Source organism: Elaeis guineensis, chromosome 9 (genome assembly GCF_000442705.2).
Source record: "Elaeis guineensis isolate ETL-2024a chromosome 9, EG11, whole genome shotgun sequence".
Lineage (NCBI taxonomy): Eukaryota > Viridiplantae > Streptophyta > Magnoliopsida > Arecales > Arecaceae > Elaeis > Elaeis guineensis.
Window position 1 is genome coordinate 38048761 of NC_026001.2, and position 72089 is coordinate 38120849.

The window sequence follows — 72089 nt, forward strand, 5'->3', positions numbered from 1 at the left end:
TTCAAATTTTACAAGAGACACTAAACAAGATTTGATTAACCTAAATAAAATACAAAAGATATCAAAAGCAAAAACTTAGTTGTCTCTCAGAAAGAGTTAGATTTATCGTCTTCAGCCAGACTAATGCAGATTTATCCTCACTTACCCCATGTCGAATATTAGATTGACAAATTCTAGTGGGTAGGGTGGGTGAGGTGAATCAAACAGGGCATTCACCTCCTGGATTTGAATTTTTTCAATTGGCTCATTCAGAAAATCATCTTTTATTAATTCAAAGGAGGAATCGATTTCAACTATTTCATCTGTCAAATCAATTATCGAATAGTTTTCCTTCTTCTGAGTGTATTTTGAGGTATTAAAAATATTAATTTTATCTTTTGATCCCCAAAAAAAATATCCATGGCTCCTATTTTAAAATTGATATTGGCATTGGCAGTTGCCAGGAATGAACGACCTAAAATTACGAGATTTCGATTCAACTCCTGGGATGGTTCCATATCAAGTATAAGAAAGTCTACTAAAAAATAATATTGATTCACTCTAACAAAGACATCTTCAATTAGATCACGTGGCATCTTTACAGATTTATCGGATAATTATAGAATAACTGACGTAAGTTTTAGTTCTTCAATCCTAATTTTTTTGGAGACTAAGGTTGAAAGTAGGTTGACACTAGCTCCTAAGTCTAATAAGGCTCGATCTAAAGTGATGCCTTTTATAATGCATGAAATTAAAGGAGCACTAGGATCTTTCATTTTCTGAGATAATGGATTCAACAGGACTGTACTAACATCCTCAGATAGTACAATTCTCTTTATGGTTCATGACTCACACTTTTGGGTGCAAAGTTTTTTCAAAAATTAACATAAGCTGGGACATGTTAAATTATATCGAGAAGGGATAGATTAATGTGAACTTGCTTAAACAACTCCATTAGTTCCTCATTGCATGCTCCTAGCTTTTTATAGAAAGAATCGATTTCTAGGGTTGAAGAGAACGGGACTCTTGGTTTTTATGTCTCGGATAACTCATCTGCTCTCTTCTTTTCTTTGTCTTTCTCACTCAAATTAAAACCAGCATCAGTATTAGTTTCGAACTCAGGTTCTTCTATTGGGTTAGTCTCAGTACTAACCTCTTCTTTCAAGTTCTCATTTTTGCTAGCATCAGTACTAGCCTCTCTCACCTGGTCATGATATGGGTCCTTAAGAATCCTACCACTTCTAAGTTCAGTAATTACATTAGCATTTTCAAATTGAGGATTCTTAGGGGGGACATTGAATTGATGACTAGGTCTAGGTGATTGATGGGTGGATGGGTTGTTCTTGGGATTTGTTATCGGTTGGCTTGGCAATTGACCTGGTTCTCTCCTCATGGTAGACTCAGCTAACTATCTTATTTGTGCTTCTAGCCTAGCGATGATTGCTGTTGGGTCATAATCAATTATTGAAGTTGGTTAAATCTATCGTCGACTAGATTGATCTATTGAGGAGGTGGGCATAATGGCTAATTGTGATAGGTGGCAGGTAGGCTGACCTCTATTATAGGCATAATCCTAGTATTGGGGCATATTCTGAAAGTTTTGCATAGGAGGAATTTCGGTATGGACTTGAGTCTGTTGGGGTCTCCAAGAAAAATTAAGGTAGTTCTTCCAATCTGGATTATATGTGTTTGAGAATGGATCATTGATAGGCTTGAAGTAACCTTGGGCAGCTTGAACTTGTTCTTGGATGAAAGGTGAAAACTATGCAGCCATGGGACATTCACTCACCTGATGGGCTGGACTAGCATAGATAGAATAAATCTTTAGATAATTGGAAGGTGGTGTGTATTGCATAGGAGATTGTTGACCTAAGACTAGGAACTGATCTAACTTCTGGGCAAGAAGGTCGATTTTATCTAATTTTTGAGCTATTAGATTTAAGTCAGCCTTAGAACTAGAGTCTGTTTGTTTGATCTAAAAAATTTCTGCCTACTTTTGGTGAGGGATCGATCTTTCGTAGGAGGATAATGAAGCATGATTGATCGAGTTTTCACTCAAAGTTTCAAACAAAGTATAGGCTTCATCCTCACTCTTACTCATGAATGCACCTCCACAAGATGCATCTACCATCTGTCTATATTAGTCACCTAAACCCTCATAGAAAGCTTGAACAATTTATCACTTAGATAGACCATGGCGTGGGCATTTTCGAAGAAGTTCCTTAAGTCTCTCTCAAGATTTGTGAATTTGTTCTCCTGAAAGCTGAGCAAATCCAGTGATGGCTCACCTCATAGTGTTGGTTTGACCTATGGGATAGAATTTTTTAAGAAGCTCGTGTTGCATTTCAGCCCAAGTTCGAATTGGTCTCCCTATTGTGCCAAGCCAGTACTTGGCTTTATCCTTAAGTAAGAAGGAGAATAGGGTCAGTCTAAGTACATCATCAATAAAATTTTGAATCTTCACTGTAGAACAGATTTCTAAGAATTCATCTAGATGCTTGTAAGGATCTTCATTGATGTTCCCATAAAAAAGATGGGAGCATTTGAATTGTGGTCGACTTGATCTCATAATGGCTTATAAGGATATCAGGTAAGTGATGCAAGTCGATGGGTTATAGGTGGAAGGAATAAAATATTTCTTCATTTGTCTAGGTGGTTCTCTAGGATTTTCAACCATTTGATTTTCAGATTTAATGTAAATCAGTCATTCAATTTCAAGATTGGATTCAAATAGATCAGAATAAAGATATCTCCTACCATGCATGTACTAGTGCAAACCCTAATGTGTGTGGTTCAGATTTTTTTTTTTAAAGAAGAGGGAGAAAGGAAAGAGAAGAAGAAAAGAGAGAGAAGTTCTAAAGGCGAGAACCTTAAGAAAGCTTTAGATCTAAAGATGAAAGATGAGAAGAAGAAGAATTAGTTGTGGTTAAGTGTTAATTGCAATCAAGTTAGCAAACAATTAAACCTAGACACCTACAGGTTTCTTAGACCTAATAGTTTAATATAAAGTGGCTGGGTCTAGATGCAAATTGGTTTGTTCTCACTTCTTTCAACTAGCCAAGTAAGAGGTGGGGTCGTGGGGTCCCCCCGTTGCTTGCCTTAGACACCAATTGGATTGAGCAGATAAGCTAACAAAATCAATTAAATAACCATGAGTCTACTTAGGCTTAGCCTTTATAACCTCTTACCTTAGACACCAGTTTCAGGGGTGAGTCCAAACTTTGCACTTGACTTCACCACAATACTCAAACCGAACTCAATTGATTCTAAGGGCCAACGTCTACTTAATTTTAAATAAGCTTGGGTTAATGCGGGATGCTAGTAGGTTATTTTTGGGCTAAGAAAGGGTAATAAAATCTCTACCTTATCTGGTTAGTGGGTTTGCCCTTAAATTGATTTGAGATGAATATGTACAACTAATTTCAAATAAGGAGTTCTATGCAACTAAATTATATGCATGAAATTAATCAAACGTAAAAGCTTATCTTGTCTCCAGCAATCACCAAAAGTAAATATAAGATGATGAATGTTTCTTAACAATTAAGTTTCTACTCTTATCATGCAATTTTTATTACATTTATGTGGGCAAATTTTTAGATTAATTTGAGAAAAAAGTAATTAATACTAAAAAAAAAGTTAGGGTTAGGGTTAGGATTGATCTCATCAAATTGAAGCATTTCACCCTTCTTTTCTTCTCTCTTTTTTTTTCTACAAAAAGATAAAAAAAAATTAGAAAAGTTAGTAAGCTATATTCACATGAAAATTAAAGAAATCAAATATTAAAATTGGTGCCATCCCCAGTAATGGTGCCAAAAATTGATATGCTTGCGATGTTGTCGTTAGGACACCATACTTATCAAATTAATTTTAACTTTAATAAAAATTAAAAATATATAGAAAGTAATGAATTGGATCGAATCCATAGAGAAGACAGTATTTTGATTTGAAATCTTTAATTTTATAAAAAAATAAAATTTTAAGAAAATAAATTTAAGTCGAAAAATAAAAATTAAAAGTATAAAAAATAAATCTGGTACTAAGATCTACTATTTAGATCCTAGCTTCTACTTATAATAAAAATAAATAATAAGAATTTAAAAGGTATAAAATAAATTAGTATTAAGATCTACTAACTAGATCCTAGCATCTACTTACGATAAAAATAAAAGATAGAAATTTAAAGTGCAAAAAAATAAATTTTACATTAATTAGAATAAAAATTTAATTATAAAAAATATAAAAAAATAATAAAATAAAATAAAACTATAACAAAGATCTAAAGTTGATTGGTGTAGTCTCATCAGAAAGATGGTTGATGACCTCTCCTTCTTTCTTCTGTTAAGAAATATATCCTAAAACCAATCATTTGATGATTGTGCTAATTATAATTGTATATGAATTGATAAATAATAAAAGTTATTTGATCTTATTCATCACAAGGTTACATCTTTTAATAAACTCCTATATTGTGATGAAGTCTTTAAGATTATTTTGCTCGATAAAGAAGGATTTATCGCATAATCCTTAAATTGGTTCGCGATCAAATGATACGCTATTACTAGGATGATTGCGATATCAAGTGTAGGTTATTGTGTGCCATATGCGTTGGTTATTCTTGTAACCAAATAATGTGGAGACACTGATATGGCATGCAGATGAGATGTAAGAGTCTATCATCACTGAACGTGGTCAACTGCAGAGCACTCTGCTGTCAAAGATAGCTCACGAAGGGTATGGGTATAAGTGTCTCTCCGACTTGAGATCACCATAGTGACTTGCAAGTAACTCACTGTACTTTAGTGTCAGACTATCTGAGTTTATAATTCAGTGATGAAAAGTTTCTAGGTATAGTCAAGTACTTGTCAAGTCAGTGCATGAGTCAAGATGGGATTGACCCCTCTGAATTAGTAGGAGTTAATGTATCAATGTATTTCAATTAGCAAAGTCTGAGTTCGGATAATCCATGGATGGATTTGAAAAAGATTGAAATATAATATGGATAACTTATCTATGATTGACAGTTAAATCTTAGGTCATCTTTGAGCATTAGGGTCAAAAAGATGAATTATATGGTAACCATATATCAGTAGGTTCTTGAATATTGCTTCACCTTCATTCGATCTATCCAGACGTCAGGTCACCATTGCTAGATGGTTATATCGATTGGTTTAGAAAGTTATTTTTGTGCTACCAGCTTAGGTTCGAACCTATAGGGTCATATTTAAAAAAAATTTCTGACTGATCATGTGGCTGATTAACGATTGAGAATTGTTTAAGGGCTTAATCATCAATTCAATTGATGATTAACCTTATGCAAAAGTTATAATAAATTAATTCATCAAGTATTGATAAATTAATAAAGAATTAATTAGTAATTAGATTATTGATTAACTCAATTTGATTGAGCAAAGAGGATTAAATAAAATCTAATTGAATTAGATTCAATTAGGTTTGACCTGATTAAGTTATGAGATTATCTACTCGCTAAGGGAGAATTATCCCTGATTTGGTCAGGATTTGATTCCATCAATTTTTAATTTGATTAAAATTTAATTAAAAATTTATGAATTTAATTAGATTGAATTTTATATATTTTATTTGGACTAAACGAGATGTGATTTGGTTTGGATTCAAATAAGGAAATTAAGAGTCCTTATTAGAATAGGACTCTTCTCCCATGTTCCTCCCACTTTGATGCCATATATCCTCACGCACAAATAGTTTTTGTGTGTGAGATTTTTTTCACACCAAAGAGTCTTTTTCCTTCTCTATCTCACATCCAAATTTGGATAGGATCAGATTTTAAATGGTTGTTTAAATCTGATTTGAAATAGGATACCATATAGACAATGTTTGACATTATCTCTAAGATCTTGCTGCCAACTTATTTTTTTTCCTTATATGTGTGACATTTTGAGGAGATTTTTTATAAAAAATCAGTTGAAGAATGATTTACTATGAAAAATATGGGAAGGGGTGTCCCATATTTTTTTGATGTGTTTTGGCATGAATTTTTGAGTAGGGGTGACAACACATCAAGAGTCCATGATCTCTAAGACTCTTCACCCTACCTCCTAACATGTTGAAATAAAAGGAGTTTTATTTTATTCTTGTGCATGTAAGAGATCTGAGAGAGAGGCCTTCATGTTGAGAGGGGTCTTGGGTGTGGTTTCATAAAGTGAAAGAAGAGGAGAGTCCTCTTCTCTTGGTATGTGCGCAAAAACTAGGTTTCTAAGATTTTGGTCCTCAGGGTTTGGGAAGAGAGAAAATATAAGAAAAAAATTATTTTCCTCTCTATATTTCTTCCACCTCTTCATCTCCTCCAAAATTCTATCTTCAACCTCTGAAAAGATTTTAAAAATTTAAAGAAGGGATTCAGATTAGCCAAGAAGAAAGTCTTCACATGAGCTAGCACTTCCAAAAAAATCGATCAGATCGAAACTTTGAGTGGATTTTCTATAGAGGATGGACGCATGTGTAGCTGTGAGCAACTAATAAAGATCATCTCTATCATGTCTCTCAGTGCAGTGATCGTCGATCCGTGCTTAGGTATCGAGTTTTGAACTCAGATTAGAAGTAGATGTGATCTACTGCTCACATGCATGTATGTTGATTTTATTTTCGAATTATTTCAAATTTTATATACAACATATCATGTCATAAATCTTAGAATAGATTGATTTGATGATTAGATCATATATATGTTAGATTAATTTGATTAATCTATTTATTTTTTACTATAATTTATTCAAAAAAATTTCAAAATATATGCATGAAATCACCTACGTTTTCTAACAGTGGTATCAGAGCCTAGGTTCATTATGGCATGATTGATATGTATATTAAATCTAAATTTTAATTTTATTTAAATTTGATATGTGATATTTTGATCAAAATTTAATTAATGGTTGATCGCACAAACTAACATAAGGTTATTCACTGTAAGGGGTAAGTGAAAAGATTATCCTAGTTTGTGCTGATCGTTGATAAAATCTGATTTTATGTGTTGCATGTGATGCTTATGATCTGATTTAGATATGATCTAAAGTTATAATCAGATCTGATATAATTTGATTAGATCTAAATTCATGCATATGTGATATATAATTAGATTAGATGATCCGATTAGCAAATACCTTGATTGGGTTGATCACCAGGCCGTCCGATCATAAGAGCAAGAAGGGTTTAGAGGCCCTCTCTTCATATTCGATAGAGTGCTCTTATGACGTGTAAGGGTGCCATGTGATTAGATCCCATGAAGAAGAATATGAAAGGAAGAACTTATTTTTCTACAAAATCTTAGATTTTGAAATTCTAGATTTGTTGTATGTGATACAAAGTTGTATGAAATGTAAGATATCTAATCTATATGATTAAAATTATTTTAATCATAAGAAAATAAAATCTCGAATCATAAAAAATTTAGATATGATCTAAAAGGTGTTTATGATTGATTTTATTTTAGTGTTATATAAGATTTTTTCAGATCTAAAACTCTTTGAGAAGTGCTCACACAATCACTGAGCTGATCCAATTTTGAACTGAGTTGATCTAGTCCCCTTGTGTAGCCAACTCAATGTTGATTAAGTCGATCCAGTTTTAGAATAGAAAGTCTTTGCACCATATTTATTGTAAGTTGTTTACAAAATGAAAGGGTTGAAATTGTTTCAAACCTAAACCTAAATCCTTGTTAATGCTGAAACTTAATTAAGAATTAAGTGTAGAATCGATTAGATCTAGAATTATGATTTAAGATCTAATGACATTGCATAAAATATGGGAGCATGAGTTAGCTCAAATCAGATCCTTTTAATTGGATTAGACCTAAGATTAGAATCAAAGAATTAATTGATCATGTAGAGAAATTGATTAAGTCTAATCAAATATTGAGTTAGATTAATTAGGGTTTCTCTAATACAATAATTATAGATGGTCAAGTCTATATCTTTGATTTGATCAAATGGACCTTGATTGTGGCTCAGTGGTTGAATCCGAATCATTAGGTTGGTCAAATTGAAACTAATTAACCAATTGGTGTCTAAGGTAAGTTTGGCATTTCGATCGATGGTTTTTAATTGAGAGCGGCTTATCTGACCATTTCGATGGTGTCTAAGGCAAGCTTAGCAGATCCTCCTACCGATCTCACTTACTTAGCTAATTTGATAGATTATATCTTGATTAGACCGCTAAGTGATTCAAGTTGACCCATATCATTAAGATTGATCAGTGTGACTGATCTAGGTGCCATTTCAACCAGCATGATCCTAATCCAATTCAATGACTTAGTGAAGTCAGTGGGAGGATTGTAGTTTATTGATTGATCTCTTCTTATCTCTTCTTTAAACTGATTCTTAAATCATCTAAATTATTAGATCCATAAAATGACCTAGTTATGGAGATAACTAGATCATAGCCTTCCATTAAGGTGAATGATAATGGGTCCATTATTTTTGATTGATATTGCAGGTGCCATCCATCTGGTATTTTCTCAGAATAATGGAGTTATCATTTATCATATGATGACTCTATTGTACTATCTGATGATGGTTGGGTGGATCGAGTCATCCTCGGACCTGATCATTCATTAGTTAGAAATACTGAGTAGGTTTATGTTAATGGTTTGATCCAACAAAACTTTCAGTGGAGGCCCATCGCCTAGTGAAATAAAATTTGAAATGAAATTAATTACTAAAAATTATTTGAAAAAATAATTGGTTGAGAACCTACCCATAGATGTATATGGGTTGACTGAGCTATTTTCGGGCCTGTATGCAGTCTGTGTAGATTTTAGTACCCACTAAAGAATTAAGGTAATTTCTCAGATTGGATATAGAGGCTACCAATTCATTTAAAATAGTGAGAAAATCTTTAGACTAAAGTCTAAGTCTTTAGGCTTAATCAATTCATAAACATAGAGGTCTTGTATTTTTTCAGTTATGGCTAGATGTCCATTGCTCCATTCACTGTTTGACAGTGACTTATTTATAGGATCTAACTTCGATAGATGATATCAAAAGTTGCAAATAGTTCTAGAGCACGAATAGATCCTACATATGATTATGGATTCAGCACTTGAAGTTTCTATGTCCAACACACATGATGTGATCAAAAGTACTTATTAGAAGTGGCCAAATGATCATATCACCATGTGATTTTTTTGAGAGTAGCAAAAAATCATGAATTTAGTTATAAATTTGATGATGCTTAGTGGAAAAAAATTCTTCAAATATTGAAGGAGTTCTTTTGCACCTCTAAAGATATGTCTTCAGTGGGGTAACAATTCTTTGAGAAAGAAAAGAATGGAAGGTGCTAAAGAGTCGTGCTTGGGCTGAGGAATCCAAACTGATAAAAGAGTCTAAGGTTAACCTAGTCTGGCAGAGTCTCTTGATCTGAATAGGCTAAGAAAGAGAAATCAGCAAAGGGTTGCTGGATAAGATACTTATATGATAACATCTTGTGATTTCTTTATCTGTGACACTACTATCTAGATATTGGATATCGAAAGTTCATGTAAATTATTGCAACGACTTTAGATTAGTAGAAGTTTGAAAATAGCAAGAGGTTCCTGAATGTTGGAGATGAAAGTTATGTTCTAATTCTGGTTTTAGAAATTCTCAAGTAAGTTTTTAATTCTAACAATATCATTTTAGTGATTGTCATTATTGTCTAATTATTTTTGTGAGATCATTATTAATGATGTCAAAATCATGTGGACAACTAAGAAATGGCATTGACAAAAAGTCACAATCTGTTAGTGTATTGTATATAATAAACAAACTCCTTAAAGTAGATAATGTTATAAATGTCTATCTTTGGTAATTTAGGCTTGATCATTTAACAAGAATAGGATCAACAGAAGATAATTCTCGAAGTCAATGATTGTGAATCATTATCGATCTGTCAATCTTATCTCTTTAGTAAGATGATCGAATCATCTTTTGCTAGAAAAAGTGAATGAGCTAATGATGTATTGAATCTACGAACATATTTGTCATAAATTTGGATTATTTAAAATTTCAAATGATTTTATAATAAGGTAGAGAAACAAACTAAGAAGAGCATTGAAACTCTTTAGTCAGACCAAAAAGGTGAATATTTTTTTGGTGAGTTTTTGACATATCTAGAAGAGAATAGAATTTTCTCTTATTGGAATCGACTTTATTAGACATAGTTCGATTCATAATGAGGTTTACAAGTCTGTCAGTCTCCTCTCAAGGTTATGCTTTTAAGACTGCTTATTATATTCTGAACTAGATTCTGAAGTAATCAGTCGTAAGGACTCATATGAGATATGGACTAGGTGTAAGCCGATATTCTCTTACCTTAGGGTTTGAGAGTGTTTGGTTTATGTCAAGTAATTGTAGACCAATTAGTTTGGATCTTGATCCTATATGTATTATTTTATTGGATAATCTCAAAGGATCTAGGGGATATAACTTCTACCATGCTAAAGAACAAGAGTTGTTTGGCATTTCTTTCAGAAAAAAGAGTACCATGATGAAGGTACTAATACCTTTAATATAGAATTTATAAAGCTCGATAGGTAGAAGAACTGACATAATCTAGTGAACCCATAGAATCAAATTTGATTAGATTAAATCTGAAACCCATTGTAGAGGTATCATTAAAGAGATCCGATAGAGTACCGCATCCACCGGATAGATACTTCGGTATCTAGGTTCGGGATGTGATTCTATTGAACTTGATGAGAATAATAAGGATCTGATCACCTACATGGATGCCATACAGAGGTCCGACTCTGATTAGTGACTTAGAGCCATGGAGTCTGAAATGGAGTTCATGAAGATTAATGGTGTATGGACACTCATTGTCCACCCGAAGGGATAAAATCCATAGGGTGTAAGTGGATCTTCAATAGGATCAGAGAGTGCGGACAAGAAGGTGAAGACTTACAAAGCTCATCTGATTGCCTAAGGATATCATTAACATTATGGTATTAATCATAATGAGATATTTTCTCCTAAGACAATGCTAAGTATTTTGGAGTTGGAATGTGCATTTTGATAAATAATCAAAATGCATGGCTTCGTTGAGAATGAAGAACCCTGCAAATATAAATGAGTTAATAATTCTATGAGTGTATTTCTTGTTTTGTATATGAATTAAATTCTCTTAATCAGAAATGATATTCCTTACATTATAAAGAATAAAGGTTTTACTATTATCATTATTCTCCATAAAGGACTTGGAAAAATGCACCTCTCATCCTAGGGATGAAGATCTATAGAGATATATCTAAGAGGTTGCTTGAGTTATCCCAGTCCAACATACATAGAGTATTTATGAATAGAATTTATTCTATCATGTACACCATGTATGGATCAGATATGATATACTCACTAGGATAGTGAGTAGATATCTGCAAAATCTGGATGAGAATTACTGGAAGGTCATCCTTAAGTATTTGAGAAATACTAAGGATCGGTGGTTCGGTTATGAAGAATCTAACTTAAAACTTGTAGAGTATGACTTTAATTTTTAGTTGGATATACTAATAGCAAAAACATGTGTGAATACATCCTCACCCTAAATAATGGAGCAATCTGCTGGAAAGGTTCCAAGCAGAGCAATATAGCCAAATTCAAATTGTGAGGCAGAATGTATTGCAGCATTCGATACTTGTAAGGAAGCTATGTAGTTGTACAGATTCACTGGCAAGCTAGGAGTGGTACCCTTCGATGATGCTCCTGTTGTATTGTACAGCACCAGAGCCATAGCGTATGCTAAGGAGCCGAAGTCCCATTAGCTTACCAAGCATTTTATATTGCTGTCATCTTATTCGAAAAATTTGTTAAGGTGACGTCGAACTTTAGAAGATCGACGAAAGATGAACGTGACCAATCCATTTACTAAAGCCTCAGTATCTAGAGTTCTGAGATGATAAATCGAAGATGGGTATATGATACTATATTGATTGGCTTTAGTCCAAGTGGGAGTTGTTGGGAAATATATCTTAAAGCCAATCATTTGATGATTGTGCTAATTATAATTGTATATGAATTGATAAATAATAAAAATTATTTAGCCTTATTCATCACAAGATTACATCTTCTAATGAACTCCTATGCTGTGATGAAGTCCTTAGGATTACTTTGATCGATAAAAGAGAATTTATCGCGTAATCCTTAAATTAGTTTGCGACCAAATGATACGGTATTACTAGGATGACAGCAATATCAAGTGTAGGTTGTTGTGTGCCATATGCGTTGGTTGTTTTTGTAACCAAATAGTGTGGAGATACTGGATGGCATACACATGAGATATAGAAGTATATCGTCACTGAACATGACTAACTGCGAAGCACTCTGCTGTCAAGGGTAGCTCACGAAGGGTATGGGTATAAGTATTCCTCCGATCTGAGATCACCACGGTGACTTACAAGCAACTCACTATACTTTGATGCCAGATTATTTGAGTTTATAATTCAGTGACAGAAGGTTTCTGGGTTCAGTCAAGTATTTGTCAAGTTGGTGCGTGAGTCAAGATAGGATTGACCCTTCCGAATTAGTAGGAGTTAATGTATCAATGTATTTTAATTTAGCAAAATCTGAGCTCGAGTAATCCATAAGATGGATTTGAAAAAGATAAAAATACAATATGGATGCTTATCTAAGATTGATAGTTAAATCTAGGTCATCCTTGAGCATTATGGTCAAAGAGATGAATTATACGGTAATCATATATTAGTAGGTTCTTGAATGTTGCTTCGCCTTCATTCGATTTATCCAGATGTCGGGTCACTATTGCTAGATAGTTATATCGATTGGTTCAGAAAGTTATTCCTGTGCTATCGATTTAGGTTCGAACCTATGGAGTCACACTCAAAAAAATTTCTGACTGATCATGTGGCTGATCAATGATTGAAAATCATTCAAGAGCTTAATCGTCAATTCGATTGATGATTAATCTTATGTAAAAATTGTAATAAATTAATTCATCAAGTATTAGTAAATTAATGAAAGATTAATTAGTAATTAGAATGATGATTAGCTCCATTTGATTGAGCAAAGAAGATTAAATAAAATCTAATTAAATTAGATTCAACTAGGTTTGATCCAATTAATGTTGGAAAATGTATCCTAAAGCCAATCATCTAAGTAGTAGATGATTGGAATTAGTATATAAATTATCTAATAATAATAGTTATTTAGCAGGTTCATCATAAAAGTTCTATCTTCCTTAAATGAACTCCTAAATTATGATGAAGTCCTTAGAACCATAATCAATCGATAAAGAAAGATTTATCGGATGGTTCTTAAATTGTTCACGATCAAATAATAAGTTATTAACAAGGACGATAACTTATCAAGTGTAGATTGCTGAATGCCATATGCGTTGGTTGTTCTCGTAATTAAGTAGTGTGGAGACACTGGTATGGCATCCAGATGAGATGTAGGAGTACATCTACATTGAACGTGATCAATGTAACACTTTACTGTCAAGAGTAGTTAGCTAAGGCCAATGGGTATAAGTGTCCCTACGATTTGAGATCACTACGGTGACTTGCAAGCAACTCACTGTTCTTTGGTGCCAGACTGTCTGTATTTTTAACATAGGTTTGAAAAGTTTCTAGGTACAGTCAAGTGTGTGAGTTAAGATGAGATTGACCACTCCTGATTAACTTCGGAAAGAGAATGTCTCGCTGTGTTTCAATTTAGCAAAACCTAGGCCTGGGTAATCCTTGTGAGGAGTCACGAGATTTGCAAAATTTTGAGACATAATAGAAATAACTTATATGAGTGTTGACAGCATACTCGAAGTTGTTTTGAGCATTATTGGTCAAAAAGATAAATTATATGATAACCATGGGTCAGGGTTCTTAGAATGTTGCTTTGCATACATTTGACCTATCTGGACGTCGGGAACCATTGCTAGATGGTTACTTCGACTGGTATAGGAATTGGTTTCTGTACTACCGACTTAGGTTCAAACCTATAGAATCATACACATAAGAGATTGTAACCTAATCAGATGGTTAATCGATGATTGAGAATCATTCTAAGGTTAAACGATCAATGTGATTGATGTTTGACCTAATGCAAGTGTTGCAAGAGAATTGATTAGCAATTGGATTACTAATTGGCTCAATCTGATTGAGCAATTGGATTGAGATCAAGTCTAATTAAATTTAATTCAATTAAAATTAATTTAAATTTAATTAGATTATTTTAATTGATTTATTGGATAAGCCAGTTGCAAGAGAGAACAGTCCCTGTTCGATTAGGACTTGTATGCACCTAATTCTTAATTAAGTCAGGATTTAAATCAGAATTAAATATGATTTAATCTAATTTAATTGGACTCCTAGTTAGACTAGAATTATCATTAATTAGATTATAATTAATTTAAATTGGGTTCAAAGAGCTTGACCTAGTCTATATAAGAATCCTAGTTAGACTAGGATTCCATCTTCTCCATTGCGCCACCTAAGAAACTCCAAGCCCACACCACATATTAATTTTTAGATAATTTTTCTATGATATCCACATCTAAGGAATATAATCTCACACCACTTATTCTAGAGATTTGAATCAGATTTGATTTGATTCAATATGAAAAGTGATTTGATTTATTATGGAAAATGGTTTAGGTTCATTTTCTTTTTGAAAGAGTCCCTCTTCACGAGAACTCCTCTCTTCTCTCATGTGCCAACTTCCTCCATCCTTATCCTATCCTTTTGTCACCCCTTTTGTGCATCTGATCATGCTCTCCACAAAAAGTATAAGGCAAGGGGCATCCAAGAGTTGGACGCCCCATGGACTCCTTGTTGGACTAGGTCTCTTGACCTAGTCTACCATATAAAAAAGGTGCCTCCCATATGAGAAGAAAAAAAAGTCAAAAAAATCGATGGATTTTATTAGAAATAGCAGAGGAGAAAGAGGATGGCATGGGTGGTTTGAGGCACCAATATCCTTGGAGAAGAGTCTTTTATCAAAAGATCAAAAGTTGATGTCTTGTAGAAACAAAAGGTAAGAGAGAAGATTATTTTTCTTTATTGTTTTTTTTAAGATTATTCTCTCTTTATTTTTATATTTTATGTGACAAAAATTTGAGAGAGAAAGAGAGATGGTGTGGTGAATTTATGCTCTAATTAGTTAGGGCATGGTGATCTAATTTTTGGACATAATCTGATCATGTTCTGATGAGAGAAGAAGAAGAAAAGAAGGTCTTCTCTTAAGGTTTATTTTAGAACCCTTCTTCTCCATCAATCATGAGATTTTTCTATGAGAAAAATTAGATATCATAAGATCTGAAAGTTTGAAAAATATCTAGAGAAGAAGGTCTCCTCATGTCCTAGCATAGAGATGTTCTCAAGACATCAATTGTTGATGACCTGAAAGAGAAGAACTGTCTTCTCTTAGGATCTTTTCTATTATATTTTATTTCTAATTTTAGGGAGGTCAAAAGGTTTGACTTCTCCCTCATTCGTCCTCATATTCTACATCTCATGAAATATCCAAGAGATCCAAAGAATATTTTTTTTAGATTAACCATTCGGAGGGATCTGCAAGAAGCTAGCACTTCGAGCGAATCTTCATTCGACGAACCTCTGATTTTATTGCAGCCTCATGTGGATCACCTGTAGAGATCGGACATATGTGTGGCTCCAAAGATAATAAAGAAAATCAACCATGAAGTTCTCGACCTGCATGAAGGTAAGAGATCTGATCTCTTCTCTTATCTAGATGTGATCTAGGTTTTAGATCTAAAACTGTTTTAGATCTAGAGTATTGATTTGATCAATACCAAAGCTTTTATTTTTTAATTTATAAATATAATATGATATATTATAGATCCTAATTGTAGGGTTTAGTAATCTGATTACATGCATTTGTATATTAAATTATTTAATTTATATATTCTACTGTGTTATATTTCAAAATTATTTTGAAATTCATGTATGAAACCCCGTACCTTTTCCAACAGTGGTATCAGAGCATCTAGGTTCTTTTATAACATGTTCATAATTATATTAAAATAAATTTAAAAAATAAAATAATGATCACATGGACTGTAGGTTGTCTTGTTGTAAGGTTTATCCCTTACAGTGCAAAGGTTATCCTGGTACGTTGCGATCTAGAAAATTTAAAAGAGTTTAAATAAATCTTATCATGAATGTTTTAGATTAGGTCTATTTCATTTCATGAAATTTTATATAATGTACATAGATTAAAATCAGTCAAGAACAGGATCTTACGAAGGTTCTGTTTGCTTATCGGGCCAGCTCAACCAGCAATCCAGCTTGACTGAAAAGTTAGCTCAATTACTTTTCTGACTGATTTTAATTATTAGTGTTTGTTAATGAAATAAGCCGACCATTTTTGAAATGAGTTGACCTATTTAGTGAAACAACACTAAATTGCATTAAATCTTTCAAAAGTTGAAAATGATTTTCAAAATGCCGAACCCCAACCCTCAGCCATGAACTTAATTAAAAGAATTAAGTGATTGTTTAGGATCTAGGTTTGTGATTTAAAGATCTTAAGATAATTTCATAAAACATGGGTTAAAGGGTAATGGGTTAGCTTTGATCAGGTCATTAACTGGGTTAGACCTAGGGTTAGATTAAATATGAACTAAGTTAAAAAATTGATCAAACTTAATTAAAAGTTAATTAGGATTAGGTCATTTCTATAGATCACTTTGTTGGGAATAGTGTCCCAAAGCCAATCGTCAGCCTGTTGATGGTTGTGCTTATTTTTTATATTTGTATATAAATTATGAATTAATAAAAAAATATTTTTGATATTTTTCATCATAAAATGTTTCATCTTCTAATGAACTCCTATGTTGTGGTGAAGTCCTTCGGACTATTTAGACTCGACAAAGGAGGATTTATCGTTTAGTCCTTAAATCTGTTCACGACCAAATGATACATTGTTACTAAGGATGACAATATTTATCAAGCATAGATCCTTGTATGCCATATAGGTTGGTTGTCCTCTTAACCAATGAGTGTGGAGACACTGGTATGGCATACAGGTGAGATGTAAGGGTACATCTGCACTGAACATGACTGATTCTGGAGCTATTTCTGTTGTCAAGATTTGCTCCGATGGAATATGGGTATAAATATCCCTCCGACCTGAGACCGCCATGGTGACTTGCAAGCAACTCACTGCACTTAGGCACTGGACTACCTGAATTTTTAATTCAGTGACGGAAGGCTGCTGGGTGTAGTCAAGTACTTGACTTGTCAGTGCGTGTGTCAAGATAGGATTGACCACTCCAGTTTAGGAGCTGTGTACAGTCGTGTTTCAATTTAGCAAAATCTTGGCCAGGGTAGTCCTTGTGAGGAGTCACATGACTGTTTGAGTTGAGCACGATTCGGATGATCTGATCAGGGTTGACAGTTTAACCCTGAGTCATCCTAAACACAGAAGTCAAAAGGATGAATTATACAGTAACCATATTCATGTAGGTTCTGAGTATTGCGATTGTGACTATTCGACTATCCGGATGTCGGGTACCATTGCTAGATGGTCACTTCGATTAGTATAGGAATTGGTTCCTGTGCTACCGGCTTAGGTTCAAACCTGTGGGGTCACACACATTAGAGGTTTCTATCTGATCTGATGGCTGGTGTAGAATCTACATGTTTGAACTCAGTGATCAAGAATCAGGATTCTCTGATCATGAGTTCCACACATTATGGGTACCGGGGTCAAGAGTCCCACTGGTTGGGATTTTCGATCAGGGTTACATATCGATGAATTCTGATGCCCGATTGCCCATCGGATTTGAACTTAGTATTTATGAGAGATTTAATTAGTGATTTGATCACTGATTAACTCAATTTGATTGAGTAATTATTTTTGGATCAAGTCCAATTGAATTGGATTCAGTTGGGTTTGACCCGATTAGGTTAAGAGTTGACCTAATCGTCGAGATGGTTTGGTCCTGATTTGATCAGGGGTTGGATTTAATCAATTCCTAATTTGATTAGAATTTTATTGAGCCTAATTAAGTCTAATTTAGTTGGGTTTAAATTAGTCTAATTGGATCTAACTTATTTGGTTCAATTAGGTTGGTTTAAATAAATAAACCACCTTGACCCAATCTCCATGCGCCACCTCACTTCCATTGCACCCATTTGAATTCATGAGAAAAAACTTCTCATGAATTATTTTCCCACGCCAAGCCCTCTCCATGCCCCACTTTAATGTGCTATATGAATGGATAAGGATGATTGGTTGGCCATTCAAATTCAAAATAAAGTTTGAATTTGAATGGGTAATCAATCTTTGCACATTATCCCTTTTTTTATGCCCCATTTATTACATGAGAAAAGGTTTCTCATGAAATCACTCCATGCACAATTTAAGCCATGCCTCATGCCTTTAGTGGATAAGGGATGAGTTGGTGTCTATTTGAATTCAAAATTTGATTTGAATTCAAATGTGCAATTACTCATCTTTATCCTTTCTTTTGGATAAGATGTTTGACGTTGTTATAAAAGGAGGAGAAGAGTGGGGCATGCATGAAGAAGAATTTTTTGAAGAAAAATTCTGGGGTGTGAGAAATCTTGTGCGTGAGAAGAAAGTCCATATCCTTCCAAGAGAAAAAGAAAGAAAAGATAGAAAAGTTGGTGCAAGGTTTTCGGTGAGTTCATAGAGTTTTAGCTTGGGGTTCGGGAAGTGAGAAAGTGAGCTACGAGTGTCGTGAGCCCACAAAATATCAGAGAGATCTTCAACATTCTCTCAAGCACGTCTGTTGATGATTCAGAGCATCCAAGAATCGACAGACATCGATCGAAGGAGTTCGATCAGCATCGACCGTCAAAAGAGCTCTACAACGAGCTAGCACTCGTGAGGAGTCGATCAGATCGGAAGCTTCATATGGACGATCCGCAGAGGTTAGACATACTGTGTAGCTGTGTCGTGATGATCAGACTCTTTCGACAGTGATCAGATTGCGGCGATCTACTACCCGCACAAAGGTATTGTGTTCTGAACATATTACAGTAAAATATTTACTATTCGAATTTGAATTTCAAATTTAAATGAATGCATGCTATATATCATATTTAGATCCTAGTATAGGGTAAATTTATGTTAATTAATTAGATTAATTAATATTTTTTCACTGTAAAATCATAATTTTGAAAAAATTTTAAAATTACCATTTTACCCCTGCACTGAATTTCTCCATAAATGGTATCAGAGCGGGTTCTTAGATATGATATATATATTTGCATATGTAGATTAAGTTGTAATCTAAAAGTTTAAATTTGAAATTTAAATTTAAAATTTAAAATTTGAATTTTGAAAGTTGTTCGAAATTCAAAATTCAAAAATTTAAAATTTAAAATTTGAAATTTGAATTTTGAAAGTTGTTCGAAATTCAAAATTCAAAAATTTAAAATTCAAAATTTGAAATTTGAATTTTAAAATTTGTAATTCAAAATTCAAAATTCAAAAATTTGAAATTTGAAATTTAAAATTTGAAATTTGGATGAAATTTCAAATTTGAAATTCAAAATTTAAAATTTAAAATTTGAAATTCAAAATTTAAAATTTAAAATTTGAAATTCAAAATTTGAAATTCAAAAATTTGAAATTTAAAATTTGAAATTCAAAATTTAAAATTTAAAATTTAAAATTTAAATTTTGAAATTGGTATATTTAGATATACTTGATCCAAGTAGCAAGTAATCGAATTGGGTTGGTTGCCATGGCCGTCCGATCATAGAAAAAAAGTAGGGTTTAAAGGTCCTCTCCTCCCATTCGATGGGTATCCTATGGCGGTAGGGGTGCCGCTGCAATTATATCCCATGCAGATGAAGAAGCGAAAGGAATTAAGATGTAAAGGTTCAATTGTGAAATTTATCATGAATGTGTTAGATTAGATCTAAAGGAATATTCATGATTTATTTTGATTGAGTTATTTTCTGTTATGTAATTAGCAATAGGATTGCTATTTATGAAATGTGCTGATCTATTTGTGAAACGAGTCAACATATTTGGTGAATAAAAAATAAAACTTTTCAAATTTGAAAATTATTTTCGAAATACCAAACCCTGACCCATCAGCCCAAATACTTAATTAAAAGAATTAAGTGTTGTCTAGTAGGTCTAGAATTGTGAATTAAGACCTAAGATAATTGCATAAACTTGTGGGTCAATGGGTTAGATGGATTAGGTCCATAATTGGGTTAGACCAATGTTAGCTTAAAGAAATGGACTAAATTAGAATAATTGGTCAAATCTAATCAAAAGTTGAATTAGATTAGATCGAGGATACTCTAGACTCAACTCCAATAGTTGTAGTTGAATGGGTCCATGTCTTTAACTAGACCAAGATGGACTTAATTCATGGCTACGCGGTGGAACCCAATTTACTAAGTTGATCAAATTGAACTAATGAATCGGTTGGTGTCTAAGGTAAGTTTGGCAGTTTGACCAGTGGTTTTTAAGCGGGAGCTACTCGCAGTGATTCGATCTCTGACGAGTTAATGGCATATCCCCACCACTGATCTCACTTACCTAGCCAACTTGGTGAATTAGATTTTGATTAGATCACTTTATGATTAGGGCTCACCCATGTCATTAGGTAAATCAGTTTGACTGATTTAGGTGCTCCTAATGCTGGCTTAATTAAATCCTTTTTAATCTGACTTGGTGAAGTCAGTTGGAGGATTGAAATTGGCTAGTAATTTATCTTCTCATCTATTCTTTAATAAAATCTTCAAAAATTATTAGGTCCTAAAAATGATTAAGTTATATTGATAACTAAGTCATAGCCTCCCATTAAGTGAGTGATAATGAGTCCATTAGTTTAATAATCATTGGAGGCCCAAAGGCCTGGTGCTTATTGACTAATGAAATTATCATTCATAATATGATAATTTGGTTTGAGTCTTTCTGATGGTGATCAGGTTGGCCGGCCAAATCGGGTCTGATCATTTATTGGTCTGATTCACCAAATCAAATCATGTTAATGGTTGGACCTAACCAGATCTTTTCAGTGGAGGCCAAAGCCTACTGATTAGATTCTGGGGCAAAATCAATTACTAGAAGTTGTTTAGAGAAATAACTGGTTATGAACCTACCCATAGATGCACATGGGTTGACCAACCAAAATTGGGCTCGTGTGTAGTCTGTGTGGATTCTAGTACTCACTAAGGACTTAAAGTAATTCCTCGAATTGGAGGTTGAGGCTACCAGTTCGTAAAAATACTGGGAGAAACTTTAGACTAAAGTCCAAGTCTTTAGTATTTATAATTTATGTACTAATAGAGGTCTGGTTTTCCTTTATACAGCATGGCCACTACTCTGTCCCTCCAGTCATTATTAGATAATGATAAGCTCATGGGACCTAATTTCGATAGCTGGTATCGAAAATTAAAAATCGTCCTTGAGCATGAGTGGATCCTTTATGTAGTAACGGATCCGACACCTGAGGAGCCAGCCCCGAATGTTAGAGGGACGATCCGAGACACTTATCAGAAGTGGCTCAACGATCGCACCACCGTTCGGTGCATTATACTGGTGGCAATGAATGATGAGTTCAGCCGCAGGTTCGAGAATGCCCAGCCATAGGAGATGCTTCAAATGTTGAACGACTCCTTTGGCATGCCTAACGACGTTGAAAGGTACAAAACTAGTTATGCCATTTTCAATGCTCGGATGAGGGATGGAGCCTCAGTCACTGATCATGTACTGTACATGATCGAAATGATTGAGCTCCTAAGTAAACTGGGCTTTCCCCTGCATGAGCAGCTCAGTAAGGATGCGATCCTTAATTCATTGCCCAAGTCTTTCCTCCCCTTTCTTACTCATTTTCGGATGACAAAGCCTGCAGTGAACTACCACGGCTTATTGGGGTTGCTGTAGAACTTTGAGAAGGATCACCAGCTCCATAAGGAGTCAGTGAATGTTGTGGGAGGGTCTTCTTCTGGTCGTCGACCCTTTAAGAAAAGGAAGAAGAAGAACAAGAAGAAGAAGAATAAGAAGGTGCAGCTGCATGCTGGGACGTCTGCACAGGGTCAGACCAAGAAGCACAAGCCTGACCAGAGCCAGGTGGAGTGCTTCTTTTGTAAGAAGCAGGGGCACTGGAAGAGGAACTGTCCTCTATCCATTGCCTCCCTGGACCCGAACAGGCCGAAGAAGAAGCAAGGTACTTATATGATAATACTTTGCAACTTTTTATTTGTGATACTACTGCCTGGGTATTGGATACGGAAGCCCTTATCATATTTGCAATTCGATGCAGGGTCTGCAGGTCAGTAGGAGATTTGATGAAGGCGAGAGGTTCCTGAACGTTGGAGATGGAAGCAAAGTTCCAGTTCTAGCATTAGGAATCACGAACCTTGTAATCAATTCTCGAAATATAATTCTGAGTGAATGTCACTATTGTCCAAGCTTTTTATTAAATATTATTTCTGTAGGCCTTTTGGCCATGAACGGTTATCAATTTTTAATAAAAGGAAATGTTTGCAATATCATTTTGAATGGTGTTACAATGTTTGTTGGACAACTTAATAATGGAATTTACTTTCTATCACAACCTGTTAATGTGGTTCAAACCTCTGATAAATGCCCTAGAATAGATAATGTGTCAGAAGTCTACCTTTAGCACTGTAGGCTAGGTCATATCAATAAGAACAGGATAAACAGGTTGGCTTAAGAAGAAATTCTTGAAGTAGGTGATTGTGAATCACTTCCAACCTGTGAGTCCTGTCTTCTTGGTACAATGACCAAGTCACCTTTTACTGGAAAAAGTGAGTGAGCCAGTGAACTTTGGCTCTGGTACATTCTGATGTATGTAGACCCATGAGCTCAAGTGCAAGAGGTGGATATTTTTACTTCATAACCTTCACAGACGACCTATCGAGGTATGGGTATGTCTATTTAATGAAGCATAAGTCGGAGTCATTTGAAATGTTCAAACTATTCCAAAATGAGGTAGAAAAATAAACTGAAAAGTGTATTAAAACTCTTCGATCTGATCGAGGAGGTGAATACCTTTCAATAATTTTCTAACATATCTTGGAAGAATGGGATTCTCTCTCAGTGGATACCTCCTAGAACACCAAGCATAATGGTGTGTCTGAAAGGAGGAATCGGACCTTGTTGGATATGGTTCGATCCATGATGGGGTTTGCTGGTCTGCCGATCTTCCTCTGGGATATGCACTCGAATCGGCTTGTTACCTTCTAAATAGAGTTCTGAGTAAGTCTGTAATCAAAATGCCATATGAGATATGGATAGGATGTAAGCCAGTACTCTCGCACCTTAGGATTTGGGGGTGTCCAGCTTTATGTTAAACGTTTAATTACGGACAAGCTTGGACCTAGGTCTGACAAGTGTAATTTTATAGGGTACCCAAAAGAGACCAAAGGATATTACTTCTACCTAGCTGATGAGCAAAAAGTGTTTGTCAGCCTTAAGGCAATCTTTTTGAAAAAGAGTTCCTTGGTGAAGGGACTGTTGCCTCTAAGATCAAACTTCACGAAGTTCGACAGGTGGAAAAACTGACATAAGTTGCTGAACCTGAACCGAATTTGGTTAGATCAGATCCGGAGCCCATTGTTCAAGCATCTTTAAGATGATCTGGTAGAGTACCACGTCAACCAGACAGATACTATGGTTTCTTGATCCGGGACGGCGATCCTATCGAACTTGATGAAAATGATGAGGATCTGATCACCTATATGGATGCAATGTAGAGATCCGACTCTGAGAAATGGCTAGAGGCCATGAAATCCAAAATGGAGTTCATGAAGGTCAACGATGTGTGGACATTGGTTGACCCACCCGAAGGAGTAAAACCCATAGGGTGTAAGTGGGTCTTTAAGAGGAAGAGAGGCGCAGACGGAAAGGTGGAAACCTATAAAGCCCATCTGGTTGCCAAGGGATATCGTCAACATTATGGTATAGACTATGACGAGACGTTTTCTTCTATGGCAATGCTCAAATCTATTCGGATTATGCTTGCGATAGCTGCCCATCTGGACTATGAAATCTGGCAGATGGATGTGAAGACAGCTTTCCTAAATGGAGAGCTGGATGAAGAGGTGTATATGATACAACCTGAAGAATTCACATCCACAGATGAGTCTAAGGTGTGCAAGCTACAGAAATCCATTTATGGACTTAAGCAGGCATCACGGAGTTGGAACATACGTTTTGATAAGATGATCAAGATGTATGGCTTCGTTAAGAACGGAGAAGAGCCCTGCATTTATAAGTGGGCTAATGGTCCAGTAGTAGTATTTCTTGTATTATATGTAGATGACATTCTCTTAATCGGAATGATATCCCTGCATTACAGGGAATAAAGATTTGGCTGTCGTCACAGTTCTCCATAAAGGATTTGGGAGAAGCTTCCTACATCTTAGGGATGAGGATCTATAGGGATAGATCTAAAAGGTTGCTTGATTTATCTCAGTCCACGTACATTGATACTATGCTAAAGAAGTTCAGCATGGAGAATTTCAAGAAAGGCTATCTTCCGATAGGCCATGAAATTTCTCTCTCGAAGAGGGATTGTTCGATAATACATCAAGAGAGAGAGCGTATGGGTAAGATTCTATATGCTTCACAGTGAGATCTATCATGTACGCCATGACATGTACATGACCAGATGTGGCATACTCACTAGAGGTAGTGAGTAGATACCAATCTGATCCAGGGGAGAATTACTAGAAGGTTGTTAAAACCATCCTGAAGTATTTAAGAAATACTAAGGACCAGTGGCTTGTTTATGGTGAATCAGACTTGAGACTTATAGGGTTAACAGACTCTAGTTTTCAGTCTGATCACGATGATAGCAAAAATGTGTCGGAATTTATTTTTACCCTTAATGGTGGGGCTATCTGCTGGAAAAGTTTCAAGCAGCACAAGTGGTTGATTCAGTTTGCGAGGCGGAGTATGTCGCTGCATCAGATGCTGCCAAAGAAGCGGTGTGGCTGAGAAAATTCATCACCGAGCTCGGAGTAGCACCCTCCCTTGTTGGTCCAGTTCTGTTCTACTGTGACAGCTCTGGAGCCATTGCTCAGGCGAAAGAACCAAAGGCACCCCAGCGGACGAAGCATATTCTACACCACTACCATCTCATCCGAAAAATTATGGATCGAGGTGACGTCGATCTTCAGAAGATCGACAGGAAGGAGAACCTAGCTGACCCATTCACTAAAGCCATTGCGGTGAAGGAGTTCGACAACTACAAGTCGAAGATGGGTATTAGATACTGCACCGATTGGCTTTAGGCCAAGTGGAAGATTGTTGAGAATAGTATCCCAAAGTCAATCGTTAGCCTGTTGACGGTTGTTCTCATTTTTTATATTTGTACATGAATTATAAATTAATAAAAAAATTATTTTGGTATTTTTCATCATAAAATATTTCATCTTCTAATGAACTCCTATGTTGTGGTAAAGTCCTTAGGACTATTTAGACTCGACAAAGGAGGATTTATCGTTTAGTCCTTAAATCTGTTCGCGATCAAATGATACGTTGTTACTAAGGATGATAATATTTATCAAGCATAGGTCGTTGTATGCCATATAGGTTGGTTGTCCTCTTAACCAATGAGTGTAGAGATACTGGTATGGCATACAGATGAGATGTAAGGGTACATCTGCACTGAATGTGACCGACTCCGAGCTATTTCTGCTATCAAGATTTACTCCGATGGAATATGGGTATAAATATCCCTCCGACCTGAGACCGCCACGGTGACTTGCAAGCAACTCACTGCACTTAGGCACTGGACTACCTGAATTTTTAATTTAGTGATGGAAGGCTAATGGGTGTAGTCAAGTACTTGACTTGTCGGTGCGTGTGTCAAGATGGGATTGACCACTCTAGTTTAGGAGCTGTGTATAGTCATGTTTCAATTTAGCAAAACTTTGGCCAGGGTAGTCCTTGTGAGGAGTCACAGGACTGTTTGAGTTGAGCATGATTCGGATGATTTGATCAGGGTTGACAGTTTAACCCTGAGTCATCCTAAACACAGGGGTCAAAAGGATGAATTATACAGTAACCATATTCATGTAGGTTCTGAGTGTTGCGATTGCGACTATTCGATCTATCCGGACATCAGGTACCATTGCTAGATGGTCACTTCGATTAGTACAGGAATTGGTTCCTGTGCTATCGGCTTAGGTTCGAACCTGCGGGGTCACACACATTAGAGGTTCCTATCTGATCTGATGGCTGGTGTAGAATCCTATATGTTTGGGACTTAGTGATCGAGAATCAGGATTCTCTGATCATGAGTTCCACACATTATGGGTACCGGGGTCAAGAGTCCCACTGGTTGGGACTTTTCGATCAGGGTTACATATCGATGAATTCTGATATCCGATTGCCCATCGAATTTGGACTCAGTATTTATGAGAAGTTTAATTAGTAATTTGATCATTGATTAACTCAATTTAATTGAGTAATTATTTTTGGATCAAGTCCAATTGAATTGGATTCAGTTGGGTTTGACCCGATTAGGTTAAGAGTTGACCTAATCGTCGAGATGGTTTGGTCCCTGATTTGATCAGGGGTTGGGCTTAATCAATTTCTGATTTGATTAGGATTTTATTGAGCCTAATTAAGCCTAATTTAGTTGGGTTTAAATTAGTCTAATTGGACCTAACTTATTTGGTTCAATTAGGTTGGTTTAAATAATTAAACCACCTTGACCCAATCTCCATGCGCCACCTCACTTCCATTGCACCCATTTGAATTCATGAGAAGGAACTTCTCATGAATTATTTTCTCACACCAAGCCCTCTCCACATCTCACTTTATTGTGCTATATGAATGGATAAGGATGATTGGTTGGCCATTCAAATTCAAAATAAAATTTGAATTTGAATGGGCAATCAATCTTTGCACCTTATCCCTTTTTTTACGCCCCATTTATTACATGAGAAAAGGTTTCTCATGAAATCACTCCATGCACAATTTAAGCCACGCCTCACGCCTTTAGTGGATAAGGGATGAGTTGGTGTCCATTTGAATTCAAAATTTGATTTAAATTCAAATGTGCAATTACTCATCTTTATCCTTTCTTTTGGATAAGACGTTTGATGTTATTATAAAAGGGGGAGAAGAGTGGGGCGTGCATGAAGAAGAATTTTTTGGAAAAAAATTTTGGGGCGTGAGAAGTCTTGTGCATGAGAAGGAAGTCCATATCCTTCCAAGAGAAAAAGAAAGAAAAGATAGAAAAGTGGGTGCAAGGTTTCTGGTGAGTTCCCTAGAGTTTTAGTCTGGGGTTCGGGAAGTGAGAAAGTGAGCTACGAGTGTTGTGAGCCCATAAAATCTCAGAGAGATCTTCAACATCCTCTCAAGCATGTCTGTTGATGATCTGAAGTATCTGAAGAATCGACAGACATCGATCGAAGGAGTTCGATCAGCATCGGCCATCAAAAGGGCTCTACAACGAGCTAGCACTCGTGAGGAGTTGATCAGACCAGGAGCTTCGTGTGGACGATCCGCAAAGGCCAGACACACTGTGTGGCTACATCATGACAATCAAATTCTTCCGACGGTGATCAGATTATGGCGATCTACTACCCGCACAAAGGTATTATGTTCTGAACACATTACAGTAAAGTATTTACTGTTCGAATTTGAATTTCAAATTTAAATGAATGCATGCTATATATCATATTTTGATCCTAGTATAGGATAAATTCATGTAAATTCATACTGTAAAATCATAATTTTGAAAAAGTTTTAAAATTATCATTTTACCCCTGCACTGAATTTCCCACACACTTCAATAGTTGTAGTTGATCAAAATCCATATATTTTACAAATGGACACTGATCGTGGCTCAGTGGCTGAGCCCGAGTCTTTAGGCAGACCAAATCAAAATTGATAAATCAGTTGGTGTGTAAGGTAAACCTGATCGGTGGTTTTTAATTGGGAGCCCGCTTATCTGGCCATTTCTTATGGTGTCTAAGGCAAGCTTTGGCTGACCCTCCCACCGATCATACTTACTTGGCCAATGTGGTTAATCAGGTCTTGATTAGGTTGCTCATTGATTCGTGCTAACCCATGTCACATAAAAAATCAGTGAATCTAATTTCATTCAGTGAGACTGATCTAGGTGCCCATGGACCAAATTTGATTCTAGTCCTTGTTAATGACTTAAGAAGTCAGTGGGAGGATTTGACTTGGTGAAGTCAGTGGGAGCAAATTGGTCCATGTCCTTTCTATCCTTAAATCACTAATAATTTTAAATCTTCTAAAATTATTAGGTCCTTAAAATGACAAAGTTATGGAGATAACTGAGTCATAGCCTCCCATTAAGGTGTTTGATAATGAGTCCATTAACTCAATAATCATTGCAGACCCAAAGGTCTGGTGCTTGTTGACTAATAGAAATATCACTCATCATATGACGACTTGGAAGTGTCTCTCTAATGGTGGTTAGGTTAGCCAACCAAAGTTGGGCTTAATTATTCATTGGTTAGATGCACCAAGTATGGTCATATTAATGGTTGGACCTAACCGGATCCTTACAGTGGAGGCCAAAGCCTACTGATTAGGTTTTTGGGGTAAAATTAAATTACTAGAAGTTTTTGGAGAAACAATTGGTTAATGAACCTACCCGTAGATACAGATGGATTGGCCGACCAAAGTCGGGCTTGTATAGTCTGTGTGGATTTCAGTACCTACTAGAAAATTAAAGTAATTCCCAAATTGAAGGTAAAGGCTATCAATTTGAATAAAATAGTGGAAGAACCTTGAGACTAAAGTCCAAGTCTCTAGACTTAAAATAATTCATATACATTAGGTCATTGTTCTCTTTTCTCAAAATAAGGTTAAACCTTAATTGCTCCAATCGCTGTTAGACAGTGATGACTTATGGGAGCCAACTTCATTAATTAGTATCGAAAGTTGAATTTGGTTCAGCAGTCGAATGGGTTCGTATTAGAGATTCTTAGTCCAGTCAAAATAATTAGTCCAAAATCGATCCAAATCAGGCATGTTGCTTCTACTGTCAGAAGCAGGGTCATAGGAAGAAGAATTATCTTGCTTCCCTTGACCATAATAGGCTAAACAAGAGAAAGGAGCAAGAGTTTCTCATCAAGGATGTTATATAATAACACCTTAAAGTTTTTCTATGAAATTCTACTACCTAGGTATTAGATATCGATGGTCTTATGCAATTTATTGCTAGGACTACAAGTAAGTGGAATGTTTGAAAATGGTGAGAAATTCTTGAATGTTAGGGATGGAAGTCTTATTCCAATCCTAACTTTAAGAATTGTAGAGCTTATTTTTAAATATTGTCATTTAGAGTAATTGTTACTATTATCCATTGTTTATGATGAATGTAATCTTTGTTGGCCTTTTGGCCAAAGATGATTATCATTCATTAATAAAAGAAGATTATTATGATATTATTTAGAATAATGTTACAATAATACATAGACAATAAGGAAATGATATTTAATATTTACACAGCCTATTAAGTATAATGTACACACCCAAGTTAGATAATGTCATGGATGTCTATCTTTGGCTTAGTCACCTTGACAAGAACAGGATAAACGGATTAGCTTGAGAGGAAACCTCACATCAATGATTGTGAATCATTGATAGCCTGTGAGTCTTGTCTTCTTGGAAAGATGATAAAGTCACCTTTTAATGAAAAAGGTGAAGGAGCTGATAAAGTTCTAATCTCATATATAGTGATGTATGTAGACCTATGAACTTAAGTGCCAGAGAAAGATATTAATATTTTATTACAGATGACCTATCTGGGCATGGGTGCATCTGGCCTGAATCATTTGAAATGTTCAAATAATTTAATAATGAAAGATTGAAACAAATTGGATAAGGTGTTAGAACTCTTCGATCAGATTGAGGAGACGAATACTTATCCAATAAGTTTATGACATATCTAGGAGAGAATTGGATTCTCTCTCAGTGGATTTCTTTTCGGAACAAAGTGTATCTGAAAGGAGAAGTTAAACTTTGTTAGACATGGTTCAATCCACAATAGGGTTCACTTCTCTGTCTGTTTCAGGATTGTGCTCTTGTGTGATTACCTATTTTACTTTGAAAATATACTGAGTAAGTCTGTTGTGCAGATTCCATATGAGATATGAAACGGACATAGATCTAGACTCTCTCACCTTTGGGTTTGGAGTTGATCGGCCTATGTCAAAGGTTTGCATACAGATAAACTTGATTCTTGATCCAATAGGTGTTTAAGGGTTACTAATTCGATCATACTGAAGAACATAAGATGCTCATCAGTAGTAGGGCATTCCTTTTGGAAAGGAGTTCTTTAGAGAATGAACTGATGCCTATCAAGTTGAACTTGGAAGTTTGACTGGTAGAAAATGAAAATGAACCAACATAATCTAGTAAACCTATAGAATCGGATTTGATTAGATCAAACTCGGAGCCCATTAAAGTAACACCTTTAAGGAGATCTAGTAGAGTACCACATTAGCTGGACAGACACTTCAGTGTCTAGGTCTGGGACAGCGATCCTATTGAGCTCGATGAGATTAACAAGGATCCGATCATCTATAGGGATGCAATGTAGTAGTCTAACTCTAAGAAGTGGCTTGGAGCCATTAAATTCAAATTGAAGTCCATAAAAATCAATAGTGTATAGACACTAGATGATTCACCTGAAGGGATAAAACCCATTAGGTGTGAATAGATTTTTCAAAAGGATCAGAGTAGCACAGATGGGAAGGTGGAGATCTATAAAGCCCATTTTCGTTATTATCTCAGAGTTGGAACATACGTTTTGAACATATATCTTTGTTATGAACAAAGAGGAACCCTGCATTTATAAGTGAGCAAAATGTTCTATAGTGTTATTCCTTGTGTTGTCTGTGGATGAAATTCTCTTAATCGAGAATGGCATTTCAGCATTGCAAAGAATAAAGGTTTGGGTGTCATCTAATTTCTTCATGTTCAAGATCAGATATGGTATACTCACTAATGGCAGTGAGTACATACCAGTCTAATCTAAGTAAGAACCATTGGAAGATTGTATGGACAATCTTTAAGTATTTGAGAAATACTAAAGTCCAGTGACTCAAATATGAAATACTGACTTTAAATATGTGGATGTTTTGATTTCAATCAAATCAAGATGACAACAAGAAAGTGTCGGATCATACCCTAATTGTAGGAGCAATTTGCTGGAAAGATGCCAAGCAGGATACTTTAGTCTACTCAGTTAGTGATGTAGAGTACATCGTAGCATATGATGCTGCCATGTAAGCTGTGTAGTTGCTGAGCTTATTAGCAGGTTGGGAGTGGCACCCTCCACTGATGGTCCAGTCCTATCGTAGCATTGGAGCCATAAATCTGGCTAAAGAACTAAAGGACCAGCATACTCTGTATTGCTATCACTTTGGATTTTAGATCAAGGTGACATCGATCTTTGGAAGATCGATGATAAAGGAGAACTTGACCGACCAATTTGCTGAGGCCTCGAAACTAAGTTCTACGAACTCAAGTGGAAGATAGGATATTTGATATCATTCTGATTGGCTTTAATACAAGTGGGAGTTGTTGAAAAATATGTCCTAAAGTCAATCATCTAAGTGGTAGATGATTGGAATTAGTATATGAATTATCTAATAATAATAGTTATTTGGCAGGTTCATCACAAAAGTTCTATCTTCCTTAAATGAACTCCTAAATTATGATGAAGTCCTTAGAACTACAATCAATCGATAAAGAAAGATTTATCAGATGGTTCTTATATTGTTCACGATCAAATGATAAGTTATTAACAAGGATGATAACTTATCAAGTGTAGGTCGCTGTATACCATATGCGTTGGTTGTCCTCGTAACCAAGTAGTGTGGAGACACTGGTATGGCATTCAAGTGAGATGTAGGAGTACATCTGCATTGAACGTGATCAATGTAACACTCTACTATCAAGGGTAGTTAGCTAAGGCCAATGGGTATAAGTGTCCCTCTGACCTGAGATCATCATAGTGACTTGCAAGCAACTCACTGTGCTTTGGTGCCAGACCGTCTGTATTTTTAATATAGGTTGGAAAAGTTTTTGAGTATAGTCAAGTACTTATGAAGTCGGTGTGTGAGTCAAGATGGGATTGACCACTCCTGATTAACTTCAGAAAGAGAATATCTCGCTATATTTCAATTTAGCAAAACCTAGGCCTGGGTAATCCTCGTGAGGAGTCATGAGATTTGCAAAATTTTGAGACACAATAGAGATGACTTATATAAGTGTAAGTCATCTTGAGCATTATTGGTCAAAAGAATGAATTATATGGTAACCATGGGTCAGGATTCTTAGAATATTGCTTTGCATACATTCGACCTATCTGGATGTCGGGAACCATTGCTAGATGGTTACTTCGACTGGTATCAAATTGGTTTCTGTGCTACCGACTTAGATTCGAACCTATAGGATCACATACATAAGAGGTTGTAACCTAATCAGATGGTTAATCGATGATTGAAAATCGTTCTAAGGTTAAATGATCAATGTGATTGATGTTTGACCTAATGCAAGTATTGCAGGAGGATCGATTAGCAATTGGATTGCTAATTGGCTCAATCTGATTGAGCAATTAGGCTGAGATCAAGTCTAATTGAATTTGATTTAATTAAAATTAGTTTGTATTTAATTGGATTAAGTCTAATTAGTTTATTGGATAAGCTAGTTGCAAGGGAGAACAAGTCCCTGTTCGACTAGGACTTGTATGCACCTAATTCCTAATTAAGTCAGAATTTAAATCAGAATTAAATATAGTTTAATCTAATTTAATTAAACTCTTAGTTGGACTAGGATCACTATTAATTAGGTCATAATTAATTTGGATTAGGTTCAAAGAGCTTGACCTAGTCTACATAAGAATCCTAGTTAGACTAGGATTCCATCTTCTCCATTGCGCCACCTAAGAAACTCCAAGCCCACACCACATATTAATTTTTAGATAATTTTTCTATGATATCCACATCTAAGGAATGTAATCTCATACCACTTATTTAGAGATTTGAATCAGATTTGATTTGATTCAATATAGAAAGTGATTTGGTTTATTATGGAAAGTGGTTTAGGTTCATTTCCTTTTTGAAAGAGTCCCTCTTCACAAGAACTCCTCTCTCCTCTCATGTGCCAACTTCCTCCATCCTTATCCTATCTTTTTGTTGCCCCTTTTGTGCATCTGATCATGCTCTCCATGAAAAGGATAAGGCAAGGGGCATCCAAGAGTTGGACGCCCCATGGACTCCTTGTTGGACTAGGTCTCTTGACCAGTCTACCATATAAAAAAGGTGCTGCCCATATGAGAAGAAAAAAAGTCAAAAAAATTGGTGGATTTCTGATAGAATTAGCAAAGGAGAAAGAGGATGGCATGGGTGGTTTGAGGTGCCAATATCCTAGGAGAAGAGTCTTCAATGAAGAGATCAAAAGTTGATGTCTTGTAGAAACAAAAGGTAAGAGAGAAGATTATTTTCTCTTATTATTTTCTTTTCAGATTATTCTCTCTTTATTTTTGTATTTTATGTGATAAAAATTTGACAAAGAAAGAGGGATGGTGTGGTGAATTTATGCTCCAATTAGTTGGGGCATGGTGATCTAATTTTTGGACATGATCTGATCATATTTTGATGAGAGAAGAAGAAGAAAAGAAGGTCTTCTCTTAAGGTTTATTTTAGAACCCTTCTTCTCCATCAATCATGAGATTTTTCTATAAAAAAAATCAGATATCATAAAATCTGAAAGTTTGAAAAATATCTTAAGAAGAAGGTCTCCTCATGTCTTAGCATAGAGATGTTCTCAGGACATCAATCGTTGATGACTTGAAAGAGAAGAACTGTCTTTTCTTAGGATCTTTTCTATTATATTTTATTTCTGATTTTAGGAAGGTCAAAAGGTTTGACTTCTCTCTCATTCCTCCTCATATTCTTCATCTCATGGAATGTTCAAGAGATCTGAAGAATATTTTTTTTAGATTAACCATCCGGAGGGATCTGCAAGAAGCTAGCACTTTGAGCGGATCTTCATTCGATGAACCTCCGATTTTGTTGCAGCCTCGTATGGATCACCTGTAGAGGTCGGACGCATGTGTAGCTCCAAAGATAATAAAAAAAATTAACTATGGGATTCTCGACCCGTATGAAGGTAAGAGATCTGATCTCTTCTCTTATCTAGATGTAATCTAGGTTTTAGATCTAAAACTATTTTAGTTCTAGGGTATTGATTTGATCAATAGAAAACTTTTATTTTTTGATTTATAAATACAATATGACATGTTATAAGTCTTAATTGTAAGATTTAGTAATCTAATTATATATATTTATATATTAAATTATTTAATTTATATATTCTACTGCGTTATATTTCAAAATTGTTTTGAAATTAATGCATGAAACCTTGCACCTTTTCCAACAATTAAGTTATGAGATGACTTAATCGCTAAGGGAGAATTGTCCCTGATTTGATCAGAACTTTGGTTCAATCAATTCTTAATTTGATTAAAATTTGATTAAAAATTTATGAACCTAATTAGATTGAGTTTCATATATTTTATTTGGACTAAATCAAATGTGATTTGGTCTAGATTTAAATAAAGAAATTAAGAGTCCTTATTGGAATAGGACTCTTCTCCCATGCATCTCCCACTTTGATGCCATATATCCTCACACACAAATAGTTTTTGTATGAGATTTTTTTATGCCAAAGAGTCCTTTCTCTTCTATATCTCACATCCAAATTTGGATAGGATCAGATTTTAAATGTATGTTCAAATCTGATTTGAAATAAGATTGACATTATCTCTATGACCTTGCCGCCAACTTATTTTTTTTTCCTTATATGTATGACATTTTGAGGAGATTTTTTGTAAGAAATCAGATGGAGTACTAATTTATCATAAAAAATATTAAAAGGATATCCCATATTTTTTTGGCATATTTTGGTATAAATTTTTGAGTAGGGGCGACAACACATCAAGAGTCCATGATCTCTAGGACTCTTCACCCCACCTCCTTACACATTGAAATAAAAAAAGTTTTATTTTATTCTTGTATGTGTAAGAGACCTGAGAGAGAGGCCTTCACATTGAGAGTGGTCTTGGGCATGGTTTCATGGTGTGAAAGAAGAGAAGAATCCTCTTCTCTTGGTGTGTGCGCAAAAACTAGGTTTCTAGTGTTTTGGTCCTCAGGATTTGGGAAGAGAGAAAAAATAAGAAAAAAATTATTTTCTTCTCGATTCTTCCATCTCTTCATCTCCTCTAGAAGTTCATCTTCAATCTATAAAAAAATTTTAGAGATTTGAAGAAGAGATTCAGATCAGCCAAGAAGAAGGTCTTCGTATGAGCTAGCACTCCCGAGAAGATCGATCAGATCGGGGCTTCGAGTGGATTTCTCTTAGAGGCCGGACGCATGTGCGGCTGTGAGCAACCAGCAAAGATCCTCTCTACCATATCTCTCGATAGTGGTGATCATCGATGCATGCTCAGATATAGAGTTCTGAACTCAGATTAGAAGTAGATGTAATCTACTGCTCACATGCATGCATGTTGATTTTATTTTCAGATTATTTCAGATTTTATATGCAACATATCATATTATAAATCTTAGAGTAGGTTGATTTGATGACTGAATCATATGCATGTGAGATTAATTTGATTAATTTATTTACTTTCTGCTACAATTTATTCAAAAAAGTTTCGAAAATACATACATGAAATTGCCTACGTTTTGCAACCTTCTTACTCCATAGAGCGAACTGGCTTTTCTCTTTCTTCTCCTTGGGTCCTTAAATCTTTTTAATTTTTTTTTTATTTTTTTTTTTTTACTAATTTTTTCTACTTTTTTTCTCTAATTCTCAGACCCCTTATTTATAATTAAATTTTTTTATCTTTTTCTAGTAGCAAAAGGAGTCCTAAAACCCCTCAAAATCATGTTAAACTTGTATTTATTAATTCTGGCTGTTGGATTGCATTTGGACCACCCAAATCGCTTCAAAAATCTCTGTTTAAATCCTTCTATCGATCAGGATCAACGACAGTCATCGGATTGCGTGATAGATGGAATTCTGGCCGTTGATCAGCACTCAATTTCTCCTATTCACAGTCGGGATGAACACCAGCCATCGGATCAGGTGATGGATCAATTTTTTGCTGTCAGATGGTGCATCAAATTTTTTTCTATTGGAAAATATATCCCAAATGCCAATCGTCAGCTTGTTGACGGTTGAGCAACCAAGTATTGTAATTGATTTATTAATAAATAAAATATATTTTTGGCATTTTCATCATAAGTTTTCATCTTCTAATGAATTCCGTTGTTATGATAAAGTTCTTAGGACTATTCAGGTTCGATAAAGAGAGAATTTATCGATTAGTCTTTAAAACTGTTCACGATCAAATGATAGGCTGTTAATAAGGAGGACAGCCTCTAATGAGTATAGGTCGCTATAGGCCATATGGGTTGGTTGTCTTCTTAACCAAGGAGTGTGGAGACACTGGTATGGCATACAGATGAGATGTAAGGGTACATCATCATTGAACGTGACTAACTTCAGGGCAGTCTGCTATCGAGAATGTCTCTAATGGGATATAGGTATAAGTATCCCTTAGACCTGAGATCACCTTAGTGACTTGCAAGCAACTCACTGTGCTTTGGTACTGGACTAACTAAATTTTTAATTCAGTGATGGAAGGCTTCTGGGCATAGTCAAGTACTTGTGAAGTTAGAGTGTGATCGAGATAGGATTGACCACTCCAAGAGTTGGAGAAGAATGAGTCGCTGTATTTCAATTTAGCAAAATCTTGGCCAGGATAAACCATCAGATGGATTTGATATTTTGAAATACAATGTGGACAACCTGATCAGAGTTGACAGTTGAACTCTGAGGTGTCCTATGAGCATTTTGGTCAAGGGGATGAATTATATAAAAACTATATCCGAATGGATTCTAAGGATGTTGTTCTACACATTTGACCTATCCGGCTGTCGGGTACCATTACTAGATAGTCACTTCGATTGGTACAAAAGTTTATTCTTATGCTATTGACTTAGGTTCGAACCTATAAGATCACACACATTAGAGTTCATGATCCAATCGGATGGTTGATCAATGATTAAGAATCATTCTAGGGTGAAACGATCAGTACGATTGACATTTAACCTAGTGCAAGTGTTGCAGGAGGATCGATTAGCAATTTGATTGCTAATGACTTAATTTGATTAAGCCAAAGGATTGAGATTAAGTCTAATTAAATATAATTTAATTATATTTAGTTTGAGCTTGATTGGATCAAGTCCAATTAGTTTATTGGATAAGCCAAGTGCAAGGAAAAACTAGTCCTAGTTCAAATAGGACTTGGGTCAACCTAATTTCTAATTTGATTAAAAAATTAAATCAAATTTAAATCTAATTTAATATGATTAAATTAGGCTCTTAATTGGGTTAAGACCTATTTTAATTAGGTTAATTTGATTTTGATTTGATTTGATTTGAGAAATCAAATTTGAACAAGTCTTAGATTGAATCTTAGTAAGACTAGGATTCCACCTTGCACCATCTTAGCCCCCCACGCCCACTCTCTCTTATCCCACGCCCACTCTCTCTTATTTTTTGTGATAAAATATTCTTTCCCAGGTCTTCACATATGCCCAAAATATTTTTCTCTTTCTCTCTTACATGGAATGTAGTTGTGGACCAAGTCAAAGTAGGAATTAGTTTGGATTTTAAATTCTATGAGATAGAGTTTTAGGAAACTAAAACTCTTTTCTTATGGTACTGATTTTACTTAAATTTTTTTTGAGATTTTTGTGGCTTTTATGGCATATAATATACACCCTTTGCTAATAGTCCATGGTAGAAAAAGAAGGAGGGGATGCCCAAGAGTTGGGCGCCCCTTGTTTGCCTTGTTTGGATAATCCTTGACTAGGTATTTGACCTAGATAAGGACTCTTCATATCTCTCTATTTGAAATGAATTTTTTATGAAATTTTTGTGAAACATAGAGCATTGAGAGACCTTTGGGGTGTAAAAAAATTAATGAGAAAGAGTCTTGGGGCGTGGAGATCTAATAGACACAAAACTAGGTGTCTAGGTTAGAGCAAAGAGAAGAAGAAGAGGGTCTTCTTCTAGAGTTGCTGGGTTCATCTCTTCCCTTCCTCCATCTGTAAGTTTTATGAGAGTATCTCATTTAAAATCTTTCTCTTACTTCTCATGTTTAGAAGAGTCCAAATCAAGAAGAAAGAGGCATCTGATCGACCATCAAAGAAGAATCAGCACAGTACTAGCATACTGTGCTGATTTCCTAGATCAAGACTTCTGATCGTGATTCGTGGGCTCGTATGGATGACTCCTAAAGGCTGAACGTGTGTGTGGCTTGCAACATCATCTTTAAGCCTAGATCAGCAAAGTTAGAATGTCTAACTTGCAAGGTAATAGATCTGATCTATTATATTTTATATACATTAGATGTAGTATAGAACATGTTGATATGATCAACATGTAGTTCTTGCACTTTGTATTTTAATTTTTGATTTAATATCATATAATAAGATCTTAGATCTAGAGATTCTCTAGTTTTATAAGATAAATTTTGATTTATTTTAGTCTTCCACTGTCTGATTTGAAAAAGTTTCAAGATCTAACCCTGAAACCCTAGATCTGGTTCCTTCAATTGGTATCAGAGCCTAGGTTTTTATTATATAATTATTTATACATAATTAGATTATTTTTTAGATTAGATCTAATTTATAATCTTATTGTTAAATCTAAAATTAATATTTTTAGATCAATCACGAACTGTAGGTTGTTCTGTTGTAAGGTTTACCCCTTACAGTGCAAAGGTTGTCCTAGTTCGTATAGATCTATCTTTAATCATAAATTTGTTAGATGTGATCTAGATTAAATTTATGATTTATTAGATTTAAAAAGTATTTAAATCTAATATAAATCTCTTTATTAATAATTCTCGCATAAAGAACCATCATATATTTGTTTGAAAAATTTGCGCAGTTTAAAGTTGAAATTGTTTCAATTACATGAACCTATTTAGATTAAATCTAAAGTAGTCTCATGCTTTTTTACTTACATTTTGATTATGAATCAAACATGCAACTTGGTTGGTAGAACCATGTTGTAAAAATATTTTACAAATATGAAAATTATTTTTAAAAAGTCGAATCCCAACCCTCAGTCCAAAACTTAATTGAGAATTAAGAAGTTGTTTGATTAGGTTCTAGGATTGTGAATTGAAGAACCTAAGACACAAACCATAACACATTGGGTTAATGTGTTAGTAGGAATTAGGTCTATTAATTGGGTTAGACCTAAGGTTAGGTTAAAGATGGACTTAATTAGAGAATTGACTAAAACTAATCAATTGTTGTCTTAGATTAGGTCAAGGATTCTCTAGATCAATTACAATAGTTGTAGTTGGTCAAGTCCATGTCTTTAACGAGAACCAAATGGACTTGATTCTTGGCTAAGCAGTCTAGCACGAACTGTTAGGTTGATCTAATCGAAACTAATTAAACCAGTTAGTGTCTAAGGTAAACCAAACCGGTGGTTCTTAATTGGCAGCCCGCTTACCTGACCATTTCTGATGGTGTCTAAGGCAAGCTTTGGCAGATCCTCCCACCAATCGAACTTACCTGGCCTCTTGGTGAAATTTTGTTTTGATCAGATCACTTGACTATTCGAGCTGACTCATGTCAGCTAGGTAAATCAATGTGATTGATTTAGGTGCTCCTAGACTAGCCCTTTTAATGGTCTCCCTTAAGCTGACTTGGTGAAGCCAGTGGGAGGATCATGATAAGCTGGTTCATCTGACCTCATCTTTTAAATCAATTAAATTCTTTAAAATTATTAGGTCCTTAAAATAAAATAGTTATGGTGATAACTAGATCATAGCCTCTCATTAAGTGAATGATAATGGGTCCATCAGTTGGATAATCATTGGAGGCCCAAAGTTTTGGTGCTTATCGACTGATGGAATTGTCATTCATAATATGATTTTTTGACTGCATCTTTCTAAATGGTGGTTAGGTTAGCCAACCAAAGTTGGGCCTAATCATTCATTGGCTAGATGGGCCAAGTATGGTCATGTTAATGGTTGGACCTAACCAGACCTTTTCAGTGGAGGCCAAAGCCTACTGATTAGGGACTGGGGCAAAAATAAAATTACTAAAAATTATTTAGAGAAATAATTGGTTACCTTAGATGTACATGGGTTGGCCAACCAAAGTTGGGTTTGTGTGCAGTCTAAGTGGATTCTAGTACCCACTAAGAAATTAAGATAATTCCTTGAATTAGAGGTAGAGGCTACCAATTCGAATAAAATAGTGGAAGAAATCTTTTGATTAAAATCTAAATCTTTAGGTTTAATGAATCAATTACTAATTAGGTTATGGTTTTTTTTGTACAGATATGGCCACTTTTCTATCGCTCTGATCATTGTTGGATAATGATAAATTGGTGGGATCCAACTTCGATAGCTGGTACCAAAAGTTGAAGATAGTCTTGGAGTATGAATGGATCCTATATGTGATAACAGATCCTGCACTTGAGGAGCCAGCTGCCAATGCATGTGGAACAGTCAGAGACACTTATCAGAAGTGGCTCAGTGACCAGACCACGGTGCGCTGCATCATGCTGGCTACCATGAGTGACGAGTTCAATCGTAGATTTGAGACGACTCAGCCAAAAGACATGCTTCAAGTATTGGAGGATGCCTTTGGCACATCCGATGATGTGGAGAGGCACAAGACTAGTTGTGCCATCTTCAACGCCAAAATGCAGGATGGTGCCTCTGTCACTGATCATGTATTGTACATGATCAAGCTGATAGAGCATTTGAGCAAGCTCGACTTTCCCTTGCATGAGCAGCTTGGGAAAGATGCAATACTGAACTCGCTGCCCAAGTCTTATCTCCCATTCCTCACTCATTATAGAATGACAAAGCCTGAAGTAAACTACCATGGGTTATTGGGGTTGCTTTAGAATTTTGAGAAGGATCACCAACTCCATAAGGAGTCGATGAACTTAGTGGGAGGTTCGTCTTCTGGTTCTCGACCCTTTAAGAAAGGAAAGAAGAACAAGAAGAAGAAAGTAAAGAAGGTGCAAGTTCATGCTGGGACATCAGTGCAGGGCCAGACCAGAAAGATCAAGCCTGATAAGAGTCAAGCTGAATGCTTCTTTTGCAAGAAGCGGGGGCACTAGAAGAGGAACTATCCTCAGTACATTGCCTCCCTGGACCCGAACAGGAAGAGAAAGAAGCAAGCTATTGCTGGGCAAGGTATTTATATGATAACTCCTTGTAATTTCTCTATTTGTGATATAACTGACTGGGTATTGGATATCGATAGCCCTTACCATATTTGCAATTCATTGTAGGGATTGCAGGTCAGTAGGAGATTCGAGCAAGGTGAGAGGTTCTTGAATGTTGGAGATGGAAGACCAGTTTCAGTTCTAGCATTAAGAATCTTGAAACTTGTATTTGAGTCCCATACCGTTGTTCTTAATGATTGTCATTTCTGTCCCAGTTTCTTTTTAAATATCATTTCTGTAGGCCTTCTGGCAAAAAATGATTATGAAATTTCAATAAAGAAACAAGTTTGTAATATCATTATGAATGGTGTTACTATTTTTTGTGGACATTTGAACAATGGTGTGTATATGTTATCACAACCTGTTAACATAGTCTGTTCCACTAGCAAGCACCCTAGATTAGACAGTGTATCAGATAACTACTTATGTCATTGTAGGCTAGGTCATATAAACAAGAACAGGATAAACATGTTGACTCGAAAGGGAATCTTCGAAGTCAATGATTGTGAATCACTTCCAACCTATGAATCCTATCTTTTTGGTAAAATGATCAAGTCACCTTTTACTGAAAAATATGAGAGAGCTATTGAGCTCTTGGGCCTAGTACATACTGATGTATGCGAGCCCATGAGCACAAGTGCTAGAGGTAGATATTTCTACTTCATCATTTCACGGATGATCTATCCAGATATGGATGTCTATTTGATGAAACATAAGTCAGATTCATTTGAAATGTTCAAACGATTCCAAAATAAAGTAAAAAAATAAATTGAAAAGAGTATTAAAACTCTTCGGTCTGATCGAAGAGGAAAATATCTTTCTGATGAGTTTCTCACATATCTAGGAGAGAATGGGATTCTCTCCCAATGGACTCCTCCAGAAACACCACAGCATAATGGTGTGTCTGAAAGGAGAAATCGAACTCTGTTAGACATGGTCCGATCCATGATGGGTTTTGCCAGCTTGTCGATATCCTTCTGGGGATATGCACTCGAATCGGCCTGTTATCTGTTAAATAGGGTTTCAAGTAAGTCTGTAATTAAGACTCCATATGAGATATGAATAGGATGTAAGCCAGCACTTTCACATCTTAAGGCTTGGGGGTACCTGACCTATGTCAAACGATTAGTTACAGATAAACTTGGACCTAGGTCTGACAAATGCACATTCATAGGATACCCCAAAGAGATCAAAGGATATTTTTTCTACCATGCTGATGAACAAAAGGTGTTCGTCAGCCTTAAGGTAACCTTTTTAGAAAAGAAGTTCCTTGGTGAAGGAATCGTTACCTCTAAGGTTGAACTTGATGAAGTTCAACAGGTAGAAGGACCGACACCAATAGCTGAACCTGAGTCGGATTTGATTAGATCAGATCTGGAGCCCAATGTACCTACACCATTAAGGCAATCCGATAGAGTATCGCATCAGCCGGACAGATACTATGGTTTCTTGGTCCGAAATGATGATCCCATCGAACTCGATGAGAATGATGAGGATCTGATCACCTATATGGATGCAATGCAGAGACCTGATTTCGAGAAATGGCTTGAAGCCATGAAATCCAAAATGGAGTCTATGAAGGTCAACGATGTATGGACATTGGTTGACCCACCTGAAGGGGTTAAACCCATTGGGTGTAAATGGGTCTTCAAAAGGAAGAGGGGCACAGATGAAAGGTGAAGACCTATAAAGCCTGTTTGGTTGCCAAGGATATCGTCAACATTATGATATTGACTATGACGAGACGTTCTCCCCTGTGGCAATGCTCAAATCCATTCGGATAATGCTTGCAATAGCTGCCCATCTAGATTATGAGATCTGACAGATGGATGTAAAGATAGCTTTTCTGAATGGAGAGCTGACCGAAGAGTTGTATATGATACAACCTGAGGGATTTACATCCACAGATGAGTCCAAGGTATGCAAGCTTCAGAGATCCATTTATAGATTGAAGCAAGCTTCTCGAAGTTGGAACATGCATTTTAATAAGGTGATCAAAATGTATGGCTTCGTTAAGAACGAAGAAGAGCCTTGCATCTATAAATGGGCAAATGGTCCAGTTGTGATATTTCTTGTCTTGTACGTGGATGACATTTTCTTAATTAGGAATGACATCCCCACACTATAAAGAATAAAAGTTTGGTTGTCATCGCAGTTCTCCATGAAGGACTTGGGTGAAGCATCCTACATCTTAGGAATGAAGATCTATAGAGATAGATCTAAAAGGATGCTTGGATTATCTCAGTTCACATACATAGACACTGTGCTGAAGAGGTTCAGCATGGAGAATTTCAAAAAGGGCTATCTACCGATAGGCCATAAAATTTCTCTCTCTAAGAAGGATTGTCCGATAACTCCTGAAGAGAGAGAGTGTATGAGTAGAATCCATATGCTTCGATCGTAGGATCTATCATATATGCCATGACATGTACAAGACCAGATGTGGCATACTCACTAGGAGTAGTGAGTAGATACCAATCTGATCCTGAAGAAAATCATTAGAAAGTGGTTAAAGCCATCCTTAAGTATTTGAAAAATACTAAGGATCAATGGTTGGTTTATGGCGAGTCAGATCTGAAACTTATGGGGTTCACAGACTCTAGCTTTCAATCTGACCATGATGACAATAGAAGCATATCGGGTTATATCTTTATTCTGAATGGTAGAGCCATTTGCTGGAAGAGTTTCAAGCAGCATACTGTGGCAGACTCTATTTGTGAGGCAGAGTACATCGCAGCATCGGATGCTGCGAAGGAAGCTGTGTCGCTGAAAAAATTCATCATCGAGCTCAGAGTAGCCCTCTCCCTCGATGGTCCGGTCCTGCTCTACTGCGACAGCATAGGTGCCATAGCTCAGATGAAGGAACCCAAAGCATACCAGCGGATGAAGCACATTTTGCGTCGCTTCCATCTGATCTGGGAGACGTGGATCGAGGTGACATCGACCTTCAGAAGATCGATGGAAAGGAGAACCTGACTGACCCCTTCACTAAAGCCCTGGTGATAAAGGAGTTCGACAACCACAAGTCGAAGATGGGTATTAGATACTGTGCTGAGTGGCTTTAAGACAAGTGGGAGTTGTTGAGAAATATGTCCCAAATACTAATCGTCAGCCTGTTGATGGTTGAGCAACCAAATATTGTAATTGATTTGTTAATAAATAAAATATATTTTTAGCATTTTCATCATAAGTTTTCATCTTCTAATAAACTCCATTGTTATGATGAAGTCCTTAGGACTATTCAGGTTCGATAAAGAGAAATTTATCGATTAGTCCTTAAAACTGTTCACGACCAAATGATAGGCTGTTAATAAGGATGACAGCTTCTATGAGCATAGGTCACTGTAGGCCATATGGGTTGGTTGTCCTCTTAACCAAGGAGTGTAGAGACACTGGTATGGCATACAGATGAGATGTAACGGTACTCATTATTGAACGTGATCAACTCCAGAACATTTTGCTGTCGAGAATGTCTCTGATGGGATATAGGTATAAGTATCCCTTAGACCTGAGATTACCTCAGTGACTTGCAAGCAACTCACTGTGCTTTGGTATTGGACTAACTAAATTTTTAATTCAGTGATGGAAGGCTTTTGGGCACAGTCAAGTACTTGCGAAGTCAGAGTGTGATCGAGATGGGATTGACCACTCCAAGAGTTGGAGAAGAATGAGTCGCTGTATTTCAATTTAGCAAAATCTTGGCCAGGATAATCCATCAGATGGATTTGATATTTTGAAATACAATGTGGACAACTTGATCAGAGTTGACAGTGGAACTCTGAGATATCCTATAAGCATTTTGGTCAAGGGGATGAATTATATGGAAACTATATCCGTATGGGTTCTAAGGATGTTGTTCTACACATTCGACCTATCCGACGTCGGGTACCATTACTAGATAGTCACTTCGATTGGTACAAAAATTTATTATTATACTACTGACTTAGGTTCGAACCTATGAGATCATACACATTAGAGTTCACGATCAGATCGGATGGTTGATCAACGATTAAGAATCATTTAGGGTGAAACGATCAGTACGATTGACATTTAATCTAGTGCAAGTGTTGCAGGAGGATCGATTAGCAATTTGATTGCTAATCGACTTAATTTGATTAAGCCAAAGGACTGAGATTAAGTCTAATTAAATATAATTTAATTATATTTAGTTTGAGCTTGATTGAATCAAGTCCAATTAGTTTATTGGATAAGCCAAGTGCAAGAAAAAACTAGTCCTAGTTCAAATAGGACTTGGGTCAACCTAATTTCTAATTTGATTAAAAAATTAAATCAGATTTAAATCTAATTTAATCTAATTAAATTAGATTTTTAATTAGATAAAAATTTATTTTAATTAGATTAATTTGATTTTGATTTGATTTGGTTTGAGAAATCAAATTTAAACAAGTCTTAGATTGAATCCTAGTAAGACTAGGATTCCACCTTGCACCACCATAGCCCCCCATGCCCACTCTCTCTTATTTTGTGTGACAAAACTCTTTCTCCGAGGTCTTCATGCATGCTCAAAATTTTTCTCTCTTTCTCTCTTACATGAAATGTAGTTGTGGACCAAGTCAAAGTAGGAATTAGTTTGGATTTCAAATTCTATGAGATAGAGTTTTAGGAAACCAAAACTCTTTCCTTATGACACTAATTTTACCCAAATTTATTTTAAAATTCTCATAAATTTTATGGCACATAATATGTCCCTTTCTTGGTGGTCCACAGTAGAAAAGAAGGAGGGGACGCCCAAGAGTTGGGCACCCCTTGTCTTGCCTTGTTTGGATAATCCTTGACTAGGTATTTGACCTAGATAAGGACTCTTCATATGTCTCTATTTAAAATAATTTTTTTCATTAAATTTTTGTGAAATACAGAACATTGAGAGATCTTTGGGGCATCTAAAAATCAAAGAGAAAGAGTCTTGAGGCATGGAGATCTAATAGACACAAAACTAGATGTCTAGGTTAGAGCAAAGAGAAGAAGAAGAGGGTCTTCTTCTAGAGTTGCTGGGTTCATCTCTTTCCTTCCTCCATCTATAAGTTTTCTAAGAGTGTCTCATCTAAAACTCCTTCTCCTACTTTTCATCTTTGGAAAAGTCCAAATCAAGAAGAAGGAGGCATCTGATCGACCATCGAAGAAGGATCAGTGCAGTACTAGCATATTGTGCTGATTTTCTAGACCAGGACTTCTGATCATGATTTGTGGGCTCGTGTGGATGACTCCTAGAGGTCGGATGCATGTGCGGCTCACAACATCATCCTCAAGCTTGGATAAGCAAAGTTAGAACGTCTAACTTGCAAGGTAATAGATCTGATCTATTATATTTTACATACATTAGATGTAGTATAGAAACATGTTGATATGATCAACATGTAGTTCTTGCACTTTATATTTTAATTTCTGATTTAATGCCATATAATAATCATGTAATAGAATATGAGATATAGAGATTTTTTAGTTTTATAAGATAAATTTTAATTTATTTTAGTCTTCCACTGTCTGATCTTGAAAAAATTTCAAGATCTAACCCTGAAATTCTAGATCTGGTTCCTTCACTTTCTTCATTTAGTTTTCAGCCAGCAGCCAATAGTAGCTGTTGGATCTTGATTCAAATTGATTTGGACCGTCAGATCGTGCACTGGGAGTGGGCCACCACCGCTGGATATAGTAACATGCATTCTGGACCGTTCGATCGCATATCTGGATTGATCTCTATTATCCGATCATGCAAAAACTCATGCACCCATCATAGACTGCATCGTGCACCATGAACTATTTCCATGAACCATGCCTTTGAATATGTAGATCGAGCGGCCAGTCCACCATGCACTAAAGGCTATTTAAAATATTTTTTTTGATATTTTGGTTTGATTTTTGCTCTGATTTTATGCTTGAAAAATAAAAAAATATATATTAAATTACTCTTTAATTTTTTATTATTTTGATGCTTAAATTACTTAATTAATTTGAAATCTATTTTTTATAAATATGCTCTAATTTTATATTTTTTTATTTTTATAAAAAAATCTAATTTATTTATGAAATTAGATTTTTTAGAAGATGTTAGCACCATAAATTATCAAAATATTTAAAAAAAATATAAAAATATATGATTTATCATCAACTACGTAGCACTCTGCTGTCAATAATAGCTCACGAAGGGCATGGGTATAAATGTTCCTCCGATTTGAGATCACCATGGTGACTTACAAGCAACTCACTGTGCTTTGGTATTGGACTATCTGAATTTTTAATTTAGTGACTGAAAAATTTTTGAACACATCAAGTACTTACAAAATTGGTGTGTGAGTCAAGATGGGATTGAGCCTTCCGATTTATAGAGATAATACATCACTGTATTTTAATTTAGTAAATCCTGGGCTTGGATAATCTATGTGATAGATTTGAAAGGTAGAAATATAATGTGGATGACTTATTCAGGGTTGATAGTTAAACCCTAGGTCATCTTAAGCATTGAGGTCAAAGAAATAAATTATACAGTAACTATACGCCAGTAGGTTCTTGAATGTTGCTTTGCAATCATTCGATCTATTCGAATGTCGGATCCCATTGCTAGATGGTTACATTGATTAGTTCAAAAATTTATTCTTATACTACTAGCTTAGGTTCGAACCTATGGGGTCACACTCAAAAGAAACTTCTGACTGATCAAGTAGCTGATTAACGATTGAGAATCATTCAAGGGTGTAATCATCAATTCGATTGATGGTTAATCTTATTAAAATATTATAAAAAATTAATTTACTAAAGATTAATAAATTAATAGAGAATTAATTAGTAATTAGATTGCTGATTAGCTCAATTTAATTGAGTATTGAGGTTCGGATCAAATATAATTGAATTGGATTCAATTAGGTTTGATCCGATTAGGTTATGAGATGACCTAATGCTAAGGAGGATTAGTTCCTGATTTGATTAGAACTTTGGTTCAATCAGTTCTTAATTGGATTAAAATTTAATTAAGATATAAGAGCCTAATTGGATTGATTTTCATTTATCATTTGGGTCTAACCACATTTGATTTGGTTAAAGATCAAGTTGGAACCAAAACCTAGAGTCCAAACTTGGTTGGACTTCTCCCATGCGCTACACCATATCCATGCCATTTACTTTCATGCCAAATTGGATTTGCATGAAGTTTCTTGATGCCCCAAAGTGTTTTCTGGCCCTCCTCAATGCCCAAGTTGAATTTGGATGAAGATTGATTCAAGTTTGAATTCAAATATGATTTGAATTCAAGTTTGGACTATGATAAGGATAAGACTTCATTTGAATTCACTTGGTTCTTATCCCTAACCACCTTGGGATGCCAAAAATAAAAGAGAGCCTTTTTTTGGTGTGCATGGGTGAGGAGGAAAAGGTTTTCACAGTGAAAAATATTAGAGTTTTAATCGAGAGAAAACTTGGGGCGTGAAGACTATTAGGCATTGGTCTCTTTTGGTGTGTGCACCCTAGGGTTTTGATCTAGGATTTAGGAAGAGAGAAAAATCAGCAGAGAGTATCTTGCATTTTTTCCTTCCACCACATTCTCCTCCTAATCATCCTTCTTCATCCTCTGGAAGTGTTCCAGAGATCTAAAGGAAAGAACCAAATCAGCCTTTAACATAGTCTTCGTGCGAGCTAGCACTCCTAAGGAGGCCGATCAGATTGGAGCTTTGAGTGGACATCCCATAGAGGCCAGACACCCTGTGCACCTGCAAGCAATCAAAAAAATCTTTTATCATGATTTATCAATAGCAGCAATCTTCGACCCACACTTAGGTATCGAGTTTTGAACTTAGATAGAGGTTGATTTGATCTACTGCAAACATCCATGTATGCTGATTTTTATTTCAGATCTATATGTGTCATATATCATATCATAGATCCTAGAGTTAGTTGATTTAATAATTAGATCATATGTATATTGGATTAGTTTGATTAATCTAGTTACTTTTACTATGATTTATTTCAAAAAATTTTTAAAATACATGCATAAAATCGTCTATGATTTCCTTCAGTGGTATCAGAGCCTAGGTTCATTATGACATGACATATGTGTATACTAGATCTAAAATTTAATTTTATTTAGATTTGAAATATAATATCTTAGATCTAAATTTAATTATTAATTGATCATATAAATTGAGATAAGGTTATCCTGCTGTAGGGTTTGCCCTTACAGTGAAAAGATTGTCCTAGTTTGTACTGATCTTTGATAAAATCTGATTTTATATGATACATGTGATATTTTTAATCTGATTTAGATATGATCTAATATTATGATCAGATCTAATATGATTTAGATTAGATTTAAATTTTTGCATATATGATATGTGATTAGTTTAGATGATCCGATTAGCAAGCACTCTGATTGGGTTGGTCACCAAGCTTGTCCGATCATAAAAGCTAGTAGGATTTAAAGACCTTCTCTTCCCATTCGATAGGATGCTCTTATGGTATATGGGGTGCCATGTAATTATATCCTATGAAGAAGAATGTGAAAGAAAAAATTTACTTTTCTGTAAAATCTTAGATCTAAAAATCTTAGGATTGTTGTATGTGATACAAGTTATATGAAAAGTAGTGACAGCTAATCTTAACGATTAAAATTTTTTAATCATAAAAAATAAAATCTAAAATCATAAATAAGTTAGATTAGATCTAAAATTGATTTATAATTAATTTTATTTTTATTTATACAAAATTATTTAGATCTGAAAATTATGCAAAGTGTTATTGTTTTTGCTTACTGAGTCGATTCAATTTTGATTTGAGTCGACTCAGTACCCTAGTTGGTCGGCTCAGTTTTTTGATGAGCTAACCCAGTTTACACCGGCAAAATGTAAATATTACTATTTATCTCAGTGAGTCGACTAAATTCAGAACTTAGTCAACCCACTGTAGTAAGTCGGCTTAGTCTAAGGGTGAGCCGACTCAATTTTTAAAATAAATATTTATGCATAAAAAGAAATCAATGTAAAGGAGTTTACAAATTGAAATGATTTCAATTAACAACCTTAACCTATATTAATGCTATACTTAATTGTGAATTAAGAGATGAATCCTTAGATCTAGAATTGTGAATTTAAGATCCAATGATATAGCATAAAACATGGGGGCACGAATTTGCTCAAATCAGATCCTTTTTAATTAGATTAGACTCAAGGTTAGAATCAAAGATTTAATGGACTAAAAAAAGTAGTGGATCAAATCTAACTAAAAGTTGATTTAGATTAGATCAAGGATACTCTAGATCAAATACAATAATTCTAGTTGGTCAAGTCCATATCTTTGATTAGACCAAATGGACCTTGAATGTGGCTTAGTGGTCGAGCCTGAGTCATTAGGTTGATCAAATCGAGACTAATTAATTAGTTGGTGTCTAAGGTAAGTTTAGCAATGTTGATCGATTGTCATTAATTGAGAGCTACTCACCTAGATTGAGTCTATGGCGAGTTAATGGCATATCCTTCTCACCGATCTCACTTACCTAACCAATATAGTAAATTATGTTTTGATTAGATCGCTAAGTGATTTGAGTTGACCTACATCATTGAGGTTAATCAGTGTGACTGATTTAGATGCCAATTGACCAACTTATCTCTAATCCTCTTTGATCTGATTTGGTGAAGTCAGTAGAAGGATTTATGACTTGTTGGTTGGACCAGCTTATCTCTAGTCCTTTTCATAACTTGGTGAAGTCAGTGAGAGGATTTATGACTTACAGATCAAAATATTTCTAAAATATGAAACAAATCCTCTAAAATTATTAGATCTTTAAAATAAAAATGTTATGGAGATAACAAAGTCATAGCCTCCCATTAAGTTGGGTGGTGTTGGGTATGAAATAACCCCAATTGAAGTTCATAAAAGGTCGACCCTTCCAGGGCTCTTCCGGCTTCTGACCTTGTGCAGTGTCTTTCTGAACTTCTCCGACCGTCCGAGCTTCCATAATACTATCCGAACTTCTCCGATAATGAACTGCTCCATTCATCTATCGGGCTGTTCCAAATACTTTCTGAGCTTTGCTATCAGTCGGTTTTCTACAGTGATCGACTATTCTCCGAATCTCTTCAGACTTCTTCCGGTCATGGACGACTTTACTCCGAACTTCTACAACGGGATAGGCTCCACCAATCGGGTCTCTACTCTGAACTTCTACAATGGGACAGTCTCCACCAGTCGGATCTCTACTCCGAGCTTCTTCTTCAACGGGATAGGCTCCACCAGTCGGATCTCTACTCCGAGCTTCTACAATAAGAAATCTCCATTCGAGCTTCCACGACAACTGATCTTCGACCGAGCTTCTATAATAAGCGATCTCCATCTGGGCTTCCACGACAACCGGTCTCTAGCCGAACTTCTACCGCAAGCAGTCTACTCTGAACTTGTATCACAAGCAGTCCACTCCGAACTTCTACTGCAAGCGGACGTCTACTGTAAGCGAATTCCATCCGAGCTTCTACTGTAAACAAATTCCTTCCGAACTTCTATTACAGGCAGACTTTAGCCGAGCTTCTTCGATAAGTGGTCTCCATCCAGACTTCTACAAGAATCGGACTCCGTCTGAACTTCTATAGCAGATGGATTCCAGACGATCTTCTACAGTGGACGGGCTCCAGCAGCTGGATTTCTACAACGGCTGACCGCCTCCAGTGTCTTCCGTATCTCTCCAGCCATCAACCTTCAATAGCATCAGCTGGACTTCAACAGTGCTAGCCAGACTTCAACAATGCCAACTGGACTTCCACAGGATCCTCCAGACTCCTCCAGCAGACAAACTTTCACAATGCCTTTCGGACTCTTCTATCGGCCGACCTTCAATCAGATTCCTTGTGCAATCAGACCTCTCCAGCAGATAATTCTTCAGACAAGCTTCTACATCATACAAATTCCAAACAAACTTCTCCAGCAATCGAACTCCTGCCGGGCTTCTCCAACAGGCAGTCCCCGTCCGAGCTTCTATAGCAAATGACTTCCGCCTACAGCATCAGCACTCTAGACACTCGACAACAGTGAACTCATCAGCAACCTCAAAAATATCCGAGCCTCTTTTAGATTTTAGAGACAGAGAGCCATTCTGCTCCATTAGACGTCCCAGCTGAGCTTCACCCGTCAGGCCTGAACTCTATGGAAAGTCGCGACAATGGCCACTACCCCACTCCACTCTCTGGCAAGTCGCAATAACGGACACCACTCTACTCTCCATAACAAACTCCACGTGGCTCTGAACGGCCCACTGACGCCACTACTCTCCACAACAAACTCCGCGTGGCCACGAACGACCCACTATCAAGCAATTACAGATGACGCTGTCGATCAGTTACGCTCTCTATCTATATAAAGAGACCCCCAGATACATTCTTCTCTAAGCTAAAAACTCTATCTCGAAATTCTGCCAAAATCTCATTTGAGTGCTCCATTTCTGTTGAAGCAGAGTACTGACTTGAGCATCGGAGGGTCTTGTCGGAGTACCCCCAACTCTGGTTTAGACTTCCTTGCAGGTCCCGACGGTGGCTGCGATCATCTCGACTCCAGCTTCTCCGACGTCGGCAGAATTCTGCACCAATAGAATTGACGCTAGAGGAAGGGCCTGTGTCTTTGGAGGACCCTTGTTCTTAAAGGAGCACTCAACGGGACTGTCTTCGATCGTCTTCTTCAACATCTTCCTCTTCTTCTCCAGTCAGATCCTCACCAGATGCCTCCCCGAAAGGTATCCACCAGGCGATCTATGGCCTCCCAACCAGATCTCAATGAGATCTACAGGCTCTGGCCTCGTCCTTAGTTTCTTAGGCTCCTCCTCCTCTGACAGTGGCAGTCGGCATGGAGCAGTTTGACCTGCTGGTTCAGCAGATCAGGGGCCTCACCAAAGCAGTGCAGGCCATGCAACAGCAGCAGCAACAGCTGTAGGCATCTGTGCAACTAAAAAAAGCATCGTCAAAGTTTCAGAATCTGGTGATAGGGCGGGCCACTTGGGCCAGTCGCCCTATCTTCTCTGAAAAGGGAAAGCAGAGGGTGGAGAGCCCTCAGTCTGATCATGATTCCACCCCCGGAGGATCCCTACCTCCATTCTGTCAGAAGACCTTCAAGACTCGCAGTCGAGAGGATCTCCTGGATCAAAGGCTCCAAGAGATGAACCGATGGATCGAAGAGCTTCGCCATGCTCCCTCTGCTTACGGTGAGGATATCTGTACTGATCCTCCTTTCTCTCAAATGATTATGCGGAATTGATCCCGTCAAACTTCAAGCTCCCCCAATTTGAGAGCTACGACGGGACCACAGATCCAGTTGACCACCTGGAGGCTTTTTGGATAATGATGCTGCTCCATGGTGCACCAGATGCCATCCTGTGCCGAGCTTTCCCATCCACCTTGAAGGGAGCAGCAAGAAATTGGTACTCGATGCTAAAATCGGATACTATCTTCTCTTTTGATCAGATGAGCCATCAGTTTGTGGCTCATTTTGTTAGCAGCCGACATCCCTAGAGAGGTTTGGAGTCCCTTATGAATATCAAGCAAAAGGTGGGAGAATCCATCCGAACCTACATCAACCATTTTAACGCCGCCGCATTGGAGGTCTGGAATTTGGATCAATTAGTTGCAATGGCCGCCTTGAAGAGCGATCTTCAAAAGAATGATCTTCTGTTCTCTCTGGAAAGGAAGTATCCCAGAGACTTTGCTGATTTGCTGGCTCGGGCCGAAGGATATGTCCGAGCGGAGGAAACCTTCAAGATGAAAGATGAGGAGGCCACGAAGGAGCGACAGACGGGTGACACCAGCAAGCCTGCAGCTGAAAGAGGGGCGAGTGAAGCTCGGCCATGTTCTCGAACTCCTCCTAGACACAAGCATGTCCGAACTCCCCCCCGAGCTCGTAGGCAGAGGAGCCCGGACCGCAGGGTTCGGTAGAGCTCTCCTCTTGGAAGATTCTACAGCTACGCATTGATCCCAAACATCGGCCGATGAAGGAAAAGATCCGAGGTCATGCACCGAAAAGACAGATGGCAATAGCTGAGGAAGTTGAAAAACTTCTGAAAGTTGGGTTCATCAGAGAAGTCAACTATCCGAACTGGGTCTCCAATGTGGTTTAGTCAAGAAGGCGAACGGCAAGTGGAGGATGTGTATAGACTTCAAAAAGCTGAATAAAGCCTACCCGAAGGACAGTTACCCACTACCCAGATCGACCAACTAGTGGATGCAATCTTAGGCCATGAGCTTCTCACTTTCATGGATGCATTCTCGGCCACAATCAAATCAGGATGGCACCAGAAGATGAAGAAAAAACTACTTTTATTACTAACCGTGGCCTTTATTATTACAGGGTCATGCCTTTTGGCCTAAAAAATGCAGGGGCGACCTATCAACGACTGGTGAACAAGATCTTCAAAGAGCAGATCAGCCGCAACATGAGGTCTACGTGGATGATATGCTCGTAAAAAGTAAATCCTCAATGAACCATGTCGCCGACCTTGAGGAGACCTTCACCGCCCTCCGAAAATACAAGATGAAGCTAAACCCAGCCAAGTGCGCTTTTAGAGTAACCTCAAAAAAATTCTTGGGCTTTATGGTGTCGGAGCATGGGATCGAAGCAAATTCGGAAAAGATTCATGCCATCCAGAAATGACTACTCCGAGGTCAATAAAAGAAGTTCAACGCCTTATTGGGAGAGTAGCAGCTCTGAATCGCTTCGTCTCAAGGTCGGCCGAACGATGCCTACCTTTCTTTCAGACCCTCAAGCAGTCGAAGAACTACTGTTGGACCACGAATGTCAGCAAGCATTCGAAAAATTAAGGAGCTACCTCGGCTCACCTCTGCTATTGGCAAAGCCCGAACCCGAAGAGGAGTTGTTCCTGTACCTAGCGGTCTCTCCTGTGGCTCTTGCAGTAGTTCTGGTTAAGGAAGAAGCAAAAATTCAACGGCGATCTACTACATTAGCCGAGTATTGAGAGACGCCGAAACCAGGTATACTAAGTTAGAAAAACTAACTTACGCCTTGTTGATTGCAGCTCGAAGGCTCCAACCTTACTTTCAAGGGCACACCATAACACTGCTCACCGACCAACCGATCAAGACAGTGCTGCATCAAGTGGATACTTTCAGAAGGATAGCAAAATGGATAGTCGAGCTCACAGAATTCGACATCAACTATCAACCTCGACCGATAATTAAAGTCCAGATATTAGCAGACTTCATAGTGGAGTGCACTATTCCAGAAGAGGCCGAACTTGAACGAGGTGAAGCCGACAACTCAGGGCTCCAGTCAAATTCCCCTGAAGAAGGAACAGATCTCCCTGATGGTTTTTGGGCCCTCTACGTGGATGATTTCTCCAACACGTCAGACGCAGGCACAGGCCTGATCTTGGTCAATCCAGAAAGAATTATTATGGAGTACGTGCTGTGCTTCGAATTTCCTACGATGAATAATAGAGCAGAATATGAAGCTCTGATTGCAGGACTGAGGATCATCAAAGAGTTAGAAGTAGATCAGCTCCAAGTCTATAGTGACTCCCAATTGATGGTGGGACAAGTCAGCGAAAACTATGAAGCTCGGGAGGACAGTATAGCCAAGTATCTCGAAAAGGTAAAAGAGATCATCCCTGCCTTCGGTAGCTTTGCCATCAAGCAGATTTCAAGAGCAGAAAATACTAGGGCCGACCTTCTCTCCAAGTTGGCTACACTGGCTCCGACCGAACTACCCAAAGACTGCTCACAGGGGAGATCTCCTTTACCTTAGCCTTCAGAACAGAAGCTGTGATCCTGATCAAACTCAAGCTTCCATCGATGTGAGTCGTGGCATTCGACGAGTAGTGCAACTCACAGGATCCCAAGGCCAACCTTGACTTGTCAGAAAAAAAGTGGGAGATAGCTTAAGTTCGGATGGCAGCCTACAAGCAGAAAGTAGTCCGCTACTACAATTCTCGAGTCAAAAGCAAAGCCTTCAAAGTGGGGGATCTGGTACTTCGGCGAGCCGCTGTTTCACAATGTCAGAACCAAGGAAAACTTGTCCTGAACTGGGAAGGCCCGTATGAAGTCAAAGAGGTAGTCCGGCCTGGAACATACTATCTAAAAGAGCTCGGAAGAGCAGACCTTTCATGACTGTGGAACTCAAAAAATCTACGAATGTATTACCGGTAACTTTGCCTTAAATGAAAGTCTTATATTTGCATATCTTTTCTTTTGGCATGAGCTTATAATGACAGGGAGTAGCTCCTTCAGACAATTGAAACTAAGCATGTCAGGAACAAGAGGAGAACCTCGTCCTGACACAAATGAAGGCCCGATTATTAAGAGACCGGATGGAGGGAGAGGCCCTCGCAACGGCCCTTATGTGCCCCCACAGCCATGTTAGGAACAGGAGGAGAACCTCGTCCTAACATGAGCAAAGTCGAAGGCTCGATTATTTAGAGATCGAATGGGTGGAGAGGCCATCGCAACGGCCCTTATGTGCCCCTACAGCCATGTTAGGAATAGGAGGAGAACCTTATCCTAACATGAGCAAAGTCGAAGGTCCGGTTATTAAAAGATCGGATGGAGGGAGAGGCCCTCGCAATGGCCCTTATGTGCCCCAACAGCATGTTAGGAACAGGAGGAGAACCTCATCCTAACATGAGCAAAGTTGAAGGCCTGGTTATTTAAAGACCGAATGGGGGGAGAGGCCCTTGCAACAGTCCTTATGTGCCCCCACAGCCATATTAGGAACAGGAGGAGAACCTCATCCTAACATGAGCAAAGTCGAAGGCTTGATTATTTAGAGACCGGATGGGGAGAGAGACCCTTGCAACGGCCCTAACGTGCCCCCACAGCCTTGTAAGGAACAGGAGGAGAACCTCATCCTAACATGAGCAAAGTTGAAGGTCCGATTATTTAGAGACCGATGGGAGGAGAGGCCCTTGCAACGGCTCTTACGTGCCCCCACAGCCCTGTTAAGAACAGGAGAAAAATCTCATCCTAGCATGAGCTGAAATTGACTGTGTCGGAAATAGAAGGAGAACCTCATCCTGACACAAACGAAGACCTGGTCGTTCAAGACGGATGAGGAGAAAAACCTCCTCAACTGCTCCTCTACATCCCTACAATCCCGCTAAGAGCAGAGGAAAAACCCTCACCTAAATATATAAAAAAAAGGGAGAGATAAAAAGGAAAAGTGATGAACTACGTCAGTGATAAGGAAAAAAAACTACATCAAAGACACAAGGGACCTCATCTCAACAAGGAAGGAGACTCTTATCAAAAACCCTCAGTCTTTGAGAAGGAACCCGATATTGGCAGGAAAAAATCGACTTCCTCAAGGTAATGAGAAGTTTGGGCCCCCAAGCTCGAGCATTGGGAGGAAGCGTCAAACTCAAGTGGCCTCAAAAAGACCTTCGATCATGAAAAAAAAGGGCAAATCGACATGGCGATGACCAGGAACCTTCAAACAACGTCAACATCGAACAAGATAAAAGATGAAAGAAGCTCGGTAAACAACAACTCAAAGCAAGAACAGACAAGGTAATAAGAAAATTCTTCTCATTTCATTAGTAAAGTGTGCATTACAAAGCCTTTGAAGGTCAAAAAAGAAAAATGACAAGAAAAGAAAAGAATGCATGGAAGCTCTAAGGAAGCTCGGCTTCTTCTGACTTCGAACTCTCGGTTCCAGCTATTATCAAGGATTGCCTTAAGTTCTCAACTTCTTCTTCTAGTTTCTTCTTTCTTAACAGCATATCCCGATACATTTGGTGGAACGTCTGTATCCTTGACCGCCCGCTGCTCATAGGTCAGCTGAATTTTTAAATCAAAGGGAGGCAACTTCGATTGTGAAAATTTCTCTGTACTTTCTTCATTCAGAATTCGAACTCGAAAGTAGGGGGACTGGTGTTGGGTATAAAATAACCCCAGTCAAAGTTCGTAAAAGGTCGACCCTTCCAGGGCTCTTTCGACTTTCGACCTTGTGCAGCGTCTTTCTGAACTTCCCTGACCGTTCGAGCTTCCATAATAGTATCTGACTTCTTCGATAATGAACTGCTCCATTCATCTACCGAGCTACTCCAAATGCTTTTTGAGCTTCGCTATCAGCCAATTTTCTACAGTGATCGACTATTCTCCGAATCTCTTCCAGACTTCTTCCGACCACGGATGACTTTACTCTGAACTTCTACAGTGAGACAGGCTCCACCAACCGGATCTCTACTCCAAACTTCTACAACGGGACAGGCTCCACCAGCCGGATCTCTACTCCAAGCTTCTACAATAAGAAATCTCCACCCGAGCTTCCACAATAATTGATCTTCGGTCGAGCTTCTACAATAAGCGATCTCCATCCGGGCTTCCACGGCAACCGATCTCCTGCCGAACTTCTACCGCAAGCAGTCTATTCCAAACTTCTACCATAAGCAGTCCACTCTGAACTTCTATTGCAAGCGGACGTCTACTGTAAGCAAATTCCATCCGAGCTTCTACTGTAAATGAATTCCTTCCGAACTTTTATTACAGACGGACTTCAGCCGAGCTTCTTCGATAAGCGATCTCCATCCAGACTTCTACAAGAATCAGACTCTATTTGAACTTCCATAGCGGATGGATTCCAGACGAACTTCTACAGCAGACGGGCTCCAGCAGCTGGATTTCTACAACGACCGACCGCCTCCAGTGTCTTCCATACCTCTCCAGCCATCAACCTTCAATAGCATCAGTCAGACTTCAACAGTGCTAGCCAGACTTCAACAATGCCAACCGAACTTTCACAGGATCCTCCAGACTCCTCCAGCAGACGAACTTCCATAACGCCTTCCGGACTCTTCTATCGACGACCTTCAGCCAGATTCCTTATGCAATCGGACCTCTCCAACAGATAATTCTTCAGACAAGCTTCTACATCATACAAATTCCAGACAAACTTCTCCAGCAATCCGACTCCTGTCAGACTTCTCCAATAGGCAGTCCCTATTCGAGCTTCTACAGCAGATGACTTCCACCTGCAGCATCAGCGCTCTAGGCACCCGACAATAGTGGACTCATCAGCAACCTCAAAAATATATGAGCCTCTCTTAGATTGCAGAGACAGAGAGCCATTCCGCTCCATCAGACGTTCCAGCCGAGCTTCAGCCATCAGGCCCAAACTCTCTGGCAAGTCACGACAATGGCCACTACCCCACTCCACTCTCTAGCATGTCGCGACAATGGACACTACTCCACTCTCTATAACAAACTTCACGTGGCTCTGAATGGCCCACTGACGCCACTACTCTCTGCAACAAACTCCGTGTGGCCACGAACGACCCACTACCAGGCAGTTACAGACATCACTGTTGATTAGTTACGCTCTCCATCTATATAAAGGGACCCCCAGATACATTCTTCTCTAAGCTAAAAGCTCTATCTCAAAACTCTATCAAAATCTCATTTGAGTGCTCCATTTCTGTTGAAGCAGAGTACTGACTTGAGCGTCGGAGGGTCTTGCCGGAGCACCCCCAACTCCGATTTAGACTTCTCTTGCAGGTCCCAGCGGCGGCCGCAGTCATCTCGACTCCAGCTTCTCCGATGTCGGTGGAATTCTGCACCAACAGGTGATAATGGATCCAACAGTTTAGATGATCATTAGAGGTGCTACATGCCTAGTGCTCATCTGGTCATCAAAATTATCATTCATAATATGATGATTCAGTTGTATCTTTCTGACGGTGATCAAGTTAGTTGAGCCACACCTAGGCCTGATCATTCATTTATCAGATGCACTGAGTTCTGTCATGTTAATGGTTGGACATAACCAAGACTTGCAAGAAGGCCAAAGCTAACTGAAAAGTAACTTGAGATAAAATTAATTACTAAAAATTATTTGAAGAAATAATTGGTTAAGAACCTACCCATAGATGCACATGGGTTGGTCGAGCCACACTGGGCCCGTGTGCAGTCTGTGTGGATTCTAGTACCCACTAAGAATTAATGTAATTTCTCATATTGGAGGTAGAAGCTACCAATTCATATAAAATAGTGAGAGAACCTTTAGACTAAAGTCTAAGTCTTTAGGCTTAATAATTCATATACGTTTAGGTTTTTGGTTTTCCTTTCAATTATGGCTATAGTCTATTGCTCCGCTTATTGTTTGACAGTGACAAGCTTATAGGATCTAACTTCGATAGCTGGTATCGAAGGTTGAAAATTATTCTAGAGCATGAAAGGATCTTGTATGTTTTTATGAATCTAGCACCTGAAGTTTCCATATCCAACACACATGATGCGGTCAGAGGCACTTATCAGAAGTGGCTGAATGATCGAACCACAGTGCGGTGTATGATGAGGGCAGTGATAAAATATGAATTTAGTTATAAATTCAAAGATACTCAGGCTGAAGAAAATCCTTCAAATGTTGAAGGAGTCATTTGGCACCTCTAAGGGTGCATCTTCAGTGGGGCGTCAGTCTTTTGAGAAAGAAAAGAAAAAGGTGCAAGTGAATCGTGCTTGGGCTATAGAGCCCAAACTGACTAAGAAGTCTAAGATTCACCCAGGTCTGGTAGAGTACCTCTTTTGTAAGAAGCTGGGATACTGGAAGAGAAATTATCCTCTATATCTAGCATCTCTTGATCCGAATAGGCTAATGAAGAGAAATCAACAAATCATTGTGGGACAAGATACTTATATGATAACACTTTATAATTTTTCTATCTGTGATACTACTACCTGGTATTAGATACCAAAAATTTGATTCATATCTATAATTTATTATAAAAATTTCGAATTAGTAGAAAGTTTGGAAACAGCAAGAGATTCTTGAATATTGAAGATGGAGGTTATATTCTAATCCTAGCTTTAGAAATTATTAAGCAAGTTTTTAATTCAAATAATATCATTTTCAGTGATTGTCACTATTGTTCATTTTGATGAATATAATTTTTGTAGGCCTTTTAGCCAAGAATGGATTTACATTGTCAATATAAAATAATTTTTATGATATCATTATGAATGGTGTCAAAATAATGCTTTGACAATTAAGAAATGATATTTACGAATGATCATAGCCTGTTAGTATAATGTACACACCAAACAAATGCTTTAGAGTAGATAATGTCATGAATGTCTACCTTTGGCATTGCAGACTTGGTCATATTAACAAGAATATGATGAATAGGTTAAGTAAAGAGAGAATCCTCGAAGTCAATGATTGTGAATCATTATCGATCCATAAGTTCTGTCTCTTTGAAAAGATGACCAAATCATCTTTTATTAAAAAAAATGAATGAGCCAATGATGTTCTCAGTCAAGTACATATTGATGTATTAGACCTACGAACATGAGTGCCATAAATTTGAATTGTTTAAAATATTTAAATAATTTTATAATGATATAGAAAAACAAACTAGGAAGAGTATTAAAACTCTTCAGTCAGATCGAGGAGAAGAATATCTTTTCGATAAATTTTTGACATATCTAAAAAAGAATGGGATTCTCTCTCAACAGAATCAAACTTTGTTAGATATGGTTTGAGTATTGATAGGATTTGTAAGTCTGCCAGTCTTCTTTTGAGATTATGCTCTTAAGACTGCTTGTTATGTTCTGAATTGGATTCTGAGCAAATCAGTTGTAAAGACACCATATGAGATATGGACTGATGTAGGCCGATGCTCTCTTACCTTAGGGTCTCGGGGTGTCCGACTTATGTCAAACATTTACAAATTGATAAGCTTGAATCCCGATCCGATAAGTATCATTTTATAGGGTATCCTAAGGAAACTAGGAGATATTACTTTTATCTTATTGAAGAACAAGAGTTGTTCGGCATTCTTTTTAGAGAAAGAGTTCTTTGGGAAGGAATTGATGCCTCTAAAGTTTAACTTATGAAATTCGATAGGTAGAAGAACCGACACAATCTAGTAAACCCATAGAATCAGATTTGATTAGATCAAATTTAAAACCTATTATAGAGGCACCGTTAAAGAGATCTGATAGAGTACCATGTCAGTCAGATAGATACTATATTTTCTAGGTTTGGAATGTGATCTTATTGAACTCGATGAAAATAATGAGGATCTGATCACCTACATGGATGCCGTGCAGAGATCTGACTCTGATAATTGACTTGAAGCCATGAAGTTTGAAATGGAGTCCATGAAGGTCAATGGTGTATAGACACTCGTTAATTCATCTGAAGGGATAAAATTCATAGGGTGTAAGTGGATCTTCAAAAAAAAAAGGCACAGATGAGAAGGTGGAGACTTATAAAGCCCGTCTGGTTGTCAAAAAAAGAGATATTATCAACGTTATAGTATGGACTATGACAAGATATTTTCTCCTGTGGTAATGCTAGGTGTCTTGGAGTTGGAACATACATTTGATAAGTGATCAAAATGCATGGTTTCATTAAGAATGAAGAAGAATCCTACAAATACAAATATGTTAATAGTTCTATGAGTGTATTTTTTATTTTGTATGCGGATAAAATTTTCTTAATCGAAAATGACATCTCTTATATTATAGGGAATAAAGGTTTGGTTGTTATCATTGTTCTCCATGATGGGCTTAGGAGAAACATCATACATCCTAGAGATGAAGATCTATAGAGATAGATCTAAGAGGCTGCTTGAGTTATCGTAGTCCACGTACATTAATACCGTGCTGAAATGGTTCAGCATGGAGAATTTCAAGAAGGGCTATCTGTCGATAGATCATGAAAGTTCTCTCTCAAAGAAGGGATTGTTTGATAACTCCTCAAGAAAGAGAACATATAGTAGAATTTATCTATTATGTATGCCATGATATATACTAGATCGTATGTGGTATACTCACTAGAGGTAGTGAGTAGATATCAGTTTGATTTGGATGAGAACCACTGAGAGGTCATTCTCAAGTATTTGAGAAATACTAAGGACTAGTGGCATGTTTATGGAGAATCTGACTTAAAATTTATGAGATTTATAGACTCTAATTTTCAGTCGGATCATGATGACAGTAAGAGCATGTTGGGATATATTTTATCCTAAATGATGGAGCAATCTGCTGAAAAAATTCTGAGCATAACACTATAGCCAATTCAATTTATGAGGCAAAATGTATCGCAGCATCCGATGCTGGCAAGGAAGTTGTGTGATTGCAGAGGTTTATTGACAAGCTAGGAGTAGCACCCTCCAATGATGATCCTGCTGTATTTTACAGCACTGGAGCTATAGCTTACGTCAAGGAGTCAAAGTCCCATTAGCTTACCAAGTAGATTCTACATCGCTACCACCTTGTCTGGGAGATCATAGATCGAGATGACATCGAGCTTTAGAAGATCGATAGAAAAAAAAAATTTGATCGATCTATTTACTAAAGCCTCGGTATCAAGGAGTTCAAAGATTATAAATCAAAGATGGATATGAGATACTGTACCAATTGGCTTTAGTTTAAATGAGAGTTGTTGAAAATTGTATCCTAAAATCAATCATTTGATGATTGTGTTAAATATAAATATATATGAATTGATTATTAATAAAAATTATTTAGCTTTTTCATCACAAGATTACATCTTCTTAATGAACTTTTGTATTATGATGAAGTTCTTAAGACTAATTTGATCGATAAAAGAAGATTTATCATTTAGTCCTTAAATTTATTCATGATCAAACGATATGCTATTACTAGGATGATAGTGATTATCAAGTGTAGGTCATTGTGTGCCATATGTGTTGGTTATCTTTTTAATTAAGTGGTGTGGAGATATTGGTATGGCATACAAGTGAGATGTAGGAGTATATCTCATTGAACGTAACCAACTGTGGAGCACTCTACTGTCAAGAGTAGCTTGTGAAGGATATGGGTATAAGTGTCCCTTCAACCTGAGGTCACCATGGTGACTTGCTAGTAATTCACTGTGCTTTGGTGACAGATTACTTGAATTTCTAATTCAGTGACTAAAAGACTTTTGGGCACAATCAAGTACTTGTGAAGTCGGTGTGTGAGTCAAGATAGGATTGACCCCTTTGGTTTATAGGAGATAATGCATCACTATATTCTAATTTAATAAAATTTAGATCTGGATAATCTATGTGATGGATTTGAAAGATTAAAATACAATGTGGATGACTTATTCAAGGTTGATAGTTAAACCCTAGGTCATCCTGAGCATTGAGGTCAAAGGGATGAATTATATGGTAACCATACGCCAGTAGGTTCTTGAATGTTACTTTGTAATCATTCGACCTATTTAGACGTCGGGTCCCATCGCTAGATGGTTACATAATTAGTTCAAGAATTTATTTATGTACTACTAACTTAGGTTCGAACCTATTGCATCACACTCAAAAGAAATTTCTGACTGATCAAGTGACTGATTAATAATTGAGAATCGTTCAAGGGTGTAATCGTCAATTTGATTGATGGTTAACCTTATGCAAAAGTTGTAAATAATTAATTTGCTAAGGGTTAGTGAATTAATGAAGGATTAATTAGCAATTAGATTGCTGATTAGCTTAATTTGATTGAGTATTGAGGTTCAGATTAAATCTAATTGAATTAGATTCAATTAAGTTTGACCCAATTAGGTTATGTGATGACTTAATCACTAAGAAGATTAGTTCCTGATTTGATCATGACTTTGGTTCAATCAATTCTTAATTGGATTAAAATTTGATTAAGGATATAAGAGCCTAATTGGATTGGTTGTTATTTATCATTTGGGTCTAACCAAATTTGATTTGGTTAAAGATCAAGTTGGAGCCAAAACCTAGAGTCCAAACTTGGTTAGACTTCTCCCATGCGCTACACCATATCCACCCCATTTACTTTCATGCCAAATCAGATTTGCATGAGGTTTCTTGACACCCCAAAGTGTTTTCTCACCCTTCTCAATGCCCAAGTTGAATTTGGATGAAGATTGATTCAAGTTTGAATTCAAATATGATTTGAGTTCAAATTTAAACTATGATGAGGATAAGACTTCATTTGAATTCAACTTGGTTCTTGTCCCTAAACACCTTGGGATGCTAAAATTAAAGAGAGTCATTTTTGGCATGCATGGTTGAGGAGGAAAAGGTTTTCATGGTGAAAAATATCAGAGTTTTAACCAAGAGAAAGCTTTCGATGTGAGGAGTATTAAGCATTGGTCTCTTTTGGTGTGTACACCCTAGGGTTTTGATCTTGGGTTTAGGAAGAGAGAAAAATCTACAGAGAGTGTCTTGCATTTTTTCTTCCACCATATTCTCCTCCTAATCATCCTTCTTTATCCTTTGGAAGCATTCAAGAAATCTGAAGGAAGGAACTAGATCAGCCTTCAACGTGGTCTTCGCACGAGCTAGCACTCTCAGGGAGGCCAATCAGATCGGAGCTTCGAGTGGACATCCCATGGAGGTTGAACATCTTGTGTGACTGCAATCAATTAGAAAGATCCTTTATCATGATTTATCAGCAGCGGCGATCATCAACCAATGCTCAGGTATCGAGTTTTGAGCTCAAATAGAGATAGATTTGATCTACTGCAAACATCCATGCATGCTGAATTTTATTTTAGATTCTATGTGTCATATATCATATCATAGATCTTAGAGTAGGTTGATTTAATGATTAATATGTATGTTTGATTAATATAATTAATCTAGTTATTTTTTGCTGTAATTTATTTCAAAAAATTTTGAAAATACATGCATGAAATTGCCTATAGTTTCCTCAATATGATGGTAATATATGTGGATTATGATTATGATTAGTTATATTTTGATCTAAAGTAATTGTAAGAGGATTGATCATGAAATTTTATTATACATTATTATTATTAATTTGATCATTAGTTGTTTAAGTAAATTATAAGCTCAAATTTGATATAGGAGAATATTATGATATTATACTTGATTTTGAAGTTAATTATTTAGTGGCAAGATAAAGTTCCTTTATAAAAATTGTTTAAAGTTGGACAAAGAAAAATCTTTTATGATATCTGATTAAAATATTTTTTAAAATTGAACCTAGTATATAGATCACGTATAAACTGACATATAGAAGGAAGATATATTTAGAAATATTATAAATAAATTATTTTTAATGGAAAAAATTAATTTTATTTTAAGATCATAGAGTATTCATCCTGATGGAATTATTAATAATTCTAATTATCATCTTTGGATCTAAATGATAGATCTTGTTTATGTCTATTGAAGACTATATGGTACAAATGAAACTTCAATTCAAATATTATGAATCTAAGTTGATCGAAGAATTTTCTGTCATTGTTAGTGAAATCCTTGATTGCTATCTTTGAATCAAAATAAAACATCTTATTTATATCTATTTGAGATTTTGGGACACTTGAAATTGTAATTTAAAATTTTGGTTTTAGGAACAAACCTAGAGTTTCTTTATTACTATAATTAAGGTCGGTGTTAAAATCTAGTATGGCATGGAGAATTTGATTTTGAAAAGTTTACATGGTTATTGTAGAAAGTATTTGATAGATGTTAAAGATATTGATAAAATAAACTCCAAGAAAGATGATTGAGTCAATTTTATTTGTATATTATGATTTAAGTCTTAATTTATGGAACATCAAAAGGCTTTTCTTATTGATTATACTTACTGGATTTTGTTTTGGAATTATCTAATTGAATTGATAAGAGAAATAAGATTCAATTCATATTGAATTATAGTAAACCTATATAATAATTTTGAATATGTAAACAAACTCAAGGGTTAATTTGGAATAGGATGTGTTCGATGTATATTGGGGATGATAATATTGGGAATAGTGTCCCAAAGCCAATCGTCAGCCTGTTGACGGTTGTGCTCCTTTTTGTATTAGTACATGAATTATAAATAAATAAAATTATTTTGGTATTTTTTCATCACAAATTTTCATCTTCTAATGAACTCCTGTGTTGTGGTGAAGTCCTTAGGACTATTTAGACTCGACAAAGGAGGATTTGTCGCTTAGTCCTTAAACATGTTCGCGACCAAATGATACGTTGTTACCAAGGACGACAATGTTTATCGAGCATAGGTCGTTGTGTGCCATATGGGTTGGTTGTCCTCATAACCAAAGAGTGTGGAGACACTGGTATGGCATACAGGTGAGATGTAATGGTACATCTGCACTGAACGTGACCAACTCTGGAGCTATTTCTGCTATCAAGATTTGCTCCGATGGGATATGGGTATAAATGTCCTCCGACCTGAGACCGCCACGGTGACTTCCAAGCAACTCACTGCACTTAGGCACTGGACTACCTGAATTTCTAATTCAGTGACGGAAGGTTGCTGGGTGTAGTCAAGTACTTGACTTGTCGGTGCGTGTGTCAAGATGGGATTGACCACTCCAGTTTAGGAGCTGTGTACAGTCGTGTTTCAATTTAGCAAAACCTTGGCCAGGGTAGTCCTAGTGAGGAGTCACAGGACTAATTGAGTTGAGCACGATTCGGATGATATCATCAGGGTTGACAGTTTAACCTTGAGTCATCCTAAACACAGAGGTCAAAAGGGATGAATTATACGGTAACCATATTCATGTAGGTTCTGAATGTTGCGATTGCGATTATTCGACCTATCCGATCGTCGGGTACCATTGCTAGATGGTCACTTCGATTAGTACAGGAATTGGTTCCTGTGCTACCGGTTTAGGTTCGAACCTGCGGGGTCACACACATTAGAGGTTCCTTTTTGATCTGATGGCTGATTATGAGTCTTATCTATTTGGGACTCTATGATTGAGAATTAGGATTCTCTAATCATGAGTTCCACATATTTTGGGTACCGGGGTCAAAATTTTGAATTTCAAATTTTGAATTTGAAATTTGAACTCTTTGATCAAGGTTTCATATCGATGGTCTCTGATGCCTGATTGCCCATCGAATTTGGACTCAATATTTATGAGAGGTTTAATTAGTGATTTAATCACTAATTAACTCAATTTGATTGAGTAATTATTTTTGGATCAAGTCCAAATTGAATTGGATTCAGTTTGGATTGACCCGATTAGGTTAAATGTTGACCTAATCGCTAAGATGGTTTAGTCCCTGATTTGATCAGAGGTTAGATTTAGTTAATTCCTGATTTGATTAGGATTTTATTGAGCCTAATTAAGCCTAATTATATTGGGTTTAATCTGGTCTAATTGTGCTTAACCTATTTTAAACTAGGTTGGCTCAATTTGAATCAAACCACCTTGTTTTAAATTCCCTGCGACACCCAACTTCCTTGCACCCATTTGTATTCACGAGAAGAAACTTCTCATGAAATTTTTCTCACGCAAAACCCTTCCCCACGCCCTCATTTGTGCACCATATGGATGAATAAAATAATTAGTTAGCCATTCAAATTCAAAGCATGTTTGAATTTGAATAGATAACTTATCACTTGCCCTTTCATCCTTATCCATTTTGTGCGCCACATTACTTACACGAGAAAAGGTTTCTCGTGAAAATTTTCTACGCACAAAGAGCCACGCCCCTTCTCTTCTCACGCCCAAAAGGATAGGGATAAGTTGGTTTTCGTTTGAATTCAAATTTGATTTGAATTCAAATGTGTAACCTCTTGTCTTTATCTTCTCACGCGGATAAGACACGTTCGACGTTGTTTTAAAAAGAGGAGAAAGGTGGGACGTGTGTAGAAATTTTAGGAGAAAAACTTTGGGGTGTGAGGAAGGCTTCTGCATAAGGTGAAGGTCCAAAACCTTCCGAGAGAAAAAGAAAGAAAAGAAAGAAAATTGGGCACAGGGTTTTTGGTGTGTACCCTAGGGTTTCTACCTAGGGTTCGGGAAGTGAGATTGGTGTGCCACGAGTGTCGTGAGTCACCAAATTTTAGGGAGAGATCCATCAGCCTCTCAAGCAACTATGCAGATAATCCAGAGCATCCGAGAAGTCGCACACATCGATCGAAGGAGTTCGATCAACATCTGCCATCAAAAGGGTGAAATCACGAACTAGCATTCGTGAGGAGCTGATCAGATGGGAGCTTCGTGTGGATGATCCGTAGAGGCCAGACATTTGTGTGGTTGTGACGTGATGATCAGAGCCCTCCGACGGTGATCAGATTGCGGTGATCGACTACCCGCAAAGGTGATGTGTTCTGAACACAGTACTGTAAAACGTTTACTGATTCAAATTTGAAATTCAAATTTAAATGCATGCTGTTGTATCATATTTAGATCTTAGTGTAGGGTTAATTAGTATTAATTAATGAGATTAATTAATAATTCCACTGTAAAATAATAATTTTGAAAAAGTTTTAAAATTACCATTTTGCCCCTGCACTAAATTTTCGCCTTCAAATGGTATCAGAGCATGGTTCTAGAATATGATATACATATGCATGCATAGATTAAGGTGTAATCTATAAGTTTAAATTTAAAATTCAAAATTCAAAATTTGAAATTCAAAAAGATTTGAAATTTGAAATTTGAAATTTGTTAGAAGTTTCAAACTTGAAATTCAAAATTCAAAATTTGAAATTTAAAATTTGGTTGAAATCTCAAATTTAAAATTTGAAATTTGAAATTTGAAATTTGAAATTTGAAATTTGAAATTCAAAATTTGAAATTTGAAATTCAAAATTCAAATTTGAAATTTGAAATTTTGAAATTCAAATTTGAAATTTGAAATTCAAAATTCAAAATTTAAAATTCAAAGATTGGAAATTCAAAATTTGAAATTTGGTTGAAATCTTAAATTTAAAATTTAAAATTTAAAATTTAAAATTTAAAATTTGAAATTCAAAATTTAAATTTTGAAATTGTATATTTAGATATACTTGATCCAAGTAGCAAGTAATCTAATTGGGTTGGTTGCCATGGCCGTCCGGTCATAGGAGAAAAGTAGGGTTTAAGGCCCTCTCTTCCCATTCGATGGGGTCTCCTATGGCGGTAGGGGTGCCGATGCAATTATATCCTATGCCGATGAAGCAGCGAAAGGACTTAATTAAAAAATTTATCATGAATGTGTTAGATTAAATCTAAAAGAAAATTTATGATTTATTTTGAGTTATTTTCTGTTATGAAATGAGCAATAGAATTGCTGTTTATGAAATGTGCTGACCCGTTTGTGAAATGAGTTAACACATTTGGTGAACAGAAAATAAAATCTTTCAAATTTGAAAATTATTTTCAAAATGCCAAACCCTGACCCATCAGCCCAAGTACTTAATTAAAAGAATTAAGTGTTGTCTAGTAGGTCTAGAATTGTGAATTAAGACCTAAGACAATTGCATAAACTTGTGGGTCAATGGGTTAGATGAATCAGGTCCATAATTGGGTTAGACCTAAGGTTAGTTTAAAAAATGGACTAAATGGAGTAATTGGTCAAATCTAATCAAAAGTTGAATTAGATTAGGTCAAGGATACTCTAGACTCAACTTCAATAGTTGTAGTTGAATGGGTCCATATCTTTAACTAGACCAAGATGGACTTAATTCATGGCAACGCGGTGGAGCCCTATTTACTAAGTTGATCAAAATTAAAACTAATGAACCGGTTGGTGTCTAAGGTAAGTTCGGCAGTTTTGACCAGTGGTTCTTAAGCGGGAGCTACTCGCATTGATTCGATCATTGACGAGTTAATGGCAAATCTCCACCACTGATCTCACTTACCTGGCCAATCTGGTAAGTTAGATTTTGATTAGATCACTTGGTGATTAGAGCTCACCCATGTCATTAGGTAAATCAGTGTGACTGATTTAGGTGCTCCTAATGCCAGCCTTAATTAAATCCTTTTTTAATCTGACTTGATAAAGTCAGTGGGAGGATTAAAATTGGCTGGATGATTTTTTCTCTACTATTCTTTAATAAAATCCTCAAAATTATTAGGTCCCTAAAATGATTAAGTTATAATGATAACTAAGTCATAGCCTCCCATTAAGTGAGTGATAATGAGTCCATTAGTTCAATGATCATTGGAGGCCCAAAGGCCTGGTGCTCATTGGCTAATGGAATTATTATTCATAATATGATAATTTGATTGAGTCTTTCTGATGGTGGTTAGGTTGGCCGGCCAAAGTCGGGCCTGATCATTTATTGGTCCGATTCACTAAATTAAGTCATGTTAATGGTTGAACCTAACCAGATCTTTTCAGTGGAGGCCAAAGCCTACTGATTAGGTTCTGGAGCAAAATCAATTACTAGAAGTTGTTTAGAGAAACAACTGGTTAAGAACCTACCCATAGATGCACATGGGTTGACCAACCAAAGTTGGGCTCGTGTGTAGTCTGTGTGGATTCTAGTACCCATTAAGGAATTAAAGTAATTCCTCGAATTGGAGGATGAGGCTACGAGTTCGTAAAAATATTGGGAAAAACTTTAGACTAAAATCCAAGTCTTTAGTATTAATTTATGTACTAATAGAGGTCTCATTTTCCTTTAAGCAGCTATGGCCACTACCCTGTCGCTCTGGTCATTATTAGATAATGACAAGCTCATGGGACCCAATTTCGATAGCTGGTATCGAAAATTGAAAATCGTCCTTGAGCATGAGCGGATCCTTTATGTAGTAACGGATCCAGCACCTGAGGAGCCAGCTCCAAACGCTAGTAAGGCGATCCAAGACACTTACTTGAAGTGGCTCAATGACCGCACCACCGTTCGATGTATTATGCTAGCAGCAATGAATGACGAGTTCAGCCGAAGGTTTGAGAACGCCCAGCCACAGGAGATGCTTCAAATGTTGAACGACTCCTTTGGCACGCCTGATGACGTTGAAAGGCACAAAACTAGTTGTGCCATTTTCAATGCTCGAATGAGGGATGGGGCCTCAGTCACTGATCATGTACTGTACATGATCGAGATGATTGAGCGCCTAAGCAAATTGGGCTTTCCTCTGCACGAGCAGCTCGGTAAGGATGCGATCCTTAATTCCTTGCCCAAGTCCTTCCTCCCATTCCTTACTCATTTTCGAATGACAAAG